The 72,089-nt window shown below is 43.2% G+C and overlaps 2 protein-coding genes and 2 pseudogenes across 3 annotated transcripts; 2 read left to right on the top strand and 2 right to left on the bottom strand.

Annotated features, from left to right (window-relative positions):
- Positions 1-3,014: 3,014 nt before the first annotated feature.
- Positions 3,015-4,050, bottom strand: LOC123070399 (oxalate oxidase 1). Its single transcript, XM_044493612.1, has one exon. The coding sequence runs from the start codon at positions 3,936-3,938 to the stop codon at positions 3,264-3,266; it is 675 nt and encodes a 224-aa protein (XP_044349547.1). The 5' UTR covers positions 3,939-4,050; the 3' UTR covers positions 3,015-3,263.
- A 2,657-nt stretch (positions 4,051-6,707) lies between these two features.
- On the bottom strand, positions 6,708-7,793 carry LOC543323 (oxalate oxidase 2). The gene has a single exon (XM_044493611.1). The coding sequence runs from the start codon at positions 7,678-7,680 to the stop codon at positions 7,006-7,008; it is 675 nt and encodes a 224-aa protein (XP_044349546.1). The 5' UTR covers positions 7,681-7,793; the 3' UTR covers positions 6,708-7,005.
- A 4,313-nt stretch (positions 7,794-12,106) lies between these two features.
- Positions 12,107-13,221, top strand: LOC123070398 (oxalate oxidase 2-like; annotated as a pseudogene). The gene has a single exon (XR_006433623.1). The product of XR_006433623.1 is annotated as an oxalate oxidase 2-like (transcript).
- A 10,808-nt stretch (positions 13,222-24,029) lies between these two features.
- On the top strand, positions 24,030-32,932 carry LOC123070397 (uncharacterized; annotated as a pseudogene).
- The last annotated feature ends 39,157 nt before the right edge of the window (positions 32,933-72,089 follow it).

Genomic DNA, 72,089 nt, shown 5'->3' with positions numbered 1-72,089 from the left:
CAATGCGATGCGGAGGGCGACCTCCTCCACATTGTCGGGGTCCGCTTCACGCAGCAGGCTAGACCAGTTGTCGTCGGAGTCGGAGTCCCCACCAGAGGCAGTGCTGCTTCGGTCGCCGGCCATCGTATGCGTTTGGAGGGGATTGAAAGTGGAGTGGACGGAAAGGGGAGTGAAATGGAGTTTGGATTGACTGCGGTCTAGGGTTTTCTGGATGGTGATATTTGTGGGGCAGCCGTGGGCCAGGCTGGGCCAAGTCGACGTGGTGGGCGCGCCCGGACCGCCCCATATTCGCCCCATATTTGGGCTGGATATGAGGGGTGCCGGCCAGTCCGGACCTTTGAGGACGATTTGAGAGGCCCGTCTGAATATAATTTTCGTGACCGGGCGCCGTCCCGGGGGTTTGAGAAGGTTTTGGAAGGTCCGATTGTAGATGCTCTTATACAGGGAATCGGTGCACGTAACGCATGCATGGAGCTAGCTATGCATGTCGTCACTGCATGCATGTGCAAATGGGCACACAAGGCAAGGCAGAGAGTTTATTAAGCATATATTACTTGCGTCGGTGTCGGGATCAGCTAGCTTGTGATGGAAATGGAGATGGGGGCAAGGTGAGAGTCAAAGGCCACTGTCGGCTGCTAAGGAAATGAGACCAACGAACAGAGACAAGGAGGAGGTGTATCTCAATGGAGTATTGCTCTTGGAAAAGGCGGGTTCATAATATTCGTGCACACCTCAACTCTTCAATCATATGAAGTTCAAGGGCATGCTGGCTGATGGTGAAATGCCAGGGTCTTCTCTTCATTCAACAGCAAAAGAGAGATGTAAAATTCACCCGCAAAAAAAAAAGGGAGAGAGAGATGTAAAATGAATAAGCTATAGCTACGTCCCGTGTCCCTCAAGTCTCGACTGAACTTTTTTAACTCTTCAAGTGAGCGAGTTTAATTAGATGCACGGAGCATGCGAATATTTCTGCAACGCATGCTAGGTTAATTAATTTTGCATTTTTTGCATTTCTCGGCGGTCCGTCCACCCGCCAGCCGTTTCGTCCATCGTTGGGTTTATCTGTAGTTCTGTACTCGCTGAAGGGACATCTTCATGCTAACGTTTAGCGCATAGCATGATCGATGGTCAGAAATGGGAAGCTTCTCGCCGCGGCGTACCTACGGTCTCTCTCAAAGTAGTTCTCTCGTTGCTTTGTTTCTCTTCTCAGTCGATGACTCGTTGCCAATAATATGTACTAGCACATTCGCGCAGAGAAGGGATTCTCATTGGCTACTGCCTGACCGATCATTGAGCAAATCAAGTTCAGATATACTCCCTCTGTAAACTAATATTAGAGCGTTTAGATCATTATTTTAGTATTCTAAACGCTCTTATATTAGTTTACGGAGGGAGTACTACTATATGGCGCCCTGTCTGTCTCCTCGCAGTTTAAATATTCGACTGGGCAAGAAGATATGGCGCCAGCGAGACAACGAAAACATGGTTGTCAGTGGCCTGTTACGAGTCAGACTTTCTGACCGTGATCCACCTAGCGCACCGGCCCACCACTCCCTATCTCCAGCACCCCCACTTAAAATTTGTATTACAACTTTGATATTACAATAATAATGTACCTTCATTTTTCCATCTTATTATGTAATTAATACTTTGAATTTTCTATTTTTGAAAACAGCAAAGGCACCATACAAAGTATGTACAAAAAATATTGATCTTGAAGGCTCGTAATATTTTTATTTGAACGTACAAAAATTACAAAGTTCATATCGGAATTAGGCGTTGTTCTGAATTGATTTGCTATTTTTAGGCATTCAAACTAATTTATACTCCCTCCGTAAACTAATATAAGAGTGTTTAGATCACTACTTTAGTGATCTAAATGCTCTTATATTAGTTTAGGAGGGAGTATGTATTTAATGTATATAATTAAAACCGGAACTACAAGTATATTTTAAAATGCCTACAATTTGAAAAAAAAAAGAAAATCATGTTCAATTTCTTAAGTATCTTGGGAGATACTATCTGAGAGATGTACGGAAAAAAAATTCAAACATCTAGTTGGCAAAATACAAACCTTGAGTGGCATTTATTTGTTTTTCAAATTAAGGAAAAAAGGTGAATGAAGTTTGAAAAATATGAAATTTTGTATGGTGGCCTGATTGAGAGAATGAAACTTCCTACCATCACCACGATCACTCAGCTGGATTGCCACCATAACCGGGTCCTTGATAATAGGCCAGCAAATCTGGTAAAAGCACGCGAAAAAGTCCTCTGGCCCAGCGACTTGTCTGGGAAAATGAGATTTTTTTATACGGAACAATGAATAGAAGATGTGGATGCATTTACTTACGTGCACAAATCTTGAACTGGTACATTTACAATGTATTCTTGTAACTTGATGCTTTTTTGAAGAAATGATATTCTACCATGCCAGGATCCACTGTCAGTGGTTGCTTGAGATTTGTGCTACTTTTTTTGGTTGTTGTTAAATTTATCTTCTTTCTTTTCTTTGCGGGATTTTTTATCTTGTTTCAAAGTGTCAAAGCAGGTGTTTCCTCTTGTTCAAATGACTATCATAATGGTTCATTGTGTATCATCGTTTGTCAGCAGATCCAGCCTGAAACAAGTGCATTTTCTTGTTGGTACATAATGAATATGATTAATTTTTTTTGTGAATGAATATGATTAATTGATGATACACCTTGAACCCAGAAAAAAACACCCGAAACATTATGAAACAAGATAAATTTTGACAACAACCAAAAAACTAGCACAAACTCAAAGCAACAACGCACGGTGGATCCATCCCGTGCACTATAGAAAAAAGAACTCATATTTTCTTGTTCATTTTGGAGATTGCTACAATGCATTGAACCGGTATATTTTGCATTCTTACAATGTATTCCCGTGACTTGAGAGCATGTTTTCTGAATGATTTTGAAGATTGCTCACCACGCGGTCACCATGCAAACTTGAGAGCATGTCTGACTTATAAAACCATAACCGGACAAATATACGAAAATGATAATTATATATTCCATTCAGTGAAAAGAACAAATACGACAATGAAAAGCAGTACACTTCGATTCCTCGTATTGGCTCTGAAGGCTAAACCGCGAGGCTAACTTATTCAATCTTATTACAACTGCATGCGAGCTTAGCTAGAAGCTTGAATACGTGTCTTCTGCTGAACAATTATTAAATCTCATTGGCATGCATATATCAAATTATATACTCATCATTTCAGGGCAAGCTCCCAGGGATTAAGACCCACCAGCGAACTTGGACTTGAGAAGTTCGACGACCCCGGCCTCCACCCTTAGTGCCTTGGTGAGCACCGGCGTGGGGATTGGCGGGTTGGAACCGAAGAGCATGAGCGGCACGAAAACGATGCCGGGGTTCTGGCTGTTGAAGGAAACAACCATGTAGGCCTCTGTCTTACCAACGTTGAACTGGAAGTGCATGAGCCCGCGTGGGATGAGGAACGTCTCTCCAGCACGCACCACCCTAGAGTAGAGCTTGTTTCCGGAGTCGAGGCTTCCGAGGATTCCAACGAGGAGCTCACCTTTCATCACCATGCCGATCTCGGTCCCGCGCGGGTGGACATGCGGCGGGTTGGTGCCTCCCGGCGCGAAGTCCACACGGTTCATGGACACACCCAGCGTGTTCGTACCGGGCCACTCGGCCACGTCGAGCTCCGTCACGGCCGAGCCATTCGGGGTGGACGTGTTGCCGGCCTTGGCCAGCTTGGTCGAGAAGAGGAAGTCGTCACCGGCCTCCGACATGGGCTTGCATGGATGCCCGTTCACAGAGACCGCCTTGCCGTCGAGGTCAGCAACGCAGAAGTCTTGGAGAGGGTCAGGGTCGGAGGCCAGGACGGCCGGAGCAAGCAGCAGCATGGCAAACAGGCTAGCCCCTAGGTTTTTGGAGTAACCCATGGCTTGCTATGTAGCAAGCTTAGCTAGCACTGATCAGCTAGAGTTTGTTGATCAAGAGTGCTTCACTGGTGGTTGCAGCAAAGCTGTGGTGGATGAGTTAGCGATGAGGCATATGGAGTCCTTTATATAGGGCTATGATCAGTGCATGCATGTATGCATGGTGCTGGCTATGCATGTCGTCACCGCATACCTATGCCGCATGTGTGAACACCGAAGCAGAGTTATTTGCTGAGGATAGAGTATATTATTAATATTATTGGCATCGAGATCTTACCTTCTGATGAAAATGAAGATGGCCCAAGGTCAGAAGTCAAGGCCATACCGGCTGCTAAGGAAAATGGGACCTGCGAACAGAGACAACGAGGAGGTGTATCTCAATGGAGTATTGCGCTTGGAAACAGATGTTCACAAGATTCGTGCACATCTCTACTCAACGATGACCTTGATTTCGTCTAGGATTCAGAAATTCAGGGGGAAAATGGCAATGTAGAAGGATCAGCACAATTATTAGTAACCACCAGTCCACAATTATTGGTTCATACAAGTACTTGCGCAAAAATAACATATTACTCCCTCTGTCCCGAAATATAACGTTTTTAACACTACACTAGTGTAAAAAACGTTCTTATATTATGGGACGGAGGGAGTAGTATTCATACAAAAATATTACATTGTTACTCACACCTATAATTCATACCCCCTACGTCTCAAAATATAAATAGTATTTTTTTTTCTAAAACCCTTTTTATGTTTGACTAATTTTATGGCAATAGATATAAATATTTGCAATACCAAAAAACAAAATATATTTGATGGTGGATTTAATGATACTCCCTCCGGTCCTTTTTACTCGGCATATTACATTTGTGTCAAGTCAAACTTTGCAAAGTTTGATCAAATTTATATTAAAAAATCGACATCTACAACAACAAATATATATACCATGAAACTATATTTCATGATAAATCTAACAATATTGATTTGACATTGTGAATGTTGATACTTTTTCTATAATTTTGGTCAAAGTAGAGATATTGTGACTTCGGACAAAACTTATATACAGACTAAAAAAGACCGGAGGGAGTACTAACTTCGTACTGTATTGTATATATTACTGTTTTCCAAATAATCTTGGTCAAAGATTAAGAAGATTGAAATTATAAAGCCTAATACACTTGTACTTTGAAAGCGGAGGGACTCACGCAAAAATATCAGTTCGGCCAATCATTGTGGAGATATTGTAAATGTTTGGTTAGTGTTTTATAGAGATTAAAACGTGTGCCTTGTAGTGTTTTATGGGCTCGTTCCAGTGCTTGTAGTTGTCACTAGGTGGTCTACAGACATGAATGTAATTTTTTACTTCTGTTGTTTGTTGTACTACCTTAATTAGCAGTTGATGAATAGATCAAAAAATTTCTCGCCAAAAAAAGGATGCCTTGGAGAGGTGGGCAATAAGTTTGAAAAATGGCAAGGCGGGAAGGATAAGTGAACGTGGTAAAGATGCGCAGGCACACACGCGCACACACTATCACCATATGCAAACACTCACAGGACATCTACTACCGCAAACTAGAATTGCGCAGCTTCAAGAATGGGGAAGTCACTAAATACTTGGCATCGACACGATCGCTGGTGGACTTGAAATACAACCACATGTTGGTTCCAGGGTGTAAGCAGAGATTGATATAGTTCGACAGAGCAGGGCGTGTGAGTCAGTTCTGCTTAAAGGGTGAGGTCGAATCAGGGCTAGCCATTGGTGTTTGAGACGAGCAATGTGTACCCTAAAATTTGTAAACAGAAAAATGTGTTCTAAATTCTAGGACTGCACTATAAATATGACGTCAGATTTTTGACCATAACAAATCGAACGTTTCTCATTGCAAATTATGTTCTTTGAGGATTACAAGTTTAGTTAGCGAGCATGCCAAATCTATCGGTTCATTATTTTATCAAAAAATTATCGGGCTTACAAACTATATTTTTCATCATCGCGTCAATATAAATTGGCATGAAAAACATCAGATTTGTCGTGCCTGAAAATCTGACATCAGAATTTTTGTGTTTCGGAAATTTCATCATCATGATGATGGTGACATGCGGCCATGCGGGTGCTCCACCTGGCGGAGGGGCTACCGAACCGGCCGGGTACACCGGAGACTGGAGACAGGGAGAGGCGGGCCGATGCGCTTGATGGATCATCAGTCAGAAAGAAAGTCTTGACTCTTCGACACAACAGGCTCGTTGATTGTCACTGACAAGCACGTTTTAGTTGTTTCGCTGGCGTCTCGCGAATTTTTAAACTGTGATCAATCGTTGGTTTGTTGAATGATCGATCAGGCGCGTACTTCACTTGTACTAGTAGCCAATGAGAACCCCTTCACTGCCCGAACGTGAAATATACTGTTGGCAACAAGTCATCCAGAAATGAATCAAGAAATTATTTGAGAGAGACCGGAGCCAGTTTCAGTTCAGGGTTGGTACAATCATGCTATACGCTCAACGTTAATTAGCACATGTCTCTCCCTCTCTTAAGTGAGTACAGAACTAGAGATTTTTCTTTCTTCAAGAACATGCAAGAGTGTTGCATGTCTTCTCTATTAAGATTTAAATCCTAGACTTGACGCAGGTGCTCGTATTTTTTGAATTTGTTTTATGTCTCCCGATGGCGGCGGCATATGTTAGTGGGAGGAGATGTTTGCATTGACTATGAAGATGTGAGTGACGACTTCGTCAATCTCAAGATGATATGATGGCTCGGTCTCTCAAATGTGCTAATAGAAATAGGGCATGCATGCGTTCATTCATAAAGATGAGTGTATGTACATACGTAAAAAAGTCTATGTATCTACTGTGTTAAAAAATAAACAAAGGTTGAAATAGCAACACACATTGCACTCGCTCGTCCAGGCCCAACGGTTGACAGCCACCAGCACATTCGGTCGATAATACAACTGCATGGAGCTTAACCAGAAGCTTGAATACATGTCTTCTGCAGAGAATCATTAAATTTCGCCAGCATGCATATATCGAATTATATATTGATCATTTCAGGGCTGGCTCCCAGGAATTAAGACCCACCAGCGAACTTGGATTTGAGAAGTTCCACGACCCCAGCCTCCACCCGGAGAGCCTTGGTGAGCACCGGTGTGGGGATGGGCGGGTTGGATCCGAAGAGCGTGAGCGGCACGAAGACGATTCCGGGGTTCTGGCTGTTGAAGGAGACGACCATGGAGGCATGTGTCTTACCGACGTTGAACTGGAAGTGCATGAGCCCGCGTGGGATGAGGAACGTCTCTCCAGCACGCACCACCCTGGAGTAGAGCTTGTTCCCAGAGTCGAGGCTGCCGAGGATACCAACGAGGAGCTCACCTTTCATCACGATGCCAATGTCGGTAGCGCGCGGGTGGATGTGCGGCGGGTTGGTGCCCCCTGGTGCGAAGTCCACGCGGTTCATGGACACGCCCAACGTGTTCGTACCGGGCCACTCGGCCACGTCGAGCTCCGTCACAGCAGAGCCATTCGGGGTGGACGTGTTGCCAGCCTTGGCCAGCTTGGACGAGAAGAGGAAGTCGTCACCGGCCTCCGACATAGGCTTGCATGGATGCCCGTTCACAGAGACCGCCTTGCCGTCGAGGTCAGCAACGCAGAAGTCCTGGAGAGGGTCAGGGTCGGAGGCCAGGACGGCCGGAGCAAGGAGCAGCATGGCAAACAGGCCAGCCCCTAGGTTTTTGGAGTAACCCATGGCTTGCTATGTAGCAAGCTTAGCTAGCACTGATCAGCTAGAGTTTGTTGATCAAGAGTGCTTCACTGGTGGTTGCAGCTAAGCTGTGGTGGATGAGTTAGCGATGAGGCATATGGAGTCCTTTATATAGGGCTATGATCAGTGCATGCATGTATGCATGGTGCTGGCTATGCATGTGTATGCATGGTGCTCGCTATGCATGTCTTCACCGCATGTGGGAACACTGGGAGCAGAGGATAGAGTATATTATTGATATTATTGGTGTCGAGATCTCACCTTCTGATGAAAATGGAGATGGCCCGAGGTCAGAAGTCAAGCCATACCGGCTGCTAAGGAAATGGGACCAGCCAACGGAGACAACAAGAAGGTGTATCTCAATGGAGTATTGCTCTTGGAAAACAGATGTCACAAGATTCGTGCACACCTCTACTCATCGATCAGCTTGATTTCATCTAGGCCTCAGAAATTCAGGCAGAAATGGCAAGGTAGAAGGATAAGCGCAACTATTAGTAACCACCAGTCCACCACACTATTAGTTCATACAAGTACTCACGCAAAAATATCATATTATTACTCATACAAAAATGTCACATCGGTACCCACAACTATCAATTCATACTCCCTCTGTTTCAAAATATTGAAGATACTTTTTTTTTGCGAAATATATTGAAGATACTTCAGTTTTAAGAACGATTAAGAAGTTTGACTTTTAGAAAAAACAATACACCTTATATTTTTTAGCTTTTCAAAAAAAGATTAATACACCTTTTAGCAAAAAAAACAAAATATTTTTTTTCAAAGATTAAGAAGTTTGAGTTTTCAAAAGCCCAATACGCTTGTACTTTGAAAACAGAGGGAGTCACGCAAAAATATCAGTTCGAGTAATCTTTGTGCAGATATTATAAATAGTCAACGAGGACTTCGCTATCGACGCGGTCACTGGTGGAATAGAAACACAACCGCATGTTGGTTCCAGGGTGTAAGAAGAGATTATTCGCAAAAAAAGAAGTAAGAAGAGATTGAGATAGCTCGACGGACCAGGGCTTGAGTCAGTTTTGTTTAAAGGATGAGAACTGAATTAGTGCTAGCCATTGGTGTTTGAAACAATAGCAATGTGTGGCCTAAAATTTGGTGTTCCAAATTTTAGCATGATCGGCGCATTTGCTAAACACCAAACGTAATGGCGTTTAGGTGTGTAAAAGCCATGGGCAATGGCAGCGTAAAGTTTAGTCTTTAGCGATTTTGCGAGTAAAATGCAGTGTAGCCTACATAGCGCATATATACTCCCTCTATCATGGTCTGTAAGGCTTCGTAGTATTTTAGGTCAAACTTTGGCTAATAAAATAAAGTATGAGTCAAATTAAAAAAACTTTCTTTTGAAGATCCAAATTAATTGACGCAGCCTCTATACAATGTTCATATGCTAGCTAGTGAAAGCATGAGCTAGTAAAATATGAGGGTGCCTTGCAACACTCGGTAAAAATGTTGTTCCTTTCGAGTTGACTCGAGATATGGCGAGAAGCGGGAAGGCCTCAATCGGTGATGCATGATTGATGGGTCGGTGACATGCGCTTGCCGAGACGCGGACTGGGGGAGGGGCCAGCCGGCCGGGTACTCCGGAGACCCGGAGAAAAAGGGAGATGCGGGCCGCCGGTGCATGCGCTGGATGGATGGATCACGGTCAGAAAGTCGGACCTGAACCACAACAGGCTCGTTGATTGTCACTGACAAGCATGTTTTCGTTGCTTCGCTGGCGTCTCGCGAATAATTAAACTGTGTGGTGACAGGCAGAAGCAGGGCGCGCCATATCGATCTGCCATTGATTTGCTCGCCAATGAGAATCCGTTCTCTGCTCGAACGTGCTATTATTGGCAAGTCGTCGATCGATCGATGCAACCAAGAGGAGAAACAAATCAAGAAACTATTTGAGACCGGAGCCGGCCAGGTTCAGGGTAGCTAGGTAGGTACGCCGCGGCGAGAAGCCTCCCGTTTCTGACCATCTCATCATGCTATACGCTGGTAAACGTTAGCAGAAGTCTCCTCAGCGTCGCACTCGCCCAAGCCCAACGATGACATGAACGTGCTGCAGTGCTCTCCTGTCTTTGCCAAGCTTGTTGAAGGTCATTCTCCTCTGATGAACTTCGAGATCAATGGGAGGCACTACAACAAGGGGTACTATCTAGCTGATGGCATGGCATCTATCCGAGATGATCGACATTTGTGAAGACCATCAAAAACCCTGTGCCAGGAGGCAAGAACGCCTGGTTTGCGAAGATTCAGGAGGCTTGCAGGAAGGATGTCGAGCGGGCATTTGGTGTGCTCTAATCTTGATTTGCTGTTGTCCGGTACCCCGCTCAGACCTGGTCGAAAGATCAAATGTGGGAGATCATGACCTGTTGTGTCATCTTGCACAACGTGATCATTGAGAGCGAGCAGGAAGAGCTAGTGTTTGACACTGAACCATACCACATGCAGGGTCCTCTTGCCCAAGTTGATCACCAGCTACCAGCAACCTGGACTGCCTACCTCAGTATGCGTCAGGAGATCCGAGACCCACAAGTGCATCATCAACTGCAGCAAGATCTGATAGAGCACCTATGAAGGCTCAAGGGCAACGCCGGGCGCGACGTGTGATGAAATATGAGTTTTTATTTGTTGAACTATATAATTTGTATTGAGCTATTTGTTATTGTACTATTTTGTTGAAGTATTTGATTTTTCTGTGATGAAATATGTGATAAAAAAATATTTATGTTGATAATTGAACGCCGAGCCACGGCGAACCACGCCAAATATGGGCCTATTCTCGTCCATATGGGCTCTATTCGCCGAAATGGGGCTAAAAAGTGAGCCAATATCGGCGCCCTGGGGGCGACGACTGGGCGCAAAACCGGCCCCAGCGCCGAATGTGTCGCCGGCTCGCCCCCAGGGGGTGATTTTTAGGCGTCCTGTGAAGGCCAACGGCTGAAGATGCTCTTAGCAAGGTGGATTGAGAGATGCTCTTAGCAAGAGAAACGATGGACAAAACGGTCACGGCTGGACAGACACGGACAGCAGAGAAATGCAAAAAAGGAAAAAAGGAAGCATAATTAACCTAGCAGAAATCCTCGAACCTTGTTTGCTGAGAAATAATGCCAAGGCCTTCAACATGGCAAATTATGATTTCCAATGCATCTAGTAATTAAAGTATTAAACTCATTAACTGTGTTTATTAGTTCAGTCCAGACTTGAGAGACGGCACTGGAGTAGCTAGCTTTTTCATTTTAACATGTCGTCATGCAGCCCCTGGACACTGACATTTCTCTCTTTTGCTGTGGAATGAAGACCCTGACCTTTCACCATCAGCACGCCCCTGCACGCGAATTGACGAGTAATCGTGTGCACACGGATATTACGAACCTGTTTCCAAGCGCAATGCTCCGTTCAGATACACCTCCTCCTTGTATCTGTTCGTTGGTCCCATTTCCATAGCAGCCGGCAGTGGCCTTGACTCTGGCCTTGCTGATGTAGGTAGCGGCGGGCGTAGCTAACAACAAGAATCGGTAGAAATGTTCTTCCTTCTGAGCTGAGTTGACACGGGAAGGCAAGAAGCGGAAGGCCATGCAGGTCCGCGCGTGGGACGCCAACCGGGGGTTACTCCGGAGACTCGAGACAGGGATGGATCGGGGTCAGAAAGTCTGACTCGCAACAGAGCCAACCGGGGGCTACTGCCAATCATGTTTTCGTTGTTTCGCTGGCGCCATATCTTCTTGGCCAATCGAATATTTAAACAGCAAGGAGACAGGCAGGGCCCAATCGATCAGTAGTAGCCAATGGGAATCCCTTCTCTGTGCCAACGTGCTATTATTGGCAACAAGTCATCGATGAGAAGAGAAACGAAACAAGAAGAGAACTATTGGAGAGAGACCGTAGCCAGGTCCAGCCGTTCAGGGTAGGTACGCCGCGGCCAGAAGCTTCCCATTTCTGACGATCGATCATGCTATGCGCTAGCAAACGTTAGCACATGTCTCTTCAGCGATTACACAACTACAGATAAACCGGCGGACCACCCAACGGCTGCGTTGCGGATCGAGAATAGCTTGCACGTTGCTCCGGTTAGACCAATTAGCAAGTTCGGCTGAAATGGCAACACACGTCGCTGTTGAATGAAGACCCTGGCATTTCACCACCAGCACGCCCCTGAATCTCATATGATTGACGAGTATAGTAGAGGTGTGCACGGATATTGTGAATCCGTTTCCAAGCGCAATACTCCACTGAGAAACACCTCTTTCTTGATTCTGTTCGTTGGTCCCATTTCCTTAGCAGCCGGCAGTGGCCTTGACTCTGACCTTGAGCCATCTCCATTTTCATCACAACCTGATCCCGACGCAAGTAATATATGCTTAATAAGCTCTGCCTCGTGTCTCTATTATTTGCAAATGCATGCAGTGACGACATCCACATGCATAGCTAGCTCCATGTATCCACTGCTCCCCTATATAAAGGACTTCATATGCCTTACCACCACTCATCCACCACCGCTTAGCAGCAGCAACAACCAGTGCCTTAGACACTCTCCATCAACAAACTCTAGCTGATCAGTCCTAGCTAATTAAGCTTGTTGCCTAGCAAGCATGGGGTACTCCAAAACTCTAGCGGCTGGCCTGTTCGCCATGCTTTTCCTAGCTCCAGCTGTCCTGGCTACCGACCCCGACCCTCTCCAGGACTTTTGCGTAGCCGACCTTGATGGCAAGGCGGTCTCGGTGAACGGGCACCCATGCAAGCCCATGTCTGAGGATGGCGACGACTTCCTCTTCTCATCCAAGCTGGCCAAGGCTGGCAACACGTCGACCCCAAACGGCTCGACCGTGACGGAGCTCGACGTGGCCGAGTGGCCCGGAACGAACACGTTGGGCGTGTCTATGAACCGCGTGGACTTCGCACTGGGGGGGCACCAACCCGCCGCACATCCATCCCCGTGCCACCGAGATCGGCATCGTGATGAAAGGTGAGCTCCTTGTTGGAATCCTTGGCAGCCTTGAGTCCGGGAACAAGCTCTACTCCAGGGTGGTGCGCGCTGGGGAGACGTTCCTCATCCCACGCGGCCTCATGCACTTCCAGTTCAACGTTGGTAAGACCGAGGCCTCCATGGTCGTCTCCTTCAACAGCCAGAACCCCGGCATCGTCTTCGTGCCACTCATGCTCTTCGGCTCCAATCCACCCATCCCAACGCCGGTGCTCACCAAGGCGCTCCGGGTGGAGGCCGGGGTCGTGGAACTACTCAAGTCCAAGTTCGCCGCTGGGTTTTAATTTTCTGGGTGCCTTCCCTGAAAGGCTCAATATATAATTTGATATATGCATGCTAGCAAAAATTTAATAATTCTCAGCAAAAGACATGTACTCAAGCTCCGGGTTAATCTCGCATGCAATTGTAATAAGATTGAATAAGTTAGCCCCATGGTTAAGCCTTCAGATCCAATATGGGGAATTGTATGTACTTCTTTTTATTGTCGTCTTTGTTCTTTTCATTAAACTGAATATATAATTAGCATTTTCATATATTTGTCCCATTACCTTTTATCAGTCGAACATGTTCTAAAGTTTACGTCATGATGGCATGGTGAGCGATCTCGAAATCATTCAGAAAAAATGCTCTCAAAGTTACATGAATATATTGGCAGAATGCAAATTGTTCCACGTATTGTAGCAATCTCAAGAATGTGCAAACAAACATGAGAGACTATGCACGGAACATCCCGTACATGGATCTACCATCCGTTGTTGCTTTGAGATTTATGCTAATTTTTTGCCGTACTAAAAAAATATATTTTGTTTCATAATGTTTCATTCATTTTTTTCCTTGTTGAGAAGTGTATCATCATATTTCGGTCAAGTGGCCCACCACTTAGTTATATGGTGGACCTCCATATGCTCACCTACAATGGGGAGATTGTGTTATTCAAGGCGGTTCTTTCAGCTATGACTATTTATAACATGTTTTCTCTATATGGATTTGCTGCAATGGGTCTTCTAGTGTCTCAACAAAATCATTAGAGCGTTTCTTTAGCGTGAATCTGAAGAAGCCAAGGGCAGCCATCCCCATGGTCTGTGAGCAAGTATGTCGACTGACAGAGTTTGGCGGGGTCAGTATACACAATCTTCAGTTGCTTATTCATGCTCTTCGTGCCTGATGACTCTAGATGGAGGGAGTGGGTTCGATCAAATCTTGATCCGAGATGAATGTAACTAGGTCAGTGCGAACTTGTGAGTTGTCTCTCGCGGCTACGCGATGTGAAGTTGGCAATGGGCAGAGGGCCAGTTTCTAGCATGATAGGGGCTACTTGGTCGCAACCGACATCTATACCTCCACATATGCGGTCGTTTGTCCATGCGGCGAGGGTCCAAATGCAAAACTATGGCGGAGGCGATGGGTTCGTTGACACTCATGGAACTTTGTCCATGTAGGAAATTAGGCAATATCTCGCTAGGGGGAGGAATTCAAAACATGTCAGCACTTACTTGAGAGGTGGATAAATTCTCATGGCGTCTCTCACGAATGGATGATACTCGCTGAGTTCAGCGTACAAGGGCTTCTCTTTTGGTTCACTATAGGCAGACTATGCAAATTCCATGTGCAAGAACATCGCTCCACCCGAGGAGAAATGCTTTTGTTGGTTGGTCGTGCGTGACAGATGTTGCACTACAGATAGGCTAACAAAGAGAGGTTTGGATCACCCCCGGTGCACTCTTTGCGACCAAGCCATGAGACTAGTGCCATTTACTCGTCCGGTGTCCTTTTTCTCATGAGATTTGGTTCAGGCTTCTGGGTTCTAGGGTCGTTGGGTATGTGATCCCTTCTCCTCTTGACTTGGCCCGTGCATGGTGGCCCTCTCTTTGAGTCAGTCTTCCTCCAAGACATGGAAAGGAAATCGCGTCGGATTCTATTGCGGTCATGAGGACGATCTGACATGAAAGGAGGTCTAGAGTTTTTTTTATGGCATTACCTCCTTTGCTTTTAGAGTTGCTGATCTGGCCATTGAAGAGACGAAATTGTGGGAAATGCCTAGACTCAAGGCAGGTAGGGGAGCACTAGTAGAAAATAGGGCATTTGTCCCGGTTCGTAAGGGCCTTTAGTCCCGGTTCATGAATCAGGACTAATGGGTCGTTACTAATACCTCCCCCCTTTAGTCCCGGTTCTTACACGAACCGGGACAGATGGACCTCCACGTGGCCACTGCGGGCAGCCCAGGCAGGGGGGCCTTTGGTCCCGGTTGGTGACATAAACCGGGACCAAAAGGCTTCCACGCGTCAGCAGCTGGCTGGAGCTGAGGTTTTTTTTTTAAAAAAAAGTGCCTGGTTTAGGGGTTTTTGGGGTTATTTTTAGGTTGTTATTAGCTAGCTAATAGAGATAAGTATCCTCTCTTATATCTTCGTCCTTGGTTACCAACGCTACTGCTATGTTCATTTCACCCGCAGATATATAATAACTCATGCATGCTCGCATCATACATCATCATATATAATAACAAGTCCTACTAATCATGCATCATCATACAACTTCTACTCGTTATTAATAATAAGTCATACGAACCCTACATAATTGTTCTTAGCACATGATCATCAGTATCAGGAAGGACCTAAACACCCTTAAGGTAAAATAGCATAAAACAATATAGACCCTAACTCTCCATTATGAAGAATGGAGATCATCCTGTCTCCAATTCTTGCGCTTCGCTGCCTTTTGCTTCCAAGAAGCTCCTTACGACTGTCCATACATTTTTTCCATTCTTTGATTGTCATGTCTCCACTTCTTTTAGAAACCCGGTATGGACAGTTGAGATTCGTAGGAAGGCCTGGTTGTATGTTCAAAACATGAAGCCTACCGTACGTATACATCAGATGAGGCACACAATCATTCGGGATTATCTATTGAAAAACATAGTAATAACTTCGTAGTTAGCAATGATGTACTAGTTTTAGAAGTATGCAAAAAGATGCACGGATGTCGTAATAGTAAAAATCTTACCAGGGTATCTCCATGGTAGTTACCGTAGTTTAACACGTGCACTAGTGGCACGTATTGACCATAATGTTGAGAAGTTCGATTGTAGACATTGTAATTCTCAAGATCAGTACAAAATGCGATCAGATGATTTTTCTCCTTATAAGTTAATTCGGAGCCATCGGTGTAGTGGGTTTTGTCTACCATCTTCCGCACATTCTTTAAAGAATGAAAATAAGCTGTCAACTATTTTGAAATAAACAATATAAATTACTTAATAACTATGTTAAGCTCACATGGGGGAAGAATTGGAGGTGTATCCACAAGGACCCAAATCTCCATATTGTCTTGCTCGATTGTAGGATCACCAAGAGCCATGGTGACAAGCATACCCTCATCAAAACCATACATCTTGCAAAGTGCTTCCCAATTTTTGCAACCAAAATGGGTTACACTCTCAGCATTATACAACTTTACTTTAAAATCCACACCATGATGGGTCCTTAGGAGAATTTTTTTGGTTTCCATACTTTCATGGTCTTCAAAACCCATCCTCTCTAAGACACATCGTCTTGCATAGCATGGGATAAGCTAGTCGAATTGGAAAAGATGAAAAATACACGTTAAAATAGTTGAAGCCGTGCTTAAGTACGAAAAAAACTATTGTCGTTGTTGCATACCGTATGAACATCAAAGGTCTCCTCGAGCTTAATGCTGAAGCGCCGATCTTCGTCCAGCTCAATGAACCTGTCGCACATACCTCGGTCGTCGTGGCACCAGTCGCACTCCCCCGGGCGGTTTTCGTCGTCCGAGTATGACATTTCCGGCCTACGTTCATAATTCAAATATTAAATTTGTACAATTAAATATATGTACTAAAAAACCTAAATTAGATCATTATTATTAGTCACGGGTTGACTATTAGTGATGGTACGTAGCTCCTCCTTTCATTCCCGAGTGCATTATTACACCAAATTGTCTAGCACACGGGATTAAGGAGAAGCTATCCCCACGACGGCGTGGATGATGGAGGGGGCTCCTAGATTTCTGCATAGTGCTCTCCAATTTTAGCATTCAAAGTAGGAGTATTTTTCCAATATGAGCATTCAATAAGCAAAACCAAATCATAAAATAAAGTAGTATTCAAATTAGCATGCATTCAATTATAAACAAAAGTACATCATCTCTTGTGTCCGTACATCGTCAAATATTATCACTAATACTCCTCGAATACTATCATACATATAGCATCACTAATACAGCTAGAACCGTAGCGCCCGGCGGGTATCATCACGGGCGGTGGACACCCAAAGATAAGGAACCATCACAGGATCATAGCTCCAGTGAGATCCCTGAAGAACCTGCCAGGTATTGTCAAACCTGCCCTCCAGTGCAACCATGTAGCGACGGACGTGCTCGTCCTCCTCGCTGACACGATGACGTACCACCTCCGTGGTGTCCGGAAGCCTCGGCACCGTCACTGGCCCACGCGACTGCCACCAAACAAGAATCGGGTCAACAACAGGCTGCCTCCTCACCAACCTACGTCCCCCGGAAGGTAGCACCTCCCAATACCAGCCCGACGGAGCCCAGTCCCGAACATGGCCCTGATCAAACAGGCCTCCACCGCCGAGTCGACGACGACGAGGATGCGGGATAGGCATCGCCGACGTCGATGCGGGAACTACTTCTATATATAGTTAATAAAGTAGTTTATTAAATCAACTAGCTAGTTCAACTATATATGAAGCACTTACTATAAATAAAATAAAGTAGTACTTACTAAAAATAAACTAGTTTAACTATAGTTCTATTATTTCTCTAACTAATTATATTAAACACTTTCTCTTCTTATTTTTTCCTTTTTCCTCTATTCTAAATATGAACATATTCATAAATGACTTATATCATTCACAATTTTCCTATACATACACAATAAATTGACAAAGAAAATACTCTGAACAAAAAAATCATTAAAATTCTATGAAAAAAATTACAACAGAAAAAAATCATAAAAATTCTATGAACAGAAAAAAATCATAAAAATTTGACATCTAAATTACTTACACAATATTAAAAAAATTGACATCTAAATTACTTACACAATATGAAAAAAAATTGACATCTAAATTACAACAGAAAAAAATCATAAAAAAAATCTAACACAATATGAACAAATTAATTACACAATATGAAAAAAAATCTAACAGAAAAATCTATGAACTATACATCTAAATTACTACACATCTAACAAAAAAAATCTAACAAAATCTAACTCAATTAACTACTACTAATATCAAATTAAATTAGTTGCTCACGCCGACGGTGTCGGGGACGACGACGGCGACGGCGAGGTGCGGCTCGGGGCGGGGCGGGGCGGCGTGGGGCGGCGCGGCGACGGGCAGGGGCGGGGCGGTGTTGCGGGGCGGGGGGCGGCGACGGCGTCGATCGGGGCGGCGCGGGGCGACGACGGCGACGGCGAGGCGGATATGGCGGGCAGCCTGGCGGCGTCGGGCGGGCGGGGAAGAACGAACTGAACCAAAATTTCACGAGTGCTGCTTATATAGACAGAGCATTGATCCCGGTTCGTGAGACCAACCGGGACCAATGCCCCCTTTAGTCCCGGTTGGTGCCACCAACCAGGACCAAAGGCCTCTTTTCATCAGCCGAAAGGGCGGGAAGCAGAGGCCTTTAGTCCCGGTTGGTGGCACTAACCGGGACTAAAGGGGGGTCATTGGTCCCGGTTGGTGCCACCGGGACCAAAGCAGCCCTTTAGTCCCGGTTGGTGCCACCAACCAGGACTAAAGGCCTTGTGCTGCCCGCGTCGCGGCACGAAAGTTTAGTCCCACCTCGCTAGCTGAGGGAGCTCGAGAGTGGTTTATAAGCCCCAGTCCCGCTGCCCTCTCGAGCTCCTCTCCACTGCAGGCTTACGAGCCTAAAATCACTCTCTATGCTTGTGGGCCTATTGGGCCTACTGCGGGCCTGCATCCTGGCCCTAGTAATGGGTTTCTAGTCATTTGCAGGCCGTGGTGGCCCTGTAGGTGGCACTTTTTTTTAAATTTTTTCCAGTTTTTTTGCTTTCTTTTTTGTTTCTAATTACTTATTTATTTTCTTTTATGATAATCCTTTTTTCTTTTAATGTTTTGAACAGAATTCTAATTACTTATTTATTTTCTTTTATGATAATCCTTTTTGCTATTAAAGTTTGTAACAAAATTCTAATTATTTATTTATTTTCTTTTATGATAATTCTTTTTGCTTTTAATATTTTGAACAGAATTCTAATTACTTATTTATTTTCTTTTATGATAATTCTTTTTGCTATTAAAGTTTGTAACAAAATTCTAATTACTTATTTATTTTCTTTTATGATAATTCTCTTTGCTTTTAATGTTTTGAACAGAATTCTAATTACTTATTTATTTTATTTTATGATAATTCTTTTTGCTATTAAAGTTTGTAACAAAATTCTAATTACTTATTTATTTTCTTTTATGATAATTCTTTTTGCTTTTAATGTTTTGAACAGAATTTTAATTACTTATTTATTTATTTTATGATAATTCTTTTTGCTATTAAAGTTTGTAACAAAATTCTAATTACTTATTTATTTTCTTTTATGATAATTCCTTTTGCTTTTAATGTTTTGAACAGAATTGTAATTACTTATTTATTTTCTTTTATGATAATTCCTTTTGCTATTAAAGTTTGTAACAAAATTCTAATTACTTATTTCTTTTCTTTTCTGATAATTCTTTTTGCTTTTAATGTTTGGAACAAAATTCTAATTACTTATTTATTTTCTTTTATGATAATTCTTTTTGCTTTTAAAGTTTGTAACAAAATTCTATATAATTTTAGTTTCAATAATACTAGAGGTTTATAAAAGCTTTTTAGTTGATTTCTTTAGTACCAGTTCTAAGGCTATTACAAAGGCATTTTATTTGGTACAGGTTTTAAGGCTGGTGCCGCACGAGCACCTTTTAGTACTGGTTCGTGGCATGAACCGGTAAAAGAGTTTTTTAGTTGATTCTTTCTGCATCTGTTTTTTAGTCCCACCTCGCTAAGCGAGAGGCACTCGCAGCGGTTTACAAGCCCTGAGTGTAGAGACGATGAAGGGAGAAGCGCAGTGCTCACCTGCACGTTGGCCTGAAGCTAAGCAACGTGCAGGTGAGCATTACGCCTCTCTTTCATTTTGGCATTTTATATGTAGGCATATCATTGGTCCCGGTTGGTGGCATGAACCTGTTAGTGGCATGAATAGTTAAAATTTGAATTCTTTGAAATTTGTGTGAATCACAAGTTTGTGATTAACTTTACTAAAAAAATGAGCATAGATGCGCCTATAGAGAAAATTCAACCTAAATTCATAATAAATTTCTATGAATTTCAAAGAAATTCAGTATGAATTTAGGTCAAATTCCCTGTATAAGGGCATCTATTTTCACTTTGAGAGGAGCTCAACAAGGCAGAGAGGAAGGGGCTTATAAACCGGTGTGAGCGCCCTTCGGTTGGCGAGGTGGGACTAAACTCTGACCGCAACGAGGACCAACCCTTTAGTCCCGGTTTGTGGCATGAACCGGGACTAAAGGGCAGCCTTTGGTCCCGGTTCAAGCCACCAACCGGGACCAATGGTGGTGGGCCAGGAGCGAGGCCCATTGGTCCCGGTTCGTCCCACCAAGGGGGACCAAAAGGTCCAGACGAACCGGAACCAATGGCCCACGTGGCCCAGCCAGCCCCCGGGGCTCACGAACCGGGTCCAATGCCCCCATGGATCCCGGTTCTGGACTGAATCGGGACTAATGGGCTGACCCGGCCTGGACCATTGCCCCCTTTTCTACTAGTGGAGGAGCAGTGTTTGGTGGTCTGTATTCGAGTTCATTCAATTCCTATTCTTGTAAATTATGCTGCTTCAGAATATTAATGAAAATGAAGGACATTCTAGGTTGCCCGTTCATAAAAAACAATTTGTAACAAGGTGTACTATTTTGAACTCGCCAAACCAACGAGTCAATCTTATGTATACATAATTAGAGCATTTCTAGCACGGTCCTCAGCACAACCCTAGACTGTTTATGGGGGCTCACCTGCATTACAAGAAGATAACACCCCTCCGTCACTGCTCTGTCTACCCGCCGCTCATGGCTAGACCTCTGCCACCATCCCCAACACCCGGCATGACCTTCTCGTCCTTGCATCGTCGCCAGAGCTCCTACATATGGCCATGCATCATCTCAGAGCCTAGTCGTGCCGTCACTCGAGCTTCTCATTGACAGCCTTACCTTTTATCCGCAGCCTTCCCCACATCCCTTCCATACTCCTCTCTTCGGCACCAGCTCATCCCCATTCGATCACCCACTATTGTAGAAAGGATTATAGCATCTAACTAACTAGTGATGGGCGTATGAAATGATCATCACTGGTAATTGGAAAATACGGTAGGGCACAAACAACCACCCCATCGTGGGCAAATCCTTACCAGTGGTGGGCACAATTATTAAACCATCACTAATAACTCTAGAATTACTAGTGGCATGCACATAAACGTGCTTGTCACTGGTATGCATGAGCCTTCTAGTGGTGGGCACATATAGCTACTCGTCACTGGTATATCACATACTAGTGGTGGGCTTGTATTCATGCACGCCACTGGTACTTTTGGTACAAAGTCCAATGGCAAGCTCGCTTCTGGCTCATGAGTCTGCCACAACCAGAATAGAGCTCGCACCCCAGAGCTTGTTGCCACGACTGGAGTCTCCCCCCCACCTTCTTGGTTATCTCTCATCTCTCTCTACCCTCTAATGTACCTAGATAGACCATCTCACCTATCTTTGTATCTAGATCTAGAGCCCCCCCCCCCCAAATTAATATCTCCACCAACCAACATCGAACCTCCAAGCCCTTCCCCTTAACTACATCTTCTTCTCCCTTCCCATCTCACCCTACCCTAGGTAGATACCCCCCTCGTGGAAGGTCTCCTTAGTCACCCAAGTTTTGATCAACCGAAAAAGGTTCTATTTTAATTGTCGTCACCTTTGTTGATTGGAATTAAATGAATTGCATAATGCTATCATGGCACTAACTGTATGCGATGAATATTCAAGGAACTATTTGCAATCAGGCATCGAGCCTTCTTATTGACGAGCTTCCTCATGTATTGTTTGTGCTACCGACCATCGAGTCGAGGCAACGATCGTTGCTCGATATATATACTTTTAAAACCAATGAGTTTTCAATGTTTTACAATGTTCCACATACTCAATTTTAGTTATTTATACCAATTGTCATGCTTAATTTATTTATGACATGGTACTAATAAATTTCAGTATATCTGAGGGATCAATCAAGCGATAGATCAAAGTTGGCAGTATGAAGGCGATCCAACCTCACTTAGATTTGGAACATCATTGAATGAGTTATTTGCTTTCGACGAGTGAGATATGGTGTGAAAGGGCACTATAACTTGTTACAATGGGGTTTCCTGGCAAGTTATACATGGTGGGGGACATGAGGTCGTTGCCAACCAAGGGTCAAAATAAGAAGTAGGACATGGAAAGCCAGAAGCTAAATGTGTGGATTACGTAGGGACTAGACATGAAGAGGCAGAAGCGGGGCGCATTGGACAATTTGGTCAGAATGGTGCCTTAATTTGCTATTTCAATAAATAAAAAATCTAGTTATTACAAAACAGGATAAAAAAATGGAAGTAAATTTTTTATAATATCGTTTTGTAGTTTAAATTTCAAGTTGAAATGATGAAACAACCGCGAGTTCAAATTCAAACCACATTTTTTTGTTTTGAAAGCTATGATGCTTCCTCGACGATGCTTCAGTTTCTTAGCAATGTACTCCCTTTATAAAGTAATATAAGACTTTTTAGATCACTACTATAGTGATCTAAAAAGTCTTATATCACATTACAGAAGGAGTACAACCCCAAGTTTGTGAAACTATTTGAAATTCTAAACCAACCCTCCTCAGGTCATATAATGGCACCAGGACAAATTTTATATTTGTTATACTCAATTTACCTTTTGCTATCGATCAAAAACTAAATGCAACCAGCTATATTTTTGAATTTTTTCCATACATCGCTCTGTTAACATCTCCCAATGTACTTTAGAACATAACTATGATTTTTTTCTCTTTTAAATTGTAGGCACTTTTAAATATACTTGTAGTTCCAAGTTGAATTATATCCCTTCAATACCTATAAAATCATTTTAATGCCCCAAAATAGCAAACCAAACCAGAATGATGCCTAATTTTGACATGAACCCTTAAATTTTGTATTTTCATTTTTTCTAAATCAGGAGCCTTCCGTATCAATTTTTTTGTACGTACGTACTTTGTATGGTGCCTTAACTCCCTATTTCAAAAAATAGAAAATTCTAAGCATTACATAACAAGATAAAAAATGAAGGTATACAAGTCCAAAATAGTATAATGTCATGTTGTAATACAAATTTTAAGTTGAAATGATGAATCCCTTGTGAGTTCAACTTCAAACCTCGTAATTTCACTTTTAGACCTATTATGTTACCCTGGAGATGCTTCAGTTTCTAGGAAATGTACAACCCAAGTTTTGTGGAACTGATTGAAATTTTGAACACAACCCCCTAAGGTCATATCATGGTGCCAGGCCAAATTTCATGTTTTTAATATTCATTTACTTAAAAAAAATGGAAAACAAAATAAAATTTAAAAACAGATAAATTCAACTAAGAGTTTCAATTTTGGCAACTAAAAAGTTTTAATATTCCATACATCTCTTGGATAACACCTACCCTGCAAGATACTTAAGAATTTAAATATAATTTTCTTCCAAATTGGAGGCATTGTTTTAATATACTTATAGTTTAAATTTTAATTATATACTTTAAATACCCTAAAACCTATTTAATAATGCCTAAAAAAGCAAATCAATTGTGAAAAATGCATAATTTTGACATCTACTTCGTAATGTTGGAAGTTAAATGTAGAAAAGGTTTGGAGCCTTCGGTATGAATGTATAAAAAAATTTGGACCTTAACCATAGCTCAAACCCTAAAATCTAAAAAGTTATACCAGTGAGCAGTAAGTGGTGCTTGTCTTTTTGTTTTTGCGAGAAGTATGTGGCGCTTGTCACTGGTAAAGACTGACTTATCAATGATTTTTTTTTTGAGGTGGACTTATCAATGATGAGTAGCCTAAGATTAGGCGGGCTGGTGGGCTAAACATGCCAGTGGGCCGACCCGTTTTCTTGTTGTGCCGTGGCCAGGAGCGCGGCACGAGTGACGGCCCGTGTATTAGGCGTGCCTGGGCCTTGCCGTGCTGGCCCATCTGATCATTTCAATGGGCCTTTTTGATCGCACGTGGCCTTCTCTCTCTAGAAAAAAAAACTCTCCCATTCCCAGCCATCGGATACAGTGTGTCATCGCGAGGCGAGTGGCCGACGTACGCGCCGTCGCCTCCTTCCTTCTAGATCCGCGGCGAGCCGCCAACGAGGTACCGCTCTTCCCGCCGCACGCACCACACGCGCACCGCTCTTCCGGTCCTTCTCGTTTGCTATCTGATCTGTTATGTATTATCTGTGTGTGCTCTGATGAACCTTGCCCTAGAGTATTGATGAAATTGTTAGCCTGGCCATATCTAATACGTTTACGGATTACGGTCGATCAAAGCTGATTGTAAAGCCCTAGATGAATTATTATCACTGTCGCGTCCTTCTTGATTGATCTAGCTTCCGATCTGAGTATAAAACTCTCTCTGACGGTTCTCTAATCTGGACATTGAACTGAAAGCTTAATTTTCATGCACCTTGTTTTGTCGGCGCAGTATTTAGTTTCCGTTGCTTCCTAGCCATCTGTGTATATGTACTCTGCGAGTTGTATATAAGACCACTGTTCTAAAAAAAATCTGAACATTGGACTGAAAGCTTATATGAAAGTAAATATATGATACCTCAAATGCGACTACTGGTTTTTGTTTAGTTGGTACTTGGTACTTGGTAGTCGTTCCTTGTATTCAGGTGGCATCAGCAAGGGCAATTTGGTTATTCGTGAGACTCATTAACCAGTGAGTATCGTTTATGCTTGTTGAACTGTAACATCAAATTTAGCTTTTGGTTTCCGGATTTCCATAATGTCTACGCGCCAGAGTTTCTAGCACCCGGTTCAACTTGTATTTGAGAAACTTGTGTGGCCCTTCATTTCACACTTAGCATTGTGACATTTCAGGATATTTACAGAGTAAATGCTTCTTTTTCTATTTGCAGCATATGTTTTATGTTTCAGCGATCCGCGATCCATTTTAGATAGTAATCATTTTATCTCAGGGTCTTCCCTGGATTTATTTCATTGGCCCTTGTAGTAATCTTGTTTGGAACATAATTCGAGATTAAACTTCCTTGTTTCAGGAAAACAAAAGGATGGAATTGAAATCTGATGCACCGCGGAAAAGCGAGTTACTTGCCCTGAGCAAATATAACGTTAATCATAAAGATAAACCAATTACAGTAAGAAATGATTATCCGATGCCCCCTGTCCCTTGTTTTGAACTTACTGAGGATTTTGATTTGGAAAAGGTTGAGGAGGTATGATAAGTATCCATCTGTGTGATATTCCTCTCCCCTTATTTTGTTTCTTTCCCAGCGTTGACTCCTGACATTCTTTCTTTCAGTTAATGCTAGAAAGGGATATTAAGATCGCCAAGTCCATGGCAAACGACATAATCATCCCAGACCCTGCTCCAAAGGTTTGTGTTACCTTCATTTACATAATTTGATTGATGACTCATCCCATTACATTAGTTATTTTGTTTAACCTGGTAATATTATAAGGTACTTAAGTCTACTGAAACAATATGTTTGTTGTTGTCATATATGAACCTTGGATAGGAACATGTGGATTCACATGCCTGAACCATGCTATCTTTAGATCCCCTTACTTTTTCTTCCCTCCTTGTTGGTGCCTCATGTTTGGTTTTATCTTCGGCGTACACCAACTTGCTTGTGTTACAAGGTTTTGTTGTTTCAATTGTTGTTGTCAGCACCTCCATATACCAAAAGACAGTTTATTTTGTTGTGCTTTTAGTTGGATAACTGATGCCTTTCACCTTTTTCAATTGTGACGGACTCATCTAGTTTGTGGGTGATGCCTTCTTGGACATATATGCCGAATTGGAGCACATCCTTGTAAAGGATAGTGTCCAGTGCTTCCTCCGATTTTTCGTGAACTGTGAAGGCCGGGGCATATCATCTTATCTTACCATCACCGCACAAACCTTAACCTTCATTGTCAGTTTCAACGCCCTGCGATGTGCAAAAGTCGTATTGGAGGGCATGGCACCTGAGCTCTATGGGATGCACGCCAATCCCAACTGCATAAATAAATATGGATACTTCGTGCTCCACGAAGCTGCTGAAAGGTTCTCTGTTGACATGATCAAGCTGCTTTTACGCCATGGTGCATCACCCAATGTGCGCACTATTGGCAATGATGTCATTGAGAATCTACTCCCGCTCCATGTCGCAATTGAGAATACTTGCCTGCATAAGTATCTTGAGGACAATCTGGAGGACAATCTTTCTCGCAGCCAGAATCATCTGGATTATATCTACAAGCTTATTCATCTGCTATGTCTACCTGAAATGGTCTGTTTCACTTCCCTCCCTATACGAATTACTACTTTTGCAGCATGACGTAAAGAGTAACTATGGTCATACCATAGACCCCTGAAAGGTTATAATGAAATTAGTGATACTAAGTCAGGGCACCCTTTCATCTCAACTTGTAAAGTTTTCAGTTGTTAATCCTTTTTGTCTTACTTCATGTGCAGTGTATGTTCTTATAGTAAAGGATAAAACTTCATCAATAAAATATAAAAAAATGTTGCTAGTAATTAATGTTATTTTATTTGCCTTGGAGATTGTCCCTAATCCATATTTACTTTGATTGGAGGAAAAACAGTGATATATAGAAAGATTTTTCAACATTACTTGCTTGCATATGAATGCTAAATGGACTTATATTTTTGTTCCTTATTGTTTTACAGAAGATCTTCTTGGACACAACTAGACTGCTTGCAGAGGAAACAAATAATTTACATTGAGGATGGAAAAATTATCCAGTCTGCTGTTCTACTACTGGCTGCTCAAGAGCAGATCCGTGGAGGCAGTTCTTCCAAGATAAATGGCAGTAGTAAGAAAAATGGGTTTGACCTTATCAGTAACTGTATAATGAGGCTTTCATTTTCCTTGAGATGGGAGAAAGGTTCACATGGAATGGCACCAGAGCTTCTGGAGGAAAGGAAGACACTTACTGATTGCGCATGGCTGCTTGTTGATGTAATTTCCCATGCCGGTGAAGATCTTTCTGCATACATTCAAACACATTCTGAGGTAAGCGTTTTTGGTATGTTGTGGCCGAAGTGCCTCGGATGCCCTTTACTTAATATTTATATTTTTACTGTTGTCAGTTATGTTGTTTAACAAAACACATGCCCTAGTCTTTCTTTTCGTGGAAGCACATTCTGATACTATGTGTGAGAATGCTTTAGTTTGGAGTAAATAGCATAAAACTACTACTTTACAGGCTAGGGTTCCGAAAAACTACCGAATTTATTTTTTTCACTGATAACTACCAACTGAGGGGTTGGCTGTTTCAAAAAACCCCAAATCCTCTTTGTTAAAAAATTAAACATGTTTATGACAGATCGGGCCCGCTGCTAAACGCACCGTTTGGTTGACCGTTTGATTGACCGTTAACTGACATGTGGGGGCCACATGCCAGTGTCTGAAAAAGCAATCGGGTCCCTGCAAATTTTCAAAAAAAGCAATCAGGTCCCTAGAAGTTTTCAAAAAAAGCAATCAGGTCCTTCGGCGCACCCGCCATGGCAGCGCTGCCACCTCCTCTGGGCCGACGCCGTGCACCGCCTGTGGCCGGCTAGCCGCGCCCGAAGTGGCCGGATCCACGCCGCCTCTCGCCTGTGGCCGCCGCCACGCCGTCCCTCGCCTGTGGTCGCCGCCCCTCGCCTCTGGTCACCGCCACGCTCTGCCTCGCCTGCGGCGACCCCCAGGTGGCTCCCCATGACGGGCGGCAGCACGGACCCGAGCGGAGACCCATGGCTGGCGGCGCCCCAAGCGGCTCCCCATGGCGCGCGGCGGTGTGGCGACCTGAGGGAAGGGAGCGGGTCGCATGAGGTGGGCGCATGAGGGAAGGGAGCGGGTCGCCGGCGAGGTGGGGGCGTGAGGGGAGGGAGCGGGTCACCGGCTGGGTGGGCGCGACAGGGGAGGGGAGAGGGTCACCGGAGGCCTGGGCATGCGAGGGAAGGGGACATGGTCGCTGGTCAGGTTGAAGATAAGAGAGAGAGTACAGGAGGAAGAGGAGAGAAGGAAAGAGAAGCTGACATGTGGGCCCCACATGTCAGTTAACGGTCAAACTAGAGCTTTGTTTAGGTGCGGGTCCAACCTGTCATAATCACGATCAATAGATAAACACTTGGCAATTTGGGCTTTTTGAAACAGCCGACCTCTGATTTGGTAGTTATCTGAGAAAAATTAAAAACCAGTAGTTTTTTGGAACCCTAGCCTGTAAAGTAGTAGTTTTATGCTAGTTACTCTTTAGTTTGTGAACATTTTTTCAAGAAGCGTATTTGTTTTCTCTTGCTCGATGCTATATATCAATTTAACATGTTCTCTATTACTTTTATCTCTAAATTATGTTGTTGTTAATTGAAAAAATCTCAAACCCAAGATGCATGAATAGCTGAGTCTTGCTCTAAGGTTTACCCTGTCATATAATGCAATGAGATTCAAACCCCTCTTATTTCTAAACACTCGGGAAAGGTGATGGCACAGATAATGAAACAAGAGAAAATAACTGATGGGAGTAAAGCCATTACTCATCCACATCAAATCCCCTGTTATTAGTTATCCATATACTCATCCACATCAAATCCCCTGTCTGGTTACTTCTTTCCTTTTATCTTCATCATTGAACAGACAAACAAACTGTAAGAACACCTTTTGTGCTTTATCTTCCTAGACATTGCTTGATATTATTATATTGCAAAGGAGATTGCTATACGAGTTCATGATAGATACAATTATTGATGATTTCTGCATTGAATTCACACACTACAACTGGAAGGAGCATGTTAGTTCCTTTTCCAGTACCACATGCATTTTTGTCATGGAATTGCGAATCTTACAATGAATACTTAATGCATGCATAAATAGTGAAAACATTGGTGACAGAAACACTCGATCTCCGTATTAGTATTATCTGACATGAGTATAGTGTATTTTCTTGGCTTCACTTATGTTTATTTTCTGGTTTTATCACTGCATTGTATCATTTTTAGCAGCCATATCAACATCAAGTGTTTGGTTAATGCTATTGCATGGTGCATGAATACAGAACATGTGCTTGTGTCATTTCTCTTTGTTATTTTCTGGACGCATGTCAGATAAATTGGCTAAAATGGGCATGTCCACATTCTTGTGGTGGCAGCTGTTTGGCATGATTCCCAGCTCAAAAAATTCTACGTGCTGGAGCTGGCGGTATATATTAAGGGCGTTGACATGAGCCTTCTTTATTCATGTTAGACTGAAAATTTATGCTTAAGGTACTTTATTTAGCCTAGAAACTCCAGGTCCTCCAAGAAACAGGGAGTTGGAGTTATTACAGTAACTTGTCTGTGGCCCCAGAGGAAAGTTCAACAAACAATTCCATATACTTATGGTGTATGCAATTCATGAGTAACCTCTTTAAGTTTGTCTGAACTTCATTTGGGTCATATAGCCTGAAGAAATTGACACCTTTCTCTTTGGGAAACGAAAACAAAACAATTAAAGTGATTTGAAATAGTTGGAATTTGAATAACTGTGATGTATAGTTAAATATACAGAAGTGTGATGCAGTTCTTGACTCTTACCTTTGAAGCGTCTAGATCATAACGTGTAGTTAAATACACAGAACTTGTGGAAGCAAACAGATTTTGCTTTAAGCTTAGACAATATACATTAATCTAGATGAATCTGAATATGTACATTATGTAGTTTATAAAACCTAGTGAACTGAATGCGATAACTCTTTTTGCACATTTATTGCCTTCCAACTCATATTGCACAATTGCAGTTTTCTCCTCCAAACAATTCTTTCCATCATCTCGCTGCTTACAATTGGTTATATAGCTGCTACATTGTATATACAGTAGATCTATGTTAGCGATATATTGCCTTATACAGCAACTTGTATGTCATGTAGGTGCCCCATGTGGATGTCTTTCAACATGTTTCATCTATCCTCAAGGAGTATGGATTTTGCCCTACTGGAGATCCCATGGACACTGTAAACCTGTACTACTCTTTGTATTGCTTCACACAATAATTTTCTATGTGAATAAATGGTTATTTTGCTGATTATTTTATTTTGTCTTCCACTTCTTGAAGCCAGCCTTATGAGTGCAGAAAGTCAAACGGAGAGTCATGCAAAGGTGTGTCAGGTTCAAGTGATTCTTTTTACATTTAACAAACTGAGTCTTAATCTCTCCCCTTCTTTTTAAAATGGATAATAGGGCTTAAAAATGCAAACACGGCAGTTACGGAATTGGCCAATCTGGATGCTGCAGAGGAAAAGGTAAAGATAATCAAATCTGGGGTTGATCTAGTTTTGGATAGACTGATGGTATTCAGTAATTGAGTAATGATATTGTTGCACCAAAAAGAAGCAAAGCTATAAGAATATCTGCCCTTTTCTTGTTCTTTTTATTTTATTTTACATCAACTTTTTTTAAGAATATGTAAAGAAGTAAAAATTTCCCAAATTGACAAATCCCACAAACGCTTTTAGAATCATAATATAATCTTCGTTTTAAGCCGTGTTTTTGTGAGTTCTGACTGTACTCATCTTGCCCTAATCTTGAGTTCAGGTCACAACCGTTGGAAATGACAACCTCTCCCTTATGGCACGGCAGCACACCAAAAAAACACAGGTATACCTTAATACCGATTTTAGTGCACCAGTACCAAGCAGCTTTGCCTACACCTTGTGGCAGCACAAATGGGTTACTAACTAGACAACAAAGTGATGGTTTTAGTGCTATAAATTGTAGTAGCGAATTCAGCCGTATTTATAGAGTACAAGCATTCGTTTTCTGATGGACTTTGGCTACTGAATCTGGACAGATTTAAGCAGCTTCTATTGCCTTATTAAATGAGCTACAGAACATCTAAATTCTAGCCTAGAAGAATACCTAGTGTGTTTTCACACACGTGTATAGAAACTAAATTCTAGCTTTGAGTTGGCTCTAAATACATACTCCCTCCGTTCCGAATTACTTGTCTCACGTATGGATGTATCTAGATATATTTGAATTCTAGATACATCCATTTCAGCGACGAGTAATTTGGAACGGAGGGAGTATCACCTATTGCAATGCCATGGCATTCCAACTATGGTTCATCTCTGCCATCCTAATGTGTTGACCATCAGGGTTTTTTTTACCAAAGAAAAGGGGTAAATGCAATAAAAAGTAGTCTTAATTAGCTTAATAAAATAGTTGAACTGTGTAGGTTCCAAGTAACATCAACATTGGGACTTCACCAAGGGGGCTTGCACATTTTTGTTATTTCCAACACCTTGGTGTTCTTGAATGATCTGTTGCATCTGAAATTTATTTGGTGCCTGTTAGAAAGATTCTGATAGAAGACGCAGTGTAATATGATTGTTGGAGCCAATAACAAAAGCATGCTTCAGTTGCGAGTTTGTGCCATGCATTGTGCTGGTTCAACAGCTTTTTATGTTGCTTAAGCATGCTACTTAATTACTACACTGCAGTAACTCATTCATATCTAATGAAACACCAATGTTGTGTATTGGTCAACGTAATACATCTCAAGCGAGAGGTGCCTATTTGATGGAAAGCTACAATCCCCAGTATGGATGTTTCTACTTATTTTTTATGATGTACCTCTAATGAACTATGTGACAGGCTGTGAGAAAGAAAGCAGGCGGAGGATGGGATCCCACATATACAAAGAGAAGTTTCTTCCCATACTGGAGATCAGTGTTACAAGATCAGGTTCCTTTGAAGGTGTATCCAGCCTATGCAAGCTCAGATCCTAGTCCAAATCATAAACTTGGTCCAATGCGAAGGACCTCGCCATTTACAAGCAACAATCAACCCAGAAGGTGCTTTGTCACTGCTGCTATTGGTGCATTCAGGCTCTTGAAGGTGCTAAAATAGAGTAGAAAGGTATGTCATGAGTTTCGTCTCCCTGTCCCAAATTTTCTGAACATGCCCCACATGATTTATAGTATATGTTTTTTGTTTTCTTAGGGAATTCTCAACCCTGGGAAATATTTATGCAACAAATTTGATCCTATGGATATGGTAGTATTAGTCAACCAAACAACCAACAATTGTTAATGCAGTGGCTTCTATTGATGCTCACCATGGTGCTGTTCCATTAACTACCATGTTAAAGCTTGCATTCAGAATGAGCGGCTTCTATTGATGCTCACCGACATGGAGTTTTTATTTTGACGATCATTTTGTTACATGGAGTTGAGTAGTGCTTGTTCAATCACCAGCCAAAGGAAAGCTGGTGATCTCTGGATTGAGTGGGGAAAATGACTGGCCTGAACTAACTTTCCGGCTTATGACGCCAAACAATGCATCAGAATTTCATTTCCTTTTTGTCCACATCATTTTCATTTTCTACCAAAGTGATTCTGATTTTGTTGATTTCTTTCCGTTCTGGTGTACTTTGCAGGAGGCTCAACTTCTTTGCGATAATTGGGCTCCTCTCCACGGCGTCATTCGGAATGATGCTTGACTTGATAGCCGCTGAGCATCACTTTCCTATGTCCCTAAGCAGTATTATTATATGTAGTTTTGTAAGGAGCGGCGTGGCCACCATGAAGGTATAAGTTGGGTAGATGCAAGTGGCGCCATGGAGTATCCTATGAATGGTGTGGTTGGCTGCACCGGCGCGGCGCTAGCGTTCAAGACAAGGAAGACACAGGTGAGACAGGACGATACTGACGGTGAGACCGGACAATTTCGCCCTAAAAAAAGGGCGAAGTGGGATTTTACCAGTTTAGCTCTACCACATGGCAATAGAAAAGTAATACTGTAATGCAGGTAGAGAAATGGAAGAATGCAAGCATAAATCACAAGCTTACATTGCACAGTACTAGGATGTCTTGATGTAATTTATACTAGTATTACTCTTACACAGCTAATTCGAAAACATACTGTAAACCATAGGTTATTACTGAATGAAAGATCGTGGATGTCGCCTAGAGGGAGGGGGGAGGGGGTGAATAGGCGCTTTAAAATGATTAGGGTTTAGGCTTGAAGAAATGTGGAATAAAACTAGCATTTAATTTATCAAGCACAAAACCTAAAACGTCTAGGCTCACCTATGTGCACCACCAACTTATGCTAAGCAAGATAGACAACTAAGTAATAGCAAGATATACGACATGAAACAATATGGCTATCACAAAGTAAAGTGCGTAAGTAAAGGGCTCGGGTAAGAGATAACCGAGGCACGCGAAGACGACGATGTATCCCGAAGTTCACACCCTTGCGGGTACTAATCTCCATTTGGAGCGATGCGGAGGCACAATGCTCCCCAAGAAGCCACTAGGGCCATCGTAATGTCCTCACGCCCTCGCACAATGCAAGATGCCTTGATTCCACTAAGGGACCCTTGAGGGCGGTCATCGAACCCGTACACTTTGACAACCCTTGGGGGCGGTCATCGGAACCCGTCAAATTGCTCGGGGCGATCTCCACAACCAAATTGGAGACCCCGACGCTTGCCCGCAGTTTTACACCACAATGATTGAGCTTCAAACACCACCGACCGTCTAGGGCGCCCAAGCACCCAAGAGGAACAAGTTCAAGGGCACCATCACCCAAGAGTAATAAGCTTCTCAACTTGTAACTTCCACGTACCACCATGAAGAACTCAAACTGATGCACCAAATGCAATGGCAAGGGCACATAGAGTGCCCAAGTTCCTCACTCTCAAATCCCACCAAAGCAATGAAAGTTGTGGAGGAAAATGAGATGAAGAACAAGAAGGAGAACACCAAGAACGTCTAGATCCAAGGGGTTTCCCTCACATAGAGGAGAAAGTGATTGGGTGGAAATGTGGATCTAGATCTCCTCTCTCCCCCCCCTCCCAAAACTAGCAAGAATCCATGGAGGGATTGAGAGATAGCAAGCTCGAAGAAGATCAACAATGGGGGAAGAACTCGAGCTAAAGGGATGAGGTTCAATGGGGAAGAAGACCCCCTTTTATAGGCGGGGAAAAATCCAACCGTTATCACCATTCTCAGCCCGCAGCGGGCGGTACAACCGCTTAAGGGAGCGGTACTATTGCTTGCGCTGACGGGCAGTACTGCTACTTGGCCCAGTGGTACTACCGCTGGGACCGCGCTCAGCAGCAAACACGAGCACTGGGAGAGAGACAGGAGAGAACCCTCGAGCGGCACTAGCAGCGGAGGTAGGTGCGGTACTACCGCTAACAAGCGGTACTACCGCTCCTACTACTGTTGAACCCGACACGAGAACTGCACGTTCTGAGTCGTGGCGGTACTAAAGCGGCACTACCGCTTGAGGCTCTTGGCGGTACTACCATTACTGCAGCGGTACTACCGCCAGTGGCCATCAGCGGTACTGCCGCTCCAAGCCACGGTACTACCGCTGGCTACATCCAATGCCACATCCAAGCAAAATAGATGCTCCAAAACCAGAATTGCCACAACTTCTGCAAATGATCTCCGAATTGAGCAAACTCAAGCTTGTTGGATAGAAGACGGCGAGTAGCATCCAACAGGGTGTGGTTATAGTAAGAAGAGGCAGGGGGAGGTATGCCTAAGATATACAAGAGTGAAACCTCCAATAGAGACGAACTAGCATAACCTCCAACATTGAAAACATCATAGAAGATGCATGTGAACTCCGTTTTCGATGAACTCGAGCTTGTCATGAAGATGACCATAAGCTCTAAAACTCACAAAGAGAAACACCAAACAAGAACCAAGAAAGATGATGCGAGGATGCAATGGTTTGAGCTCTCTACAAATGATAGGATCAAGCTACCAACTTGAGAGTCCCCCTTGATAGTACGACAATCGATCCTATAACCCGGTCTCCCAACTACCACCATGAGACCGATAAAATAGAAAACCTATCAAGGGCAAACCTTTGCCTTGCGCATGATCCACTTGAGCTAGATGGTGACGATCTTGTCCTCCTCAAGATGGACCACATTTCTTGATTGCGTTGGGCCGATCGATGAAGACTAGTTGATTGCTCCCCCATACTCGACTATGGGTGAGCCACTCTTTGGCACATCTTCGCAAGTCCATTGTCACCACAATGGATGGCAGGCTTCAAGCACTTGATCTCTTCGTGATGCTCCACTTGACCTTGCACACCACAATCTTGATGACGATCACCACTTGATGTCATCCTCTCCATGGGTTGTATGATATCTTCCTCTTGACGCAAGCCCATGGAAACATACCTAACCCCACATAGAACTCTCACGTAGACCATCGGTTAGTACACAAAGCGTAATGGGCAATGCTTACCATACTATGGGATCACTTGATCCCCCTTGGTACATCTTCTACTCTTTGTGTGTTAATCAACTTAGATCACTCTCTGTACTTAGTCTTGATCAACCTTAAATCTTTCCAACTCTCTTCATTTGAATTATGTCTTGAAGGTAAACATGAATGATCTCACAATCTTCTTCTTCAAGACATGATTGCAACAAGCTCAACACTCACATGACCAATCTTTGGATAATTCCTTAATAGCACCTTGATCAACTCATAAACTCCTTGAAACCAGCACATGGACTTCAAGAAATGCCTATGGACAAATCCTTCAAATATAACTCAATGCAACCATTAGTCCATAGAGAATGTCATCAATTACCAAGACCACACATGGGGGCACCACATGTTCTTTCACTGAAGCTACCAGCTAAGAGTAATCGTTGGCGGATACTTTACCATCAGTGCACAACATCATCTGCTCAGACTAACTACAAAAAACGTTAGCTGGCGAGTAGGGTATGGACAATAGGGAGTTAACTAACAAGAAGCACTGAAAATCAATGAACTGAAAAACTACTCCCTCCAATCCATAATAAGGCTATGTTTGGAGTCCCTCCTCTCCCGGAGCAGTTGAAAATTGCGGTGTAGGGAAACAAGTGCTTCACATAGTTGAAAATCGCGGTGCAGGGAAACAAGTGCTTCACACAGTTGAAAATTGTGGTGCAGGGAAACAAGTGCTTCGCAGATCCTGGAATTTCATGGAGCTGGTGGATTGTCGAATAGGCTCTTAAGAGCATCTCCAATAGATAATGAAAATTTGGACTTGTGAAACTAGAGATGTAAAATTTACATCACCAGAAAGTGCATTTTCCATTTGATCGTCTCCATTTTACTACCAGGAACAAAGTTGGTGGTTCACATTACCCCCTGATCTATTTTCCTGCTCTTTTCACCCCCTAAACAATTCCAAACCGGACAAAAGACCCCCTTGGGTGGGTTGTTTCAACTTGCAGCTGATGTGGTGCTAGTCAATGGTGGTTTTGACCTGCGGATGTGTTGGAAATATGCCCTAGAGGCAATAATAAAATGTTTATTATTTTATTTCCTTGTTAATGATAATTGTCTATTATTCATGCTATAATTGTATTGACCAGAAACTGCAATACATGTGTGAATACATAGACCACAACATGTCCCTAGTGAGCCTCTAGTTGACTAGCTCGTTGATCAACAGATGGTCATGGTTTCCTGACCATGGACATTGGATGTCATTGATAACGGGATCACATCATTAGGAGAACGATGTGATGGACAAGACCCAATCCTAAGCCTAGCACAAGATCCTGTAGTTCGTATGCTAAAGCTTTTCTAAATGTCAAGTATATTTTCCTTAGACCATGAGATTGTGCAACTCCCGGATACCGTAGGAATGCTTTGGGTGTACCAAACGTCACAATGTAACTGGGTGGCTATAAAGGTGCACTACGGGTATCTCCGAAAGTGTCTATTGGGTTGGCACGAATCGAGACTGGGATTTGTCACTCCGTGTGACGGAGAGGTATCTCTGGGCCCACTCGGTAGGACATCATCATAATGTGCACAATGTGATCAAGGAGTTGATCACGGGATGATGTGTTACGGAACGTGTAAAGAGACTTGCCGGTAACGAGATTGAACAAGGTATCGGCATACCGACGATCGAATCTCGGGCAAGTACTATACCGGTAGACAAAGGGAATTGTATACGTGATTGATTGAATCCTTGACATTGTGGTTCATCCGATGAGATCATCGTGGAACATGTGGGAGCCAACATGGGTATCCAGATCCCGCTGTTGGTTATTGGCCGGAGAGTTATCTCGGTCATGTCTGCATGGTTCCCGAACCCGTAGGGTCTACACACTTAAGGTTCGATGACGCTAGGGTTATAGGGAAGGTATGTACGCGGTTACCGAATGTTGTTCAGAGTCCCGGATGAGATCCCGGACATCATGAGGAGTCCCGGAATGGTCCGGAGGTGAAGATTGATATATTGGACGAAGGGTTTTGGAGTCCGGAAGTGTTCCGGAGGTACCGGGTGATGACCAGCATGACCGAAAGGTGTTTCGGGAGCCCCAGCAAGTGTTGGGGGGGCTTCATGGGCCAAGGGGAGGGGGCAAACCAGCCCACTAAGGGGCTGTGCGCCCCCCTCACCTATTCCCACGTGACCAGGGGGTTTGGGGCGCCCCATCTAGGGTTCCCACCTCCTGGCTTGGGGGCCAAGTCACCCAAAGGGGAGATCCCATCTGCCCTGGCCGCCGCCCCCCTAGGGAAAACCCTAGGGCGCCTCTCCCTCTCCCTCCCCCCTATATATAGTGGAGGTTTTGGGGATGCCCAACACATGAGAACCTCTCCCTCTTGACGCAGCCCTACCCCTCTCCCTCCTCGTCTCTCGTAGTGCTTGGCGAAGCCCTGCTGGAGTACCGCGCTCCTCCACCACCACCACGCCATCGTGCTGCTGCTGGACGGAGTCTTCCCCAACCTCTCCCTCTCCCCTTGCTGGATCAAGGCACAAGAGACGTCACCGGGTTGCACGTGTGTTCAACGCGGAGGCACCGTTCTTCAGTGCTTAGATCGGATTCGGTCGCGATCTGAATCGCTTCATGTACAACTCCACCGACCGCGTTCTTGTAACGCTTCCGCATCGCGATCTTCAAGGGTATGAAGATGCACTCCCCTCTCTCTCGTTGCTAGTATCTCCATAGATTAATCTTGGTGATGCGTAGAAAATTTTGAATTTCTGCTACGTTCCCCAACAGTGGCATCACGAGCTAGGTCTATTGCGTAGATTCTATGCACGAGTAGAACACAAGTTGTTGTGGGCGTTGATTTTGTTCAATATGCTTACCGTTACTAGTCCTATCTTGTTTCGACGGTATTGTGGGATGAAGCGGCCCGGACCGACCTTACACGTACACTTACGTGAGACAGGTTCCACCGACTGACATGCACTTGTTGCATAAGGTGGCTAGCGGGTGCCAGTCTCTCCCACTTTAGTCGGATCGGATTCGATGAAAATGGTCCTTATGAAGGGTAAATAGCAATTGGCATATCACGTTGTGGCTTTTGCGTAGGTAAGAAGCGTTCTTGCTAGAAACCCATAGCAGCCACGTAAAACATGCAAACAACAACTAGAGGACATCTAACTTGTTTTTGCAGGGTATGCTATGTGATGTGATATGGCCAAAAGAATGTGATGAATGATATGTGATGTATGAGATTGATCATGTTCTTGTAATAGCAATCACGACTTGCATGTCGATGAGTATGACAACCGGCAGGAGCCATAGGAGTTGTCTTTATTTATTGTATGACCTGCGTGTCACTGAATAACGCCATGTAATTACTTTACTTCATTGCTAAACCGTTAGCCATAGTAGTAGAAGTAATAGTTGGTGAGACAACTTCATGGAGACACGATGATGGAGATCATGATGATGGAGATCATGGTGTCATGCCGGTGATGATGATGATCATGGAGCCCCGAAGATGGAGATCAGAAGGAGCAAAATGATATTGGCCATATCATGTCACCTTTTGATTGCATGTGATGTTTATCATGTTTATGCATCTTATTTGCTTAGAATGACGGTAGTAAATAAGATGATCCCTCATAATAATTTCAAGAAAGTGTTCCCCCTAACTGTGCACCGTTGCGAAAGTTCGTTGTTTCGAAGCACCACATGATGATCGGGTGTGATAGATTCTAACGTTCACATACAACGGGTGTAAGCCAGATTTACACACGTGAAACACTTAGGTTGACTTGACGAGCCTAGCATGTACATACATGGCCTCGGAACACAAGAGACTGAAAGGTCGAGCATGAGTCGTATAGTAGATACGATCAACATGAAGATGTTCACCGATGATGACTAGTCCGTCTCACGTGATGATCGGACACGGCCTAGTTGACTCAGATCATGTTTCACTTAGATGACTAGAGGGATGTCTATCTGAGTGGGAGTTCATCAGATGAACTTAATTATCCTGAACATAGTCAAAAGGTTTTTGCAAATTATGTCGTAGCTCGCGCTTTAGTTCTACTGTTTTAGATATGTTCCTAGAGAAAATTTAGTTGAAAGTTGATAGTAGCAATTATGCGGACTGGGTCCGTAAACTGAGGATTGTCCTCATTGCTGCGTAGAAGGCTTATGTCCTTAATGCACCGCTCGGTGTGCTGAACCTCGAACGTCGTCTGTGGATGTTGCGAACATGTGACATACACGTTTTGATAACTACGTGATAGTTCAGTAATGTTAAACAGTTTAGAATTGAGGCACCGAAGATGATTTCGAAATGTCGTGGAACATATGAGATGTTTCGAGGGCTGAAATTGGGATTTCAGGCTCGTGCCCACGTCAAGAGGTATGAGACCTCCGACGAGTTTCTTAGCCTACAAACTAAGGGAGAAAAGCTCAATCGTTGAGCTTGTGCTCAGATTGTCTGAGTACAACAATCACTTGAATCGAGTGGGAGTTAATCTTCCAGATGAGATAGTGATGTTTCTCCAAAGTCATTGCCACCAAGCTGCTAGAGATTTGTGATGAACTATAACATATCAGGGATAGATATGATGATCCTTGAAATATTCGCGATGTTTGACACCGCAAAAGTAGAAATCAAGAAGGAGCATCAATCGTTGATGGTTAGTGAAACCACTAGTTTCAAGAAGGGCAAGGGCAAGAAGGAATACTTCATGAAACGGCAAATCAGTTGCTGCTCCAGTGAAGAAACCCAGGGTTGAACCCAAACCCGAGACTAAGTGCTTCTGTAATGAGGGAACAGTCACTGAAGCAGAACTACCCTAGATACTTGGTAGATGAGAAGGCTGGCAAGGTTGACAGAAGTATATTGGATATACATTGTATTAAATGTGTACTTTACTAGTACTCCTAGTAGCACCAGGGTATAAGATACCGGTTCGGTTGCTAAGTGTTAGTAAACCGAAATAAAAGAGCTATGGAATAAACGGAGACTAGCTAAAGGTGAGATAACGATGTGTGTTGGAAGTGTTTCCAAAGCTTGATGAGATCAAGCATCGCATACTCCCTCTACCATCGAGATTGGTGATAAACCTAAATAATTGTTATTTGGTGTTTGCGTTGAGCATAGACATGATTGGATTATGTCTATCGCAATACGGTCATTCATTTAAGGAGAATAATAGGTACTTTGTTTATTTGAATAATACCTTCAATGGTCTTACACCTAAAATGAATGGTTTATTGAATCTCGATCGTAGTGATACACATGTTCATACCAAAAGATATAAGATAGTAATGATTGTACCACCTGCTTGTGGCACTGCCATTTGAGTCATATTGGTATAAAACGCATGAAGAAGCTCCATGTTGATGGATCTTTGGACTCACTCGTTTTTGAAAAGTTTGAGACATGCGAACCATGTCTATTGGTATGTGTGCATGAAGAAACTCCATGCAGATGGATCATTTGGACTCACTTGATTCTAAATCACTTGAGACATGCAAATCATACCACATGGGCAAGATGACTGAAAAACCTCGTTTTTAATAAGATGGAACAAGAGAGCAACTTGTTGGAAGTAATACATTTTGATGTGTGCTGTCCAATGAGTGCCGAGGCACGCAGTGGATATCGTTATGTTCTTACTTCACAGATGATTTGAGTAGATGCTAAGTGTATTTACTTGATGAAACACAAGTCTGAATTATTGAAAGGTTCAAGTAATTTCAGAGTTAAGTTGAAGATCGTCGTGACAAGAGGATAAAATGTCTATTGTATGATCATAGAGGTGAATATCTGAGTTGCGAGTTTGGTACACAATTAAGACATTGTGGAAATTGTTTCACAACTAATACCGCCTGGAACACCATAGTGTGATGGTGTGTCCGAACATCATAACTGCACCCTATTGGATATGGTGCATACCATGATGTCTCTTATCGAATTACCACTATCGTCCACGGGTTAGACATTAGAGACAACCGCATTCACTTTAAATAGGGCACCACGTAATTCCGTTGAGATGACACCGTATGAACTATGGTTTAAAGAAACCTAAGCTGTCGTTTCTTGAAAGTTTGAGGCTGCGACGCTTATGTGAAAAATTTTCATCCTGATAAGCTCGAACCCAAAGCGGATAAATACATCTTCATAGGACACCCAAAACAGTTGGGTATACCTCCTATTTCAGATCCGGAAGCAAAAGTGATTGTTTCTAGAAACGGGTCCTTTCTCGAGGAATAGTTTCTCTCGAAAGAATTGAGTGGGAGGATGGTGGAGACTTGATGAGGTTATTGAACCATCACTTCAACCAGTGTGTAGAAGGGCACAGGAAGTTGTTCCTGTGGCACCTACACCAATTGAAGTGGAAGCTGATGATAGTGATCATGAAACTTTGGATCAAGTCACTACCAAACCTCGTAGGTTGACAAGGATACATACTACTTCAGAGTGGTACGTAATCCTGTCTTGGAGGTCATGTTGTTAGACAACAATGAACCTACGAGCTATGGAGAAGCGATGGTGGGCCCGGATTCCGACGAATGGCTCGAGGCCATAAAATCCGAGAGAGGATCCATGTATGAAAACAAAGTATGGACTTTGGAAGAACTACTTGATGGTCGTAAGGCTGTTGGGTACAAATGGATTTTAAAAGAAAGACGGACAATGATGGTAAGTATCACCATTAAGAAAGCTCGACTTGTCGTTAAGATGTTTTCCGACAAGTTCAAGGAGTTGACTACGATGAGACTTTCTCACTCGTAGCGATGCTAAGAGTCTGTTGGAATTATATTAGCAATTACTACATGATTTATGAAATCTTGCAGATAGGATGTCAAAACATTGTTTCCTCGACGATATTCTTGAGGAAAGGTTGTATGTGATACAACCAGAAGGTTTTGTCAATCCTGAAAGATGTTAACAAGTATGCAAAGCTCCAGCAATCCTTCTAAGGACTGGAGTAAGCATCTCGGAGTTGGAATATACGCTTTGATGAGATGATCAAAGATTTTGGGTTTATACAAAGTTTATGAGAAACTTGTATTTCCAAAGAAGTGAGTGGGAGCACTATAGCATTTCTGATGAGTATATGTTGTTGACATATTGTTGATCGGAAATGATGTAGAATTTCTAGAAAGCATATAGGGTTATTTGAAAAGTGTTTTTCAATGGAAAACCTGGATTAAGCTACTTGAACATTGAGCATCAAGATCTATAAGGATAGATCAAAACGCTTAATAGTACTCTCAAATGAATACATAACGTGACAAGATTTTGAAGGAGTTCAAAATAGATCAGCAAAGAAGGATTTCTTGGCTGTGTTATATGGTGTGAGTATTGAGTAAGACTCAAGACATGACCACGGAAGAAGAGAGAGAAAGGACGAAGGTCGTCCACTATGCTTCAGACATAGGCTCTATAGTATGCTATGCTGTGTACCGCATCGGAAGTGTGCCTTGCCATGAGTCAGTCCAGGGGTACAAGAGTGATCCAGGAATGGATCACAGGACAACGGTCAAACTTATCCTTAGTAACTAGTGGACTAAGGAATTTTCTCGATTATGGAGGTGGTGAAAGAGTTTGTCGTAAAGGGTTACGCCGATGCAAACTTTGACACTAATCCGGATTATTCTGAGTAGTAAACCGGATTCGTATAGTAGAACAGTTATTTGGAATAGTTCCAAATAGAGCGTGGTAGCTGAATCTAGGAGATGACATAGAGATTTGCAAAACACACACGGATCTGAAAGGTTCAGATCCGTTGACTAATAACCTCTCTCACAAGCGAGATATGATCAAACCCCATGGGTGTCGATTCATTACAATTACATAGTGATGTGAACTAGATTATTGACTCTAGTGCAAGTGGGAGACTGTTGGAAATATGCCCTAGAGGCAATAATAAAATGGTTATTATTGTATTTCCTTGTTCATGATAATTGTCTATTATTCATGCTATAATTGTATTGACCGGAAACCGCAATACATGTGTGAATACATAGACCACAACATGTCCCTAGTGAGCCTCTAGTTGACTAGCTCGTTGATCAACAGATGGTCATGGTTTCCTGACCATGGACATTGGATGTCATTGATAACGGGATCACATCATTAGGATAATGATGTGATGGACAAGACCCAATCCTAAGCCTAGCACAAGATCGTGTAGTTCGTATGCTAAAGCTTTTCTAAATGTCAAGTATCTTTTCCTTAGACCATGAGATTGTGCAACTCCCGGATACCGTAGGAATGCTCTGGGTGTACCAAACATCACAACGTAACTGGGTGGCTATAAAGGTGCACTACGGGTATCTCCGAAAGTGTCTGTTGGGTTGGCATGAATCGAGACTGGGATTTGTCACTCCGTGTGACGGAGAGGTATCTCTGGGCCCACTCGACAGGACATCATCATAATGTGCACAATGTGATCAAGGAGTTGATCATGGGATGATGTGTTACAGAACGAGTAAAGAGACTTGCCGGTAACGAGATTGAACAAGGTATTGGCATACCGACGATCGAATCTCGGGCAAGTACTATACCGGTAGACAAAGGGAATTGTATACGGGATTGATTGAATCCTTGACATAGTGGTTCATCCGATGAGATCATCGTGGAACATGTGGGAGCCAACATGGGTATCCAGATCCCGCTGTTGGTTATTGGACGGAGAGTTGTCTCGGTCATGTCTGCATGGTTCGCGAACCCGTAGGGTCTACACACTTAAGGTTCGATGACGCTAGGGTTATAGGGAAGGTATGTACGCGGTTACCGAATGTTGTTCGCAGTCCTGGATGAGATCCTGGATGTCACAAGGAGTCCCGGAATGGTCCGGAGGTGAAGATTGATATATTGGACGAAGGGTTTTGGAGTCCGGAAGTGTTCCGGAGGTACCGAGTGATGACCAGCATGACCAAAAGGTGTTTCGAGAGCCCCGACAAGTGTTGGGGGGGCTTCATGGGCCAAGGGGAGGGGTAAAACCAGCCCACTAAGGGGCTGTGCGCCACCCTCACCTATTCCCACGTGACCAGGGGGTTTGGGGCGCCCCATCTAGGGTTCCCACCTCCTGGCTTGGGGGCCAAGTCACCCAAAGGGGAGATCCCATCTGCCCTGGCCGCCACCCCCCCTAGGGGAAACCCTAGGGAGCCTCCCCCTCTCCCTTCCCCCTATATATAGTGGAGGTTTTGGGGCTGCCCAACACATGAGAACCTCTCCCTCTTGGCGCAGCCCTACCCCTCTCCCTCCTCATCTCTCGTAGTGCTTGGCGAAGCCCTGCTGGAGTACCACACTCCTCCACCACCACCACGCCGTCGTGCTGCTGCTGGACGGAGTCTTCCCCAACCTCTCCCTCTCCCCTTGCTAGATCAAGGCATGGGAGACGTCACTGGGCTGCACGTGTGTTGAACGCGGAGGCACCGTTCTTCGGTGCTTAGATCGGATCCGGCCGCGATCTGAATCGCTTCATGTACGACTCCACCGACCGCGTTCTTGTAACGCTTCCGTATCGCGATCTTCAAGGGTATGAAGATGCACTCCCCTCTCTCTCGTTGCTAGTATCTCCATAGATTGATCTTGGTGATGCGTAGAAAATTTTGAATTTCTGCTACGTTCCCCAACAGGATGGGGCCACGAGGATTAACTTAACTGAAACATGAATTTAGCCCATGGTTAATTAGGCAATGGGACCCGCTTGGCAGTGACTCAGGGGGCGGATTAACTAAGTGCTAATGATAGGTTTAGCCAGTGGCTAGCCGGAGCACGACGGAGCTAAGGGCACGAACAGCGGGAAGGTGCTGTAGCGGCTGGCGAGGGAGCATCACTGGGCGTAAAAGGGGTGGTGGTGGCCCAATTGTCGGGCATCATCCTCCCTCTCCTCACGCAGGAGGTAGCATAGCGAGGCAGCGAGGCAGGCGGCACGGGAAGGCATGGGGCAGCCAGATCCAATGATGGCGGCCCCATTAGATCTGGTTCTGACTGGATCTGGAGTCTAGCGGGGGTGTGAAGACGACATGATGACGAGCTTGTGGCGGCGGCGGCCCAACCCCCAGGCATGGTCATCCATGTCTTCGCGCGAGAGGTAGCAGGGCAGCGGTGCTGCATCAATGCAGGTCCAAGGGGAGCGCGAGGGGGCGACCGCTACCGGCCCCATATGGTCTGGTTCTGGTCAGCCGGAGTTCGGCGGCGATGTCAAGACGGCCCACCAACGAGTTTGTGGCGACGGTTGACCTGTACCTGAGGCGGGATAAGAGAGAAGGGGGAGGAAAGAGAAGGGAGAAAGGAGAAGCAGGGCAGCAGCTTGGAACTGTGCGATTGTCGGCGTCACCTAGAGGTGGCGGGGTCGGGCGCGGTGCTCGGAGGGAAGTAGCTGCAAGGGAAGGCTCGGGAGGAGCTCCTTTGTCTCAACCCAGCCTGACGTGGGAGACTCACCCGCAGGTCAAAACCGTCCATTGACCATTGCCACGTCAGCAATCAGTCAAAATCAAGCCACCTAGGGACTGATTTTGTCCGGTATGAGATTGTTCAGGGGGTAAACGGAACAAAAGTAAATATCGGGGGGTTATGTGAACCACCAACTTTCTTCAGGGTAGTAAAATGGACTTTTCTCTAAAAATAAGTGCCAACTCCAATAGATGATGTATATTTGGTGTTGTAAAATCCAACTCCAATAGATGTAAATTTGAAGATGTAAACGGCCGGCGGCCGCGTGGTAGAGGCGCCGGAGCTGGCAGGGCGGGGCCACAACAACGGTAGCCCGACTAACCTCCATCTCGGAGCGCGGGCAGCGGGACATCACCCTCAGCCACGACCAGCGGTAGATCCGGACGACGATAGAGCCCCGTGAGCTGAGCTCGGGCCATGGCGCCATGGCGGCCAACCTCGAGCAGTGGTGGCCCTCCCCAGCGCGCCAACGAGTAGCAGCAGTCCTCCTTGGCGTGCCCTCGAGCAGCTGCAATCCTCCTCTACCCGCAACATGATGGATGGCTGGATTCGCGCGACTGAGATGATCGGCAGCGAACTGGAATGGGTAAGGGGCGCTGGAGCTAGCCGGGGCGGTGGGGCAGTTCCCGAGCTAGCCAGAATCGGTCCCAGTGCCTGCGGCGGAAAGGGGATCGGGCAGTTGGGAACTTTCATGGTGGCGGTTGGGTTGGCGCACTGCTGGCCATTTGGCATCTGGATTTACATCTCCTGTGATTGCTGTTGTAAATTTGCATCGCGGAGTGTTGTATTTTACATCTCCTGGAGGTGGATATGTCTTTTTTTCATCTACACCATCTGTTGAAGATGGGTTTTGGGGCCTCAGAGATGTATAAGTTAGTTATTTTCTATTGAAGATTCTCTAAGTGTCGTGGTTTTAGTTTGAACTAAAACCACAACACTTACTATGGATTGGAGGGAGTACCGGTTATTACATCCTCCTATAACCACCATTGCCTCTGTTACAAGGTTTTTTTTGGAATGGCCTCTATTACAAGTTCAATAGACAAGAAGCCGTGATAAAATATGAACTAAGCAACTACCAATTATTGCTAACTCCTATAGACACCATAGATTCTATGAAAAGATTCGATTTATCCATACAAAATTACATCTGAACTAGTACAACACATAAATAGGTTGCTTAAAAAACCAAATCTAGTCCTACAACTACAAGGGTCAGGCCACAAATAGTAAACCAGTACCAGACCTACATGGGGCCCTACCATAAACAACTCCAAGTTACTTAGAAACAAGTTGTAGACCTATGATGCACAACTACAAATTTCAGAACACAACACACAAATAGGTTACTTAACAACCAGTTTTAAACATATTATAGGAATCTAACATGCTCCTATATGATTGTACAACTAGATAATCCAAATACAAATAGCAATACATGTATCATATGAAACACTAACATTGCATATAAGGTTCAAAGAAGCATAAATAAATAAACAAGAACATACTAAAAAAATTAACTGTTGTGGTTGTTTTCTTGGTTCGTTCAATACTGAAGAAAGGGAGACCTCAGAGGTGTCTGGACTATTTCTCAATTGCAATTTGCTGGAAAATAGTTGAATCACTGCTAGAGAACTTAGCAACCTTTGTAAGATCATTTGAAAAACATTAATTCACTAGGCTTCCAAGTGACCACCAACCACTTGAAGTGAGACATCATCTCCCTTAACGTCAGATAGAAATCACAGTGCTCCTGGTTCATATTGATAGAAAATTGTAAAGTTAGGACTGTGGATGGTGTTAGGATACAGTAGCCGTTTATATAGAAGTGCTAACACGACATGAATTTTCGTTTTGACTGATGAATAGCATGGCCTTAGTCTCCGTGTGACTAGTATCAGCTACTATCCTCTAACACAAATCTTGAAAGAAAAAATTGTGCCCCAAGGAGTTGAAATAAAGATAGTTATTTATACTAACTTCTAAATTTTGTGTATGAAATCATTTGTTCAAATCACAATCATATACGATATATTATGAAATTCAAATTGTCCATTGTAACAAAGTTACATTAATATTTTATTTTCAATACATTGCGTCTTAGAAAATATCTGAACCATATCATATTAACTGTGAAAAATAAGAAAAATAACGGCATGCCTCATCGGATCAATTTGTTACATTTATTGTTTTATTTTTCAATTCATTGTGCCTTAAAATATATTTAAACCATATGTTGTAAGAAAGTAAACATTCATCTGTCTCCTTGATTTATTTTGTTACACTTACATTAATGTATAGTGCATATGACTGTGTTTGTATCCTTAAATAACTTAGTATAGATCTCTAAATTGTTTGGTATAAGAAATATCTTGCCAATAATTTTAGCTTATAATTATATTTAAGTAAATATGAAAAAGACTAAAAAATAAATAAGATATTTTTGAGGAACTGGACACTGAATCACTGGCATGTTGCTTTATCTTCTGTGGCCAAATGTGTCTTGCATATTATAGTGGTTAATCTCTTGATGGCACTAGGTAAAGAAATAACATCACTCTAGATAAGATAACACTAAGTATGATATGTAAGGCATTCTTGTTTTTTTTGTGTGAGCAACTTTCAATCTATTCATCTTTAATCATGGCAGTACAAAGAACACCAGAGGTAATAAAAATTATAATCAGGTACGTGGACCACCTAACGACGACTACAAGCATTGGAGAAAGTCGAAGGCGCGCCACCGTCATCACCCCTCCCTCGCCAGAGCCGGGCAAACCTCATAGGACCAGCGCACTAGAGCAGCAACCATCGCTAATGAAGAAAGTCGTGGATCAGAAGGATCAAACGTGTAAACACCCAAACGAAGACGAACGAAGACCGGATCCAAACAGATCCACCGAAGACCAGCACCGACCGAATCCTGCAAGATTCAACAGACACACACCTCCACATGCCCTAAGACGATGCTAGATGCACCATCGAGGCGGGGTACGTAGAACATGGGAGACAATATTGCTACCGAGGGACATCGCCGCCGCCATATAGTCGCAACTGATATTGAGCCTAACAAAAAATGAGAATGGGTCCCTCCCGCCGGCAGGGGGCCGAGGTCTTCCGCACCTCGATGGCCCAAAGGATATTGGGGATGGGCAGACGGCAGCAGCGTTCAACCTGGCCATGTTAGCAAAGAAGAGTTGTGGTTGATAACACACCCTGAAACCTTGTGTGCACAAGTTCTCAAAGCGAAGTATTATCCGGATGGTAATCTACTAAATGCAGGTCCTAAGAAGGGCTCGTCATTTACGTGGCAGAGTATCTTTGCGGGTCTTCAAACCTTCAAACGAGGTCATATATGGTGAGTTGGGACGAGCGAAAGGATAAAGATTTGGACGGATCACTGGATTCCTCAAGGGCCTTCAAGGAAGGTAATTATACCCCGTGGTAATACCCTTCTATCTAACGTGAATGAACTTATCGACCCAGAAACTGGAGGATGGGATGAAGATTTGGTACGAGATATTTCTTCGGTATTGATGCAGATCGAATTCTCAAAATTCCCTTATCCCTTCACCAACACTAGTAGGAAATAGGGCTTTGGTCTAGGCCGGGTAAGCCCATTAATCTCGGTTCACTCACAAACTGGGACCCATGGGGGCATCAGCCCCGGTTCGTGACGCCAAGGGGCCGGCTGGGCCACGTGGGCCATTGGTCTCGGTTTGTCTGGACCCTTTGGTCCCGGTTCTAGACACGAACTGGGACCAATGGGCCTTGCTCCTGGCCCACAACCATTGGTCCCGGTTTGTGGCTGGAACCTGGACCAAAGGGGGTCCTTTAGTCCCGGTTCCAGCCATGAACCGGGACCAATGAGATGCCTATATATACCCCCTTGCCCGCGAGCAGAGCAATGGAGTGCTCTGTTGTTTTGGCCGGCCATGGGAGAGCTTTGTGGTGCTATAGCTCACCTCCTATGCACATGAGATGTTCGATGAAATGCCCGAGACACACTTAAGATTTCTCCTCTCGAACCTCCTTGTCCAAGCTCCATTTTCCTCAAGATTTGTCTAGGTTTGGCGGTCCGTCCTGTACCGTCCCCGTCCTCACCGCCGTCGATCGCCCGCGTAGATCTCGTCGCCGACACCACCGTGGCGAGCCTCTTAATCTTATCTTCTTTCTAAAAGAAAAATGTTCTTACTTCTATGATTTAGATAGATACTTGTGTAATTTTCTTACTTCTATTATTGTTTGTTATTATATAGTGCGATGGTTTTGGTATCCGCCTCCTTCGGCCCTCGTCCTGTCTATGATTCGGATGTGGTATATATTATCTTTTATACTATTTGTTTCATTTAGCGTTTTTGAGAATTATGTCGACCAACGTGACATAGATTTTTTATCTAGGAGGTATGTGAACCGGAAATTCCAACCAACCCTATTGTCGAGAGGTTAAATTTAGTTGAAGAAGAAAACAATTACTTGAAGGAGAATTTAAAAAAATTGAGGAGAAGAAGATGATATTGGAGTTGCATGTTGCGGATGTCGTCGATGATCACATGATCAAGATGGATGTTATACGTCCATTTTGCATCATGCATTTATATCAATATTTATTGCATTATGGACTGTTATTACACCTTATGTCACAATACTTATGTCTATTCTCTCTTATTTTACAAGGTTTACATGAAGAGGGAGAATGCCGGCAGCTAGGATTCTAGGCTGGAAAAGGAGCAAATATTAGAGACCTATTCTGCACAGCTCCAAAAGTCCCGAAACTCCACGAAAGTCATTTTTGAAATTAATAAAAAATACTTGCGAAGGAATCAGCGTCAGGGGGCCCACACCCTGGTCACGAGGGTGGGGGCGTTCCCCCTGCCTCGTGGGCCCCCTAACAGGCCTCCGGTGCCCACCTTCTGCTATATGAGGTCTTCTACCCTGGAAAAAATCATAAGCAAGCTTACAGGACAAAACTCCGCCGCCACGAGGCGGAACCTTGGCGGAACCAATCTAGGGCTCCGGCCGAGCTGTTCTGCCGGGGAAACTTCCCTCCGGGAGGGGAAAATCATCACCATCATCATCGCCAACGATCCTCTCATCAGGAGGGGGTCAATCTTCATCAACATCTTCACCAGCACCATCTCCTCTCAAACCCTAGTTCATCTCTTGTATCCAATCTTTGTACCAAAGCCTCTGATTGGTACCTGTGGGTTGCTAGTAGTGTTGATTACTCCTTGTAGTTGGTGCTAGTTGGTTTATTTGGTGGAAGATCATATGTTCAGATCCTTAATTCATATCAATACCCCTCTGATTATGAACATGAATATGATTTGTGAGTAGTACGTTTGTTCCTGAGGACATGGGAGAAGTCTTGCTATAAGTAGTCATGTGAATTTGGTATTCATTCAATATTTTGATAAGATGTATGTTGTCTATCCTCTAGTGGTGTTATGTGAACATCGACTACATGACACTTCACCATTGTTTGGGTCTAGAGGAAGGCATTGGGAAGTAATAAGTAGATGATGGGTTGCTAGAGTGACAAAAGCTTAAACCCTAGTTTATGCGTTGCTTCGTAAGGGGCTGATTTGGATCCGCATGTTTCATGCTATGGTTAGGTTTACCTTAATACTTCTTTTGTAGTTGTGGATGCTTGAAATAGGGGTTAATTATAAGTGGGATACTTGTCCAAGAAAGGGCAGCACCCAAGCACCGGTCCACCCACATATCAAATTATCAAAGCAACGAACGTGAATCATATGAACGTGATGAAAACTAGCTTGACGATGATTCCCATGTGTCCTCGGGAGCGCTTTTCTCATATAAGAACTTGTCCAGGCTTGTCCTTTGCTACAAAAGGGATTGGTCCACCTTGCTGCACCTTATTTACTTTCATTTCTTGTTACTCGTTACAAATTATCTTATCACAAAACTATCTGTTACCTAAAATTTTAGTGCTTGCAGAGAATACCTTACTGAAAACTGCTTGTCATTTCCTTCTGCTCCTCGTTGGGTTTGACACTCTTACGTATTGAAAGGACTAGATGGTGTTGGGGAACGTAGTAATTTCAAAAAAATTCCTACGCACACGCAAGATCATGGTGATGGCATAGCAACGAGAGGGGAGAGTGATGTCCACGTACCCTTGTAGACCGTAAACGGAAGCGTTAACACAACGCGGTTGATGTAGTCGTACGTCTTCACGATCCGACCGATCCAAGCACCGAACGTACGGCACCTCCGAGTTCAGCACACGTTCAGCTCGATGACGATCCCCGGGCTCGGATCCAGCAAAGCTTCGGGGATGAGTTCCGTCAGCACGACGGCGTGGTGACGATGATGATGTTCTACCGGCGCAGGGCTTCGCCTAAACTCTGCGACGATATGACTGAGGTGGAATATGGTGGAGGGGGGCACCGCACAAGGCTAAGGAACGATCCGTAGATCAACTTGTGTGCCATGGGGTGTCCCCTGCCCCTGTATATAAAGGAGGGAGGGGGGAGGCCGGCCGGCCCTTGTGGGCGCGCAAAGGAGGAGGAGTCCTCCTCCTAGTAGGAGTAGGACTCCCCCTTTCCTACTCCTACTAGGAGGGGGAAGGAAGGGGGAGAGGGGGAAGGAAAGAGGGGGGTGCCGCCCCCCCTCCTAGTCCAATTCGGACCAGAGGGAGAGGGGGCGCGTGGCCCACCCTGGCCGCCCCTCTCTCTTTCCACCAAGGCCCATGTGGCCCATTATCTCTCCCGGGGGGGGGGGTTCCGGTAACCCTCCGGCACTCCGGTTTTCTCCGAAAACGTCTGAAACACTTCCGGTGTCCGAATATAGTCGTCCAATATATCAATCTTTATGTCTCGACCATTTCGAGACTCCTCGTCATGTCCGTGATCACATCCAGGACTCCGAACAAACTTCGGTACATCAAAACTTATAAACTCATAATAAAACTGTCATCGTAACGTTAAGCGTGCGGACCCTACGGGTTCGAGAACTATGTAGACATGACCTAGAACTATTCTCGGTCAATAACCAATAGTGGAACCTGGATGCCCATATTGGTTCCTACATATTCTACGAAGATCTTTATCGGTCAAACCGCATAACAACATACGTTGTTCCCTTTGTCATCGGTATTTTACTTGCCCGAGATTTGATCGTCGGTATCCAATATCTAGTTCAATCTCGTTACCGGCAAGTCTCTTTACTCGTTACGTAATGCCTCATCCCGTAACCAACTCATTGGTCACATTGCTTGCAAGGCTTATAGTGATGTGCATTACTGAGAGGGCCCAGAGATACCTCTCTGACAATCGGAGTGACAAAACCTAATCTCGAAATACGCCAACTCAACATGTACCTTCAGAGACACCTGTAGTACTCCTTTATAATCACCCAGTTACGTTGTGACGTTTGGTAGTACCCAAAGTGTTCCTCCGGTAAACGGGAGTTGCATAATCTCATAGTTATAGGAACATGTATAAGTCATGAAGAAAGCAATAGCAATATACTAAACGATCATGTGCTAGGCTAACGGAATGGGTCATGTCAATCACGTCATTCTCCTAATGATGTGATCCCGTTAATCAAATGAAAACACATGTCTATGGTTAGGAAACATAACCATCTTTGATTAATGAGCTAGTCAAGTAGAGGCATACTAGTGACTATATGTTTGTCTATGTATTCACACATGTATCATGTTTCCGGTTAATACAATTCTAGTATGAATAATAAACATTTATCATGATATGAGGAAATAAATAATAACTTTATTATTGCCTCTAGGGCATATTTCCTTCAGTCTCCCACTTGCACTAGAGTCAATAATCTAGATTACATAGTAATGATTCTAACACCCATGGAGTCTTGGTGTTGATCATGTTTTGCTCGTGAGAGAGGCTTAGTCAATGGCTCTGCAACATTCAGATCCGTATGTATCTTGCAAATTTCTATGTCTCCCACTTGGACTTGGTCCCGGATGGAATTGAAGCGTCTCTTGATGTGCTTGGTCCTCTTGTGAAATCTGGATTCCTTTGCCAAAGCAATTGCACTAGTATTGCCATAGAAGATCTTCATTGGTCCCGATGCACTAGGTATGACACCTAGATCGGAAATGAACTCCTTCATCCAGACTCCTTCATTTGCTGCTTCCGAAGCAGCTATGTACTCCGCTTCACATGTAGATCCCGCCACGACGCTTTGTTTAGAACTGCACCAACTTACAGCTCCACCGTTTAATAAAAACACGTATCCGGTTTGCGATTTAGAATCGTCCGGATCAGTGTCAAAGCTTGCATCGACGTAACCATTTATGACTAGCTCTTTGTCACCTTCATATACGAAAAACATATCCTTAGTCCTTTTCAGGTATTTCAGGATGTTCTTGACCGCTGTCCAGTGATCCACTCCTGGATTACTTTGGTACCTCCCTGCCAAACTTATTGCTAAGCATACGTCAGGTCTGGTACACAGCATTGCATACATGATAGAGCCTATGGCTGAAGCATAGGGAACATCTTTCATTTTCTCTCTATCTTCTGCTGTGGTCGGGCATTGAGTTTGACTCAACTTCACACCTTGAAGCACGGGCAAGAACCCTTTCTTTGCCTGATCCATTTTGAACTTTTTCAAAATTTTATCAAGGTATGTGCTTTGTGAAAGTCCTATTAAGCGTCTTGATCTATCTCTATAAATCTTGATGCCCAATATGTAAGCAGATTCACCTAGATCTTTCATTGAAAAACTTTTATTAAAGTATCCCTTTATGCTATCCAGAAATTCTATATCATTTCCAATTAATAATATGTCATCTACATATAATATCAGAAATGCTACAGAGCTCCCACTCACTTTCTTGTAAATACAGGCTTCTCCAAAAGTCTGTATAAAACCATATGCTTTGATCACACTATCAAAGCGTTTATTCCAACTCCGAGATGCTTGCACCAGTCCATAAATGGATCGCTGGAGCTTGCACACTTTGTTAGCACCTTTTGGATCAACAAAACCTTTTGGCTGCATCATATACAACTCTTCTTCCAGAAATCCATTCAAGAATGCAGTTTTGACATCCATTTGCCAGATTTCATAATCATGAAATGCAGCAATAGCTAACATGATTCGGACAGACTTAAGCATCGCTACGGGTGAGAAAGTCTCATCGTAGTCAACCCCTTGAACTTGTCGAAAACCTTTTGCAACAAGTCGAGCTTTATAGACAGTTACATTACCATCAGCGTCAGTCTTCTTCTTAAAGATCCATTTATTTCTCAATGGCTTGCCGATCATCGGGCAAGTCAACCAAAGTCCATACTTTGTTCTCATACATGGATCCCATCTCAGATTTCATGGCCTCTAGCCATTTTGCGGAATCTGGGCTCATCATCGCTTCCTCATAGTTCGTAGGTTCATCATGGTCAAGTAACATGACTTCCAGAATAGGATTACCGTACCACTCTGGTGCGGATCTTACTCTGGTAGACCTACGAGGTTCAGTAGAAACTTGATCTAAAGTTTCATGATCATTATCATTAGCTTCTTCACTAATTGGTGTAGTTGTCACAGGAACCTGTTCTTGTGATGAACTACTTTCCAACAAGGGAGTAGATACAGTTATCTCATCAAGTTCTACTTTCCTCCCACTCACTTCTTTCGAGAGAAACTCCTTCTCTAGAAAGGATCCGATTTTAGCAACAAAAATCTTGCCCTCAGATCTGTGATAGAAGGTGTACCCAATGGTCCCTTTTGGGTATCCTATGAAGACACATTTCTCCGATTTAGGTTCGAGCTTATCTGGTTGAAGTTTCTTCACATAAGCATCGCAGCCCCAAACTTTAAGAAACGACAACTTTGGTTTCTTGCCAAACCACAGTTCATAAGGCGTCGTCTCAACGGATTTTGATGGTGCCCTATTTAATGTGAATGCGTCCGTCTCTAAAGCATAACCCCAAAACTACAGCGGTAAATCAGTAAGAGACATCATAGATTGCACCATATCTAGTAAAGTACGATTACGACGTTCGGACACACCATTTCGTTGTGGTGTTCTGGGTGGCGTGAGTTGCAAAACTATTCCGCATTGTTTCAAATGTAAACCAAACTCGTAACTCAAATATTCTCCTCCATGATCAGGATGTTCTTGACGTCGTTAGTTGCATCAGCAGCAGGCCTGGCACCTAGCGGTGCTTCCAGGACGTAATTCTTCTGTGCAACAATGAGGATAATCCTCAGGTTACGGACCCAGTCCGTGTAATTGCTACCATCATCTTTCAACTTTGCTTTCTCAAGGAACGCATTAAAATTCAACGGAACAACAGCACTAGCCATCTATCTACAACAAACATAGACAAGCAAGATACTATCAGGTACTAAGTTCATGATAAATTTAAGTTCAATTAATCATATTACTTAAGAACTCCCACTTAGACAGACATCTCCCTAGTCATCTAAGTGATCACGTGATCCAAATCAACTAAACCATGTCCGATCATCACGTGAGATGGAGTAGTTTCAATGGTGAACATCACTATGTTGATCATATCTACTATATGATTCACGCTTGACCTTTCGGTCTCCGTGTTCCGAGGCTATATCTGTATATGCTAGGCTCGTCAAGTTTAACCTGAGTATTCCGCATGTGCAACTGTTTTGTACCCGTTGTATTTGAACGTAGAGCCTATCACACCCGATCATCACGTGGTGTCTCAACACGAAGAACTTTCGCAACGGCGCATACTCAGGGAGAACACTTCTTGATAATTAGTGAGAGATCATCTTAAAATGCTACCGTCAAACAAAGCAAGATAAGATGCATAAAGGATAAACATCACATGCAATCAATATAAGTGATATGATATGGCCATCATCATCTTGTGCTTGTGATCTCCATCTTCGAAGCACCGTTGTGATCACCATTGTCACCGGTGCGACACCTTGATCTCCATCGTAGCATCATTGTCGTTACGCCATCTATTGCTTCTACGACTATCGCTACTGCTTAGTGATAAAGTAAAGCAATTACAGGGCGTTTGCATTTCATACAATAAAGCGACAACCATATGGCTCCTGCCAGTTGCCGATAACTTCGGTTACAAAACATGATCATCTCATACAATAAAATATAGCATCACGTCTTGACCATATCACATCACAACATGCCCTGCAAAAACAAGTTAGATGTCCTCTACTTTGTTGTTGCAAATTTTACGTGGCTGCTATGGGCTTAGCAAGAACCGTTCTTACCTACGCATCAAAACCACAACGATAGTTCATCAAGTCAGTGCTGTTTTAACCTTCGCAAGGACCGGGCGTAGCCACACTCGATTCAGCTAAAGTGAGAGAGACAGACACCCGCCAGCCACCTTTAAGCACAAGTGCTCGTAACGGTGAAACCAGTCTCACGTAAGCGTACGCGTAATGTCGGTCCGGGCCGCTTCATCTCACAATACCGCCGAACCAAAGTATGACATGCTGGTAAGCAGTATGACTTGTATCGCCCACAACTCACTTGTGTTCTACTCGTGCATATAACATCAACGCATAAAACCTAGGCTCGGATGCCACTGTTGGGGAACGTAGTAATTTCAAAAAAATCCTACGAACACGCAAGATCATGGTGATGGCATAGCAACGAGAGGGGAGAGTGATGTCCACGTACCCTCGTAGACCGTAAACGGAAGCGTTAACACAACGCGGTTGATGTAGTCGTACGTCTTCACGATCTGACCGATCCAAGCACCGAACGTACGACACCTCCGAGTTCAGCACACGTTCAGCTCGATGACGATCCCCGGGCTCCGATCCAGCAAAGCTTCGGGGATGAGTTTCGTCAGCACGATGGCGTGGTGACGATGATGATGTTCTATCGGCGCAGGGCTTCGCCTAAACTCCGCGACGATATGACCGAGGTGGAATATGGTGGAGGGGGGCACCGCACACGGCTAAGGAACGATCCGTAGATCAACTTGTGTGTCATGGGGTGCCCCCCTTCCCCCGTACATAAAGGAGGGAGGGGGGAGGCCGGCCGGCCCTTGTGGGCGCGCCAAGGAGGAGGAGTCCTCCTCCTAGTAGGAGTAGGACTCCCCCTTTCCTACTCCTACTAGGAGGGGGGAGGAAGGGGGAGAGGGGGAAGGAAAGAGGGGGGCGCCGCCCCCCCCTCCTAGTCCAATTCGGACCAGAGGGAGAGGGGCGCGCGGCCCACCCTGGCCGCCCCTCTCTCTTTCCACCAAGGCCCATGTGGCCCATTATCTCTCCCGGGGGGGGGGTTCCGGTAACCCTCCGGCACTCCGGTTTTCTCCGAAAACGTCCGGAACACTTCCGGTGTCCGAATATAGTCGTCCAATATATCAATCTTTATGTCTCGACCATTTCGAGACTCCTCGTCATGTCCGTGATCACATCCGGGACTCCGAACAAACTTCGGTACATCAAAACTTATAAACTCATAATAAAACTGTCATCGTAACGTTAAGCGTGCGGACCCTATGGGTTCGAGAACTATGTAGACATGACCTAGAACTATTCTCGGTCAATAACCAATAGCGGGACCTGGATGCCCATATTGGTTCCTACATATTCTACGAAGATCTTTATCGGTCAAACCGCATAACAACATACGTTGTTCCCTTTGTCATAGGTATGTTACTTGCCCGCGATTTGATCGTCGGTATCCAATATCTAGTTCAATCTCGTTACCGGCAAGTCTCTTTACTCGTTACGTAATGCCTCATCCCGTAACCAACTCATTGGTCACATTGCTTGCAAGGCTTATAGTGATGTGCATTACCGAGAGGGCCCAGAGATACCTCTCTGACAATCGGAGTGACAAAACCTAATCTCGAAATACGCCAACTCAACATGTACCTTCGGAGACACCTGTAGTACTCCTTTATAATCACCCAGTTTCGTTGTGACGTTTGGTAGTACCCAAAGTGTTCCTCCAGTAAACGGGAGTTGCATAATCTCATAGTTATAGGAACATGTATAAGTCATGAAGAAAGCAATAGCAATATACTAAATGATCAAGTGCTAGGCTAACGGAATGGGTCATGTCAATCACATCATTCTCCTAATGATGTGATCCCGTTACTCAAATGACAACACATGTCTATGGTTAGGAAACATAACCATCTTTGATTAATGAGCTAGTCAAGTAGAGGCATACTAGTGACTATATGTTTGTCTATGTATTCACAAATGTATCATGTTTCCGGTTAATACAATTCTAGCATGAATAATAAACATTTATCATGATATGAGGAAATAAATAATAACTTTATTATTGCCTCTAGGGCATATTTCCTTCAGATGGATCCCCTACACTTGTGGGTCATCAAGACTCTTTTCTGGCGCCGTTGCCGGGGAGTGAAGCGCCTTTGGTAAGTGGAACTTGGTAAGGAAAATTTTATATAGTGTGCTGAAATTTACTGTCACTTGTTACTATGGAAACTAATCCTTTGAGGGGCTTGTTCGGGGTATCTTCACCTCGACCAGTAGAGCAAAGAGTTGCTCCTCAACCTACTGAACCTACTGAAAATGTTTACTTTGAAATTCCTTCGGGTATGGTAGAGAAACTGCTAGCTAATCCTTTTACAGGAGATGGAACATTACATCTCGACTTGCACCTAATCTATGTAGATGAAGTTTGTGGATTATTTAAGCTTGCAGGTATGCCTGAGGACGTTATCAAGAAGAAGGTTTTCCCTTATCTTTGAAGGTAGATGCATTGACATGGTATAGGCTATGTGATGATATGGGATCCTGGAACTATAAACGATTGAAATTGGAATTTCACCAGAAGTTCTATCCTATGCATCTTGTTCATCGTGATCGTAATTTTTGGCCTCGCGAAGGAGAAAGTACCTCTCAAGCTTGGGGGAGGCTTAAGTCAATGTTATATTCATGCCCCAATCATGAGCTCTCAAGAGAAATGATTATTCAAAATTTTTATGCTCGGCTTTCTCTCAACAATCGCACCATGCTTGATACTTCTTCTGCTGGGTCTTTTATGATGAAGACTATTGAATTCAAGTGGGATTTATTGGAAAGAATTAAATGCAACACTGAAGATTGGGATTCCGACGATGGTAAGGAGTCAGGTATGACACCTAAGTTTGATTGTGTTAAATCTTTTATGGATACCGATGCTTTTCGTGGATTTAGCACTAAATATGGACTTGACTCCGAAATAGTAGCTTCTTTCTGTGAATCATTTGCTACTCATGTTGATCTCCCTAAGGAGAAGTGGTTTAAATATAATCCTCCCACTGAAGTGAAAGTAGTTGCACCTACTAAAGTTGAAGAAAATACCATCACTTATAATGATCCTATTGTCCCTACTACTTATAATGATCCCTGTTAGGATGAAGGATCATGCTAAAACTTCAACTGTGGTTCGTAAGAGTAATACTAAAACACCTACACCACCTGAGAAAATTCAAGTTGAACCTAATATTGCTGTGGTTAAAGATCTCTTGGCTGATAATATTGGTGGGCATGTTATTTATTTATGTAATGAAGCTGCTAGAATTGCTAAACCCGATGCTAAGAAACATAGACCTGTAGTAGGCATGCCTGTTATTTCTGTTAAAATAGGAGATCATTGTTATCATGGCTTATGTGATATGGGTGCTAGTGCTAGTGCAATACCTATTTCCTTATATCAAGAAATTATGCATGACATTGCACCTGCTGAGATAGAAGATATTGATGTTACAATTAAGCTTGCTAATAGAGATACTATTTCACCAATTGGGATTGTTATAGATGTTGATGTCTTGTGTGGGAAAGTTAAATATCGTGTTGATTTTCTTGTTCTTGGTTTCCCACAAGATGACTTTTGTCCCATTATATTTGGTAGACCCTTCTTGAATACTGTTAATGCTAGAATCAATTGCGAAAAAGATGTTGTCACGATTGGCTTGGATGATATGACTCATGAGTTTAATTTTGCTAAATTTCGTAGACAACCACATGATAAAGAACTGTCTAGTAAAGATGAAATTATTGGTCTTGCTTCTATTGATGTGCCTCCTACTGGTCCTTTAGAACAATATTTGCTAGACCATGAAAATGATATGTTCATGAATGAAAGAAGGGAAATAGATGAAGTATTCTTTAAACAGGGTCCTATTTTGAAACACAACTTACCTGTTGAAATCCTAGGGGATCTTCCATCACTCAAGGGTGATCCTGTGTTTGAGCTTAAACCATTACCTGATACCCTTAAATATGCTTATCTTGATGAAAAGAAGATATATCCTGTTTTTATTAGTGCTAAACTTTCAGAGAAGGAAGAGGAAAGATTATTGAAAACTCTGAAGAAGCACCGTGCTGCTATTGGATATACTCTTGATGATCTTAAGGGCATTAGTCCCCCTCTACGCCAACACAAAAATTAAGTTGGAAGAAGACGCCAAACCAGTTATTGATCATCAACGACGATTAAACCCTAAGATGAAGGAAGTGGTAAGAAAGGAAATACTAAAGCTCCTAGAGGCAGGTATAATTTATCCCGTTGCTGATAGTACGTGGGTAAGTCCTGTCCATTGTGTCCCTAAGAAGGGAGGTATTACTGTTGTTCCTAATGATAAAGATGAATTGATCCCGCAAAGAATTATTACAAGTTATAGGATGGTAATTAATTTCCACAAATTAAATAAAGCTACTAAAAAGGATCATTACCCTGTACCTTTTATTGATCAAATGCTAGAAAGACTATCCAAACATACACATTTTTGCTTTCTAGATGGTCATTCTGGTTTCTCTCAAATACCTGTGTCAGCGGATGATCAAGAAAAGACCACTTTTACTTGCCCTTTCGGTACTTTTGCTTATAGACGTATGCCTTTTGGTTTATGTAATGCACCTTCTACTTTTTAAAGATGCATGATGGCTATATTCTCTGACTTTTGTGAAAAGATTTGTGAGGTATTCATGGATGATTTCTCCGTTTATGGATCCTCTTTTGATGATTGCTTGAGCAACCTTGAACGAGTCTTGTTTTGAACTAGGAGAAGTGCCACTTTATGGTTAATGAAGGCATTGTCTTGGGGCATAAAATTTCTGAAAGAGGTATTGAAGTTGATAAAGTTAAAGTTGATGCCATTGAAAAGATGCCATCTCCCAAGGACATCAAAGGTATAAGAAGTTTCCTTGGTCATGCTGGTTTTTATAGGAGGTTCATTAAGGACTTTTCCAAAATCTCTAGGCCTCTGACTAATCTATTACAAAAAGATATTCCTTTTGTCTTCAATGATGATTGTGTAGAAGCATTTGAAATACTTAAGAAAGCTTTAGTTTCTGCACCTATTGTTCAACCTCCTGATTGGAATTTACCCTTTGAAATTATTTGTGATGCTAGTGATTATGCTGTAGGTGCTGTTCTAGGACAAAGAGTTGATAAGAAACTAAATGTTATTCAATATGCTAGTAAAACTCTAGATAGTGCCCAAAGAAATTATGCTACTACTGAAAAAGAATTTTTAGCAGTTGTATTTGCTTGTGATAAGTTCAGACCTTATATTGTTGATTCTAAAGTAACTATTCACACTGATCATGCTGCTATTAAATATGTTATGGAAAAGAAAGATGCTAAACTTAGACTTATTAGGTGGGTTCTCTTGCTACAAGAATTTGATTTACATATTATTGATAGAAAGGGAGTTGAGAACCCCGTTGCAGACAACTTGTCTAGGTTTGTGAATGTTCTTGATGACCCACTACCTATTAATCATAGCTTTCCTGATGAACAATTAGTTGTCATAAATGCTTCTCGTACTGCTCCATGGTATGCTGACTATGCTAATTACATTGTTGCTAAATTCATACCACCTAGTTTCACATACCAACAAAAGAAAAAGTTCTTCTATGATTTAAGGCATTACTTCTGGGATGACCCACAACTTTATAAAGAAGGAGTAGATGGTGTTATTAGACGTTGTGTACATGAGCATGAACAGGAACAGATCCTACACAAGTGTCACTCCGAGGCATATGGAGGACACCACGCTGGAGATAGAACTGCACATAAGGTATTGCAATCTGGTTTTTATTGGCCTACTCTCTTCAAAGATGCCCGTAAGTTTGTCTTATCTTGTGATGAATGTCAAAGAATTGGTAATATTAGTAGATGTCAAGAAATGCCTATGAACTATTCTCTTGTTATTGAACCATTTGATGTTTGGGGCTTTGATTATATGGGACCTTTTCCAGCCTCTAATGGGTATACACATATTTTAGTTGCTATTGATTATGTTACTAAGTGGGTAGAAGCTATTCCAACTAGTAGTGCTGATCATAACACCTCTATTAAGATGCTTAAAGAAGTTATTTTTACGAGGTTTGGAGTCCCTAGATACTTAATGACTTATGGTGGCTCTCATTTTATTCATGGTGCTTTTCGTAAAATGCTTGCTAAGTATGATGTTAATCATAGAATTGCATCTCCTTATCACCCACAGTCTAGTGGCCAAGTAGAGCTGAGTAACAGAGAACTTACATTAATTTTGCAAAAGACTGTTAATAGATCTAGAAAGAATTGGTCCAAGAAACTTGATGATGCATTATGGGCTTATAGAACTGCATATAAAAATCCTATGGGTATGTCTCCATATAAAATGGTCTATGGAAAAGCTTGTCACTTACCTATCGAACTAGAACATAAGGCATATTGGGCTATTAAAGAGCTTAATTATGATTTCAAACTTGCCGGTTAGAAGAGGTTATTTGACATTAGCTCACTTGATGAATGGAGAACCCAAGCTTATGAAAATGCCAAACTATTTAAAGAAAAAGTTAAAAGATGGCATGACAAAATGATACAAAAGCGTGAGTTTAATGTAGGTGACTATGTGTTGCTCTTCAACTCTCCTTTAAGATTTTTTGCAGGAAAACTTCTCTCTAAATGGGAAGGCCCTTACGTTATCGAGGAAGTCTATCGTTCTGGTGCCATAAAAATCAACAACTTCGAGGGCACAAATCCAAAGGTGGTGAACGATCAAAGAATTAAACATTATATCTCAGGTAACCCAATAAATGTTCAAACTAACGTTATTGAAATCGTAACCCTGGAGGAATACATAAGGGACACTTTCCGGAACGTTCCAGACTCCGAAAAGGAATAGGTACGTGGTACGGTAAGTAAACCAACTCCAAATTAATTTTAACAGTAGTATTTCTCCGTTTTGGAATATTTAAGAAAATAGGAAAATAAGTAGTCCGGGAAGGACACGAGGCGTCCACGAGGGTGGAGGGCGCGCCCTACCCTACTAGGTGCGCCCCCTGCCTCGTGGGCACCTCGTGTGCTCTCCGGACTCTGTTTTCTTGCACGATAATTCTTTTTGTCGGTAAAAATTCATTATATAATCTCCCGGAGTTTTTCCCACCATATCAGGCAAATACCCTCTGTCTTTGTTTCGAGCTGTTTTTCTGACAGATCTAGATCACCATGACGTCTTCAAGCGCCCTAAGGACAAGTTTTTCGAGAAGGTCATCAATCCCTACCTCGCAGAGGTGCTGCAACACCCTCAAACCATTGAGATGTGTGAGGGGGTGCGGCACATCTGCGATGTTGAGGGACCAAGGAGGACTGGAAGCGTGGAGACAAGGCTTGAAGCAATGAATCAACAAGTTTTCAAGTGCCAAGGGATTGTGGAACGCGGACTCAACGCCAACCAGATGATGATTGCGGAGTTCACCAACAAGCACAAGCTGGATGCCGAGGACATTGGGGAGACCATCTTCAAGCTTCATGAGAAAATCGAGCACCTCCAAGCCCAGATCTATGACCTGCAAAACCAAAACTATGAGTATGAATATAGATTCAAGAGGATGAGTTTGGCTGCAGATTTGAGGATCCAGGAGACTCGATCATCCTTCTATGATGGGGAGCCTATGCCTTGGAAGATGGAGGACAAGCCTACATCATCAACAACACTACCCTCTTCATCAGCAAAGGAGACACAAATCACATGGGTATGGGCACTCCCCTTGGCAACTGCCAAGCTTGGGGGAGGTGCCTCGGTATCGTATCACCATCACACTCCTATCTTTACAGTTTTTCTTAGTTCAATTCTTTTGGTAATATCTTGATCTAGTAGAATAAAATTTGGTATGATTTAGTTTCAAGTTTTGCTTTGTGATCCCTCTATGTAATCGAGTCCGTGAGCTATCTATAATAAAGATTAGTGTTGGGTCAAGGGCTTTGCTATCTTGCTATGATCTTGAGAAAGTAGAAAGAATAAAAAGAAACAAAAGAAACCATGTTGATCTTATGGATAGTAATGACTTCACACATAAAGAGTATGAGGCATAAAAGTTGTTGAGAGTTGGCAAACATAGTTTTGGTCATCGTTGCAATTAATAGGAAGTAATAAAGAAAGAAAGGTTCTCACATATAAATATACTATCTTGGACATCTTTTATGATTGTGAGCACTCATTCAAGTATGACATGCTAAAGAGTTGATGTTGGACAAGGAAGACAACATAATGGGTTATGCTTTCTCACATCTTAGTTAAAGTATATTGTCATGGATCGTCCAACATGTTGAGCTTGCCTTTCCCCCTCATGCTAGCCAAATTCCTTGCACCAAGTAAAAATTACTTGTGCTTCCTAAATACCCTTAAACCAGTTTTGCCATGAGAGTCCACCATATCTACATATGGATTGAGTAAGATCCTTCAAGTAAGTTGTCATGTTGCATGCAATAAAAATTGTTGTCTAAATATGTATGACTTATTGGTGTGGAGAAAATAAGCTTTATACGATCTTGTGATATGGAAGTAATAAAAGAGACGGACTGCATAATAAAGGTTCATATCACAAGTGGCAATATAAAGTGACGTTCTTTCGCATTAAGATTTTGTGCATCCAACCATAAAAGCACATGACAACCTCTGCTTCCCTCTTCGAAGGGCCTATCTTTTACTTTATGCAAGAGTCAAGGTGATCTTCACCTTTCCTTTTTATTTTATCCTTTGGCAAGCACCTCGTGTTGGAAAGATCCTGATACATATATCCAATTGGATGTACGTTAGCATGAACTATTATTGTTGACATTACCCTTGAGGTAAAACGTTGGGAGGCAACACTATAAGCCCCTATCTTTCTCTGTGTCCGATTAAAACTCCATAACCACAAGTATTGCGTGAGTGTCAGCAATTGTGAAAGACTAAATGATAGTTGAGTATGTGGACTTGCTGTAAAGCTCTTATGTTGACTCTTTCCTATGTTATGATAAATTGTGATTGCTTCAATGACTGAGATTATAGTTTGTTAGTTCTCAATGAAGTTTCTGAACCATACTTGACATTGTGAATAGATTGTTACTCGAGCATAAGAAATTATATGACAATATTATATATATATATATATATATATATATATATATATGTTGCTATAATAAGAATGATCATGATGCTTGCATGTCCGTACTTTATTTTTATCGACACCTCTATCTCTAAACATGTGGACATATTTTTCGATATTGGCTTCCACTTGAGGACAAGTGAGGTCTAAGCTTGGGGGAGTTGATACGTCCATTTTGCATCATGCTTTTATATCAATATTTATTGCATTATGGACTGTTATTACACGTTATGTCACAATACTTATGGCTATTCTCTCTTATTTTACAAGGTTTACATGAAGAGGGAGAATGCCGGCAGCTGGAATTCTGGGCTAGAAAAGGAGCAAATATTAGAGACCTATTCTGCACAGCTCCAAAAGTTGTAAAACTCCACGAAAGTCATTTTTGTAATTAATAAAAAATACTGGCGAAGGAATCAGCATCAGGGGCCCACACCCTGGTCACGAGGGTGGGGGGCGCGCCCACCCCCTAGGGCACACCCCCTGCCTCATGGGCCCCCTGACAGGCCTCCAGTGCCCATCTTCTGCTATATGAGGTCTTCTACCCTGGAAAAAATCATCAGCAAGATTACGGGACGAAACTCCGCCACCATGAGGCGGAACCTTGGCGGAACCAATCTAGGGCTTCAGCGGAGCTGTTCTACCGGGGAAACTTCCCTCTAGGAGGGGGAAACCATCACCATCATCATCACCAATGATCCTCTCATCGGGAGGGGGTCAATCTTCATCAACATCTTCACCAGCACCATCTCCTCTCAAACCCTAGTCCATCTCTTGTATCCAATCTTTGTACCAAAACCTCAGATTGGTACATGTGGGTTGCTAGTAGTGTTGATTACTCCTTGTAGTTGATGCTAGTTGGTTTATTTGGTGGAAGATCATATGCTCAGATCCTTAATGCATATCAATACCCCTCTGATTATGAACATGAATATGATTTGTGAGTAGTATGTTTGTTCCCGAGGACATGGGAGAAGTCTTGCTATAAGTAGTCATGTGAATTTGGTATTCGTTCGATATTTTGATAAGATGTATGTTGTCTATCTTCTAGTGGTGTTATGTGAACGTCGACTACATGACACTTCACCATTGTTTGGGCCTAGAGGAAGGCATTGGGAAGTAATAAGTAGATGATGGGTTTCTAGAGTGATAGAAGCTTAAACCCTAGTTTATGCGTTGCTTCGTAAGGGGCTGATTTGGATCCACATGTTTCATGTTATGGTTAGGTTTACCTTAATACTTCTTTTGTAGTTGCAGATGCTTGCAATAGGGGTTAATCATAAGTGGGATGCTTGTCCAAGAAAGGGAAGTACCCAAGCACTGGTCCACACACATATCAAATTATCAAAGTAACGAACGCGAATCATATGAACGTGATGAAAACTAGCTTGACGATAATTCCCATGTGTCCTCGGGAGCGCTTTTCTCATATAAGAACTTGTCCAGGCTTGTCCTTTGCTACAGAAGGGATTGGGCCACCTTGCTGCACCTTATTTACTTTCGTTGCTTGTTACCCGTTACAAATTATCTTATCACAAAACTACCTGTTACCTAAAATTTCAGTGCTTGCAGAGAATACCTTACTGAAAACCGCTTGTCATTTCCTTCTGCTCCTCGTTGGGTTCGACACTCTTACTTATCGAAAGGACTACGATAGATCCCCTACACTTGTGGGTCATCAGGATGCAATGCGCTTGAAGATTAGAAAGATTAGGAAATATGACATTCATACAGAGGCTTGGTATCATTATGCTGTTGGATCAATTGTTACCTTAGTTGCAATTATGATCGCATTTTTGTTGCATTGAAATGTTTTAGATAGTTTCAATGTATGGTTTAATTAGATGCTCTGGAGAACTATATGTTGTTCAATGAGAACTATGTATGTACTTTGGTTTTAATGTGATGATGAACTTCTATTAATTTGGTCACTTATCTATTCATGATGTTCTGTAATGGTTTTTGACACACTTAATTATATATAATGCACGCAGATGAACCGGCAATGGATGTATGGTGATAGACACACCTCCGAGTACATTAAGGGTGTGCATAATTTTCTCAAAGTGGCTAAGGCAAACAAGCAAAATGGTTTTATGTGTTGTCCATGCCCTATATGAGGGAATACGAAGTCTTACTTTGACCGGAAAATCCTTCACAACCACCTGCTTTATAAGGTTTTCATGCCACACTATAATGTTTGGACCAAGCACGGAGAAAGAGGGGTTATGATGGAAGACAACTGAAAGTGCAACTATCCCTAGGTGGTTTTGGTAATTCCTAACAACATATAGCTCATTGAGCTAACACTATTTCAAGATAAATATTTCAGGAAAAGCTCAATGAATGGCATGGCATGGATGAGAAAAGTTGACCCCTCAAAATGCTAAGGATAAAAGGATTGGCTCAAGATCAAAGCTCAAGACTCTACATTTTATATTTTAGTGATCCAAGATCACATTGAGTCTATAGGAAAAGCCAATACTATCAAGGAGGGATGAGGTGTTGCTTGATGAGGTTCTTGCTCAAAGTGCTTAGTGATATGCTCCAAAACCCTCAACTACTTTCTCACATCCACATATGACCTAAACCAAAAGTCAAACTCGGCCCCACCGATTCTTTCTATCTGGCGCCACCGAGTTCAGATATCATAGCCACTGCCACAAACCCTAGGCAAATCGGTCTCACCGTTAGGGATCTCGGTCTCACCGAGATGGGATTGTAATCTCTCTGTTTCCCTTCGTAACGTTTCGGTACCACCGAGATGAGCGATCGGTCCCACCGAGATTGCAATGTAAACTCTCTGTTTCCCTTTTGTAACATTTCGGTCTCACCGAGATGAGCGAACCTGTCCCACCGAGTTTACCTGACCAACTCTCTGGTTAGCTTATTACCAAAATCGGTCCCACCGAGTTTGTGTAATCGGTCTCACCGAGATTACGTTATGCCCTAACCCTAACCATATCGGTCCTACCGAGTTGCATGTCGGTCCCACCGAAAATCCTAACGGTCACTAGATTTGCTGAATCAGTCCGACCGAGTTTCTCAATTCGGTCCCACCGAGATTGGCAAGTTGTGTGTAACGGTTAGTTTTTGTGTGGAGGCTATATATACCCCTCCACCTCCCCTTCATTTGTGGAGAGAGCCATCGGAACGAACCTACACTTCCAACTTACATTTTCTGAGAGAGAACCACCTACTCATGTGTTGAGACCAAGATATTCCATTCCTACCATATGAATCTTGATCTCTAGCCTTCCACAAGTTGCTTTCCACTCAAATATTCTTTCCACCAAATCCAAATCCTGTGAGAGAGAGTTAAGTGTTGGGGGAGACTATCATTTGAAGCAAAAGAGCAAGGAGTTCATCATCAACACACCATTTGTTACTTCTTGTAGAGTGGTGTCTCCTAGATTGGCTAGGTGTCACTTGGGAGCCTCCGACAAGATTGTGGAGTTGAACCAAGGAGTTTGTAAGGGCAAGGAGATCGCCTACTTCGTGAAGATCTACCGCTAGTGAGGCAAGTCCTTCGTGGGCGACGACCATGGTGGGATAGACAAGGTTGCTTCTTCATGGACCCTTCTTGGGTGGAGCCCTCCGTGGACTCGCGCAACCGTTACCCTTCGTGGGTTGAAGTCTCCATCAACGTGGATGTACGATAGCACCACCTATCGGAACCATGACAAAAACATCTGTGTCTCCAATTGCGTTTGAATTCTCCAAACCCTTCCCTTTACATTCTTGCAAGTTGCATGCTTTACTTTCCGCTGCTCATATACTCTTTGCATGCTTGCTTGAATTGTGTTAAGATTGCTTGACTTGTGCTAAGTTAGCTAAAATCTGCCTAGAACTAAAATTGGGAAAAGGATAAGTTTTTATTTGGTCAAGTAGTCTAATCACCCCCCCTTTAGACATACTTCCGATCCTACAAGTGGTATCAGAGCTTTGGTCTCCATTTGCTTTGATTTCCATAGCTTTTGGTGGTCATAGCCTTGGTTTCACAACCTAGGAGAGTATGGTGTGTAGCAAGGGAAACTACCACCGTAGAGGTCCTTACTTTGATGGTACGAATTTTGCTAGTTGGAAGCATAAGATGAAAATGCATATTCTCGGACGTAACCTCGCCGTTTGGGCTATTGTGTGTATTGGCTTGCAAGGTGAATTACTTGATGGGAGAGAACCGAACCGTGAAGCTATCGCGGATGAGTTAAAGATGTTGTAATACAACGCTCAAGCTTGTGATATCCTGTTCAACGGATTGTGCCCCGAAGAATTCAACAAAATCAGCCGTCTTGAGAATGCAAAGGAATATTGGGATACTTTGATTGATATGCATGAAGGTACCGACTCCTTCAAGGAATCCAAGTTGGATGTGCTTCAAAGTCAACTTGATAAGTTCAAGATGAAGGATGGTGAAGGCGTCGCTGAAATGTACTCTAGACTTGCTCTCATTACAAATGAGATTGCCGGCTTAGGAAGTGAAAAGATGACCGACAAATTCATCATCAAGAAGATCCTAAGAGCATTGGATGGAAAATATGATACCGTGTGCACATTGATCCAAATGATGCCCAATTACAAGAATCTCAAGCTAACGAAAGTCATTGGAAGAATTATTGCTCATGAGATGTCACTCAAGGATAAGGAGCTCCACAACAAGTCAAGTGGTGCTTACAATGCCTCATGTGAAGCCCCCACATCATCAAGTGAGAAACAAACCTTCAATGAAGAATTGAGCTTAATGGTGAAGAACTTCAACAAGTTCTACAAAAGTAGGAGCAAAGAGAGAAGCTCCAAGTCAAGATCCTACAATGACAAAAGATCTTCTAGTCGAGAGTGAAATTGCTACAATTGTGGAAGACCCGGACACTACTCCAATGAGTGTACGGCTCCCTACAAAAGAAGAGATGAATCACCTAAGAGGAAAAGTAGAAGAGAAGAATCACCACCAAGAGAGAGAAGGAGTAGAGATGATCGTTATGAACGAAGAACATCCCAGAGAAGCAAGGATTCGGAAAGGAAGGATAAGTCATCAAGGAGCTACACAAAATGAAGACATCAAGCTCATGTTGGTGAATGGGTATCATTACAAAAAAAATACACTTCCGTGATGATACATGTTTGTCACAGTAGGTTGCGTTCTTTGTCATGCATGTACATCCATGACAAATTTATGACAGAATCAAGATAGTCATACCTGTGCTGTCGTAGAAGTTTTCCATGACATTACCAAAATTATCATCATGGAAGTGTCCACTTCCATGACGATAAATCGCGCATCACAAAAGTGCTTTCGTCAAGGGTGACCGACACGTGGCATCCACCGTAACGGAACGCTGTTAAGCTATCGGGTCGGCTTTTGGATCCGATAACCCGTTAACAGCCCCGACCAATGGGGATTTTCCACGCGCAAAATCATCATTGGCTGGAGGAAACACGTATCGGCTCACCGTTGGGATAGATGTCATCTGCTCATTGGACCGAAGGCGCCTATGATACGGAGACACGTGGCACGACCCAACAGAGGCCCATTCCTGTGAAAAGGCCAGCCCATTTGACTTGGTCAAAAGGTGGCGGGCCGGCCCACGGAAAGCCTGTTAACGGCATGTTCGCATATAGCCCATTTATAGCCCGCTAACCGAGGGCCCGTTATGCCTTATCCGAATTAGGCCCAGTAGCGTCATCTGGGCCGTCTGATGACCCACAAGTATAGGCGATCTATCGTAGTCCTTTCGATAAGTAAGAGTGTCGAACCCAACGAGGAGCAGAAGGAAATGATAAGCGGTTTTCAGCAAGGTATTCTCTGCAAGTACTGAAATAAGTGGTAACAGATAGTTTTGTGATAAGATAAATTGTAATGAGCAACAAGTAACAAAAGTAAATAAAGTGCAGCAAGGTGGCCCAATCCTTTTTGTAGCAAAGGATAAGCCTGGACAAACTCTTATAATAGGAAAAGCGCTCCCGAGGACACATGGGAATATCGTCAAGCTAGTTTTCATCACGCTCATATGATTCGCGTTCGGTACTTTGAT

The sequence above is a fragment of the Triticum aestivum genome, chromosome 3B (genome assembly GCF_018294505.1).
Source record: "Triticum aestivum cultivar Chinese Spring chromosome 3B, IWGSC CS RefSeq v2.1, whole genome shotgun sequence".
NCBI classification, from domain to species: domain Eukaryota; kingdom Viridiplantae; phylum Streptophyta; class Magnoliopsida; order Poales; family Poaceae; genus Triticum; species Triticum aestivum.
The sequence above is the reverse complement of the archived record's forward strand: the minus strand, read 5'-3'. Positions and strand labels throughout refer to the sequence as shown.

Coding starts and splice junctions, on each gene's coding strand:
- LOC123070399 (XM_044493612.1), bottom strand. CDS start 3,938: ATGGGTTACTCCAAAAACCTAGGGGCTAGCCTGTTTGCCATGCTGCTG.
- LOC543323 (XM_044493611.1), bottom strand. CDS start 7,680: ATGGGTTACTCCAAAAACCTAGGGGCTGGCCTGTTTGCCATGCTGCTC.